The sequence below is a fragment of the Pinus tabuliformis genome, chromosome 7 (genome assembly GCF_031772625.1).
Source record: "Pinus tabuliformis cultivar Carrire ecotype Pingquan chromosome 7, CPIR1, whole genome shotgun sequence".
Lineage (NCBI taxonomy): Eukaryota > Viridiplantae > Streptophyta > Pinopsida > Pinales > Pinaceae > Pinus > Pinus tabuliformis.
The window spans coordinates 994,900,082-994,972,170 of record NC_142293.1 but is presented as its reverse complement, the minus strand read 5'-3'; the positions used below and the strand labels follow the sequence as shown (position 1 = coordinate 994,972,170).

General features: G+C 37.9%; 1 non-coding gene across 1 annotated transcript; it reads left to right on the top strand.

The window, feature by feature from the left end:
- The first annotated feature begins 54,424 nt into the window (after positions 1-54,424).
- Positions 54,425-54,650, top strand: LOC149250943 (small nucleolar RNA U3). The gene has a single exon (XR_016267616.1). It is a non-coding gene; the product is annotated as a small nucleolar RNA U3 (small nucleolar RNA).
- Positions 54,651-72,089: the final 17,439 nt, after the last annotated feature.

Below are 72,089 nucleotides of genomic sequence, written 5' to 3'. Positions count from 1 at the left end.
GATTTGCACAAGAGAAGTATTAGATCTTGAAGAACACTCTTGGAGAAGCCCATTGAAGGCTCTCTTGAAGAAGCCCATTAAAGGTACTCTTGAAGAAGCCCATTGAAGTCACTCTTGGAAAAGATTATTAAAGCCATCATGAGGTGATCATGAAGATTTTGTTTGGGTACGATGAAGAGCAATGGTGACACCTTCTAATTGACAAGGTTGTCCTTGATGATGTAGCGTGGAGATTATAGTGAAGCTAAAGATTGGCAGGGCTCGGTGAAGAATACTTTCGGAGCCGAATCAAACATATCTTGATAAAGCAAAGCTATAGGATTGGTGTCCTTGGTGTTGGTGCTCCTAAACTCAAGGTAGGTGCCTTGAATAAGATAGGTTTGAAGCCCTAGAGGTCGGAGCCTCACTAAAGTCCAAATAGGTGCTTGGCACATCACAGGTTGTAGCCTGGGTGTCTTCATCAAGGGTTGGAGCCCTACCCATATTATACTTGATTCATTATAAAGATTATATTAATAAAATCATTTTATTTATATTGTTCATTTTCTATTCTAAATATAAGTGATATAACTGGTAAAAGTAACAATTGAGAATAAATATTGATTCACCCCCCTCTTAGTATTTCCAATAGACTAAACATATAATATTTGCAATGTAATTTCAAGAGTGTAATTAACTAAAATTATTATCACCTCCCTTCACATATATATTAAGAACACATAGAGATTATTTGACCAAATAGATTATGAATTTGAATTTGAATAACAAGTGTGGTGTGTGGAATTATTAATATAAGTGGCCCACAAATTGATTTAGGGAAGTCACAATAATAAACTTGAAGAGAATGGCAATGATAGTCAAAACAAAGAGAGTAGAAAAATATAATATTGTGTTCCCACATGTGTTCTGCGAAGAAATGAAGAAGTTATATATGAGAGAGATAATATAATGCAAAACTATTTTGATAGTTAATGCATAGATTGAGATTATAATTTTATTGCTTGAGGTTGATGATAAACTGGAAGAAGTGGATCCTATTGTAAAATTGTTAAATTCAACATCTTCCATGGTATTTGAATATTTGGGAATCCCAAATAGGATGGATATAATTCATAGCCCATGTTAGTGAAGGAGAAAAAGCGAGTGAATGAGATGGACATAAAGGTTTCAGAAGTTAAAGGTGAAAACAATACTTTCAAAAAACAATTGCAGTATATTCAAAAGTTAGGACTACCAAGTACATAGGTTAATGAATGATGGCTAATGTCTAATGAAAACTTTGAAGAAACTTTGGAGAAGTTTCATGACGATAGTAGTTTCATCAAGGGAGGAAAGGATGATCTTGTATTTGGTAAATTTATAGCAGATTTGTTGAAGAGAGACATTTTATGTCATCATATTACTTAAAATATTTGTTTATGATCTGCCACCAATCCAATATCATTTAAAAATAAAGCTATAAGTTGAAGTAATGAAGATGCATAGGTAATTATTTTCTCAAAAGTAGAATGGGAAAAGTTGACACAATTAAAGAAATGCATGTTGCATACCATTTCCAATCCACAATTAGATGATGAGATGAAGAGATAGTAGTTTTTTCAAGTAACCTATACAAAAAGAAACAAGAGGCTCAAGTGTACCACAAAATAAGAAGAAAAATCCAACAAAAGTAAAATAAAAAGTTATCAAAGGGAAAGTATTCATTGTTTAAAGACCCCACTATATGGTTCCTTCTCTGACCAAGACGCCGAATATCAATTCAAAGAGAAATTCAAAATTAAAACGTAAACACACATTCTATTAGACATATCAACACATTAAATTAATTGGTTAGAATTGTGTAGTATCCCATTTCGGAATATTTTACAAATTTTGCAAAAAGCTAATTCAACCAGAATTTCTCCATACAATTACCATTCGATTTACAAAATATTTCCATGTAAAATAGAAAAAGAGAATGCATGCAATTCAATCATACAATGAGCAAAAATATATTAGCTTTTATTGTAATATATAAACTGGGGTTTTACATGCTAAAATAACAAAATAATTGATAGAGATGAGCTAGAACTTGCCTCAAATATCTTCTCCAATGCTGCATTGACCCTTTAGCGAAACTGAACTGAACTGCCACTGTTAAGCTCTCCTGTGAATTCTGGATGAATTCACCAAGGGGAGATGGGTACTCACCAAATCTCACTAAATCACCTGAGCGTTTGTGTCCTGGGGCTACCAATGAAGTAGAGAATTGCATTCCCAACCTCTCATACAAGGGGAAATATCAAATCCAAGATGTCCTCTAATGGCCTCCTCCTTTTTTTTCTATAGATATGATGGACCCCTCTAGAAGCTCCTATTTTATTATTATTTTAATCATTGAGCACAGTTCCCTTAATTAAAATATTATTTTTAATGTGGAAAAATGGTAAATTGGGCACCATGCTTCCCTAAGCCATCGAACATCACTTCTAACCATCCCACCCTATAGATATTCTTGTTTCAGTTCCAATGAGATATTACGCTAAGGTGTTCTACCAAGTGTTCCTCTCGAAATGCCACCTTCAGCGTAATTAATGGATCCAGGCTCATTAATAACTCAGTTTTTTGAAAGTTGTCGGAATGCAACAGAACGAAAGGAAAACTGTTCGAATGATGGAATATACCAAGTGAATGCCATCAGAACTCATAAAAAATCCTCAAAGCCCTTGGGCCCACTAATGAAGTAAACTTGCAAGTTGCACCTGTGACTTGTTTTCCCCAGCCCTCAAAGTCCATCCTAACCATGCCATGAGGAACACTAAAAAAAGGAACATTACAAGTCCTCCCGCCCTAAGATTGGTTTCCCTCAATCAATCCAAACTCGTGGAACAATTTGGTGGCCCAACGCAACTGAGACCCAATGCTCGAATCTCATACGAACCATTTGGTGATGCTTTTCCTTTGTGTTAACCCACCATTAATGGACTCCTCAATACCCAGATCCTAGACCAATCATTGACTGAACCTTTCATCAACAAATCCTCCTGGATCCCAATGGCACCAAGAAAAAGCACCAATGGTCCACGACTCCTGCGGTGCTATAGCTCTGGCTGTGAATGTTGCCCCACCAACTGCGTACCAACTCATCATCTCTCTCCAGTTTAAACCCTGACTCAATCCAATTCTAATCCCGCTCTCCTAATGTCGGGATGGAATGATGAAGAGCTATTGACTTGTATCCCACTGCCAACTGGAGCATGTAATCTCTGACATGTCTAGGGATCTTTGCTCTACTACGCCCCTGACTAAGGATATCACATCATCAATAGGATACCAACTCATAATCTCTCGCCAATCCATCCAGTGGGAAGGATCAGATGCATAAGCACTTGTATATGTGATAAATCCCCGATGTTGCATCGTGCCCCACTCATGCAACCTTGCCTTGTCAGTCAACAATATCCATCGAGAAAACCCTGTCTCTCTCCCTGTAATGGGTACAAGTGGCCAAACTGTGCTGCAAGCCCCATCCATGTACTCCTGGAGAGGGGTGCTCCCTGAAAGTACTGCAGCTCTGCTAGCTTCCTATGCAAGCACCTGCACCTCACCAGTGGGTTAGCCCAAAGATGGATGCAACACCATTTTGAGAAGATCCACCCTCATCTGGCTTGAAATTCCATGCTCCTCTACTCTACCAACCTCATGCAAAGCTATTCCATCAAACCCTCTGTTATGAAACTAGCTCAATAAAAAGATAGAAAAGATAGATCAACGCCTTAGAATTCAACCTCTTCGAGGGGGCAACCTCCTTTACATTACATAAATGAACAATTCTTGGATGATTCAAATGGCAAAACCTCCTTTCTATATATAGGAGTCTAAGGAGTCACAATATAACCCAGCCGACCTAACAATAATAATATAAAGCCACAAAAATAACAATATAGGGATTCTATGGGGCACAGTAATAACAATATGGGGATAATAGGGGCACAACAATATTAATAAGGGGTACAACTACAATAGTAATGGGGTAATCACTAGTATTATAGGGACCCAACATGCCCCTCTCCTTCAAAAAAGTGTTGTCCTCAACGCTTGAGAAGTTCTGGATGCTTCTGTATAAAATTATCATCCTCCCATGTGGAATCTTCAGCGGATAAGTTCTTCCACTTGATAAGATACTCCGAAATTGATCGATTTCGTAACTGTCGAGTTCTTGTTTCTGTGACTGCTTCCGGTTCCAATATAATTTTTCCTTCCTCGTCAAGTTTTGGCAATATTGTTTGAACTGGGAGCTTGTCACCTATAACCTTCTTTAAACATGAAACATGGAAAACTGGGTGCAATCGAGAAGCTGCAGGAAGCTTCAATTTGTATGCCATAGTACCAATCTTTTGCAACACCTTGTATGGACCATAATACTTTGGTGATAATTTATTATCCTTCTTAGCTTGCTTGAGGGACATTTGCTTATATGGTGTAGCCGTAGGAATACCCAATCACCTACATCAAAACTTCTTTCGCTATGATGTTGATCTGCCTGTTGTTTCATTCTATTTTGTGCCAACACGAGGTTATCCTTTAAGAGTTGGAGGACTTGTTGTTGATGTTCAATGTGATGTTCCACTGCTTGAACCTTAGAATTTTCTCTTAAATATGATGTGATGGATGGTGGCTGATACCCATAAAGTGCCATAAATGGGGTCATTTTTGTTGTTGTATGGAAGGAAGTGTTATACCACCATTCAGCCAGAGGAAACCATTTGACCCATTGTGTCTATTTATCAGATACAAAGCAACGAAGATATCCTTCCAAACATTTGTTTACTATCTCAGTTTGGGCATCAGATTGAGGATGATAAGATGAGCTATGAGCTAACTGAGTACCAAGACAAGAAAATAATTCTGTCCAAAAATTTCCAGTGAAAATGGGATCTCTGTCACTTACAATAATCTTTGGGTTTCCATATAGCTTTTGAATTGTTTCCATAAATGCAGTAGAAACTGTACTGGCTTTAAATGGATGTGATAATGCACAAAAGTGTGCATACTTGGTAAGTCTATCAACTACCACCATGATGACACTCTTTCCCTCAAACTTGGGTAAACCTGTGATAAAATCCATTGAAACCTCCTCCCAACGTTGGCTTGGAATGGATAAAGGTTGTAATAGACCTGGTGTCTTAATTGTTTCAACTTTATTTTGTTGGAAAACCAAACATTCTGCCACAAACTTTTGAATATCTGATTTAAGTCCATCCCAAAAAAATTCCTTCTTAACCTTGTGGTAAGTTTTTAAAAATCCTAAGTGCCCTCCTAAGGGAGAAGTGTGCAATTCCATACGAATCTTTTGTTTTAGCTGGGAATTCTTACAGAGGTATAAGTGATCTTTGTACCGTAACGAATCATTTTGCCAGCTAAATGTATCAGACATATTGGAATCTTGTTGTAACTTTCGAATAAGTGCCCACACTTCTTCGTCATTCTTCCATTCCTCCCTTGCTTCGTTTATCCAATCTGGTTGGATAATAGAAATGGCGCACAACAATGCTTCCACATCCTCATCCTTTCTTGAGAGTGCATCTGCCACCACATTTTTCTTCCCTTTTTTGCAGATGATTTCAAAGTCATAACCCAACATCTTTGTGACCCACTTTTGTTGCTCTTCAGAGGATAATCTTTGTTCTAAAAAGTATTTAAGGCTATCCTAATCTGTTTTTACCTTGAAGTGTCTTCCCATTAGGTAGGGTCGCCATTTCTTAAGTGCATGGAGTATTGCCAATGTTTCCTTCTCATAAATAGCTTTGTGTAAAAACTTTCCCTTGATTGGACGACTTTCAAAAGCAATGGGTCTTTCATCTTGCATTAAGATAGCACCAATTCCATTTCCTGAAGCATCACATTCCATAATAAAGGTTTTTGTGAAGTCCAGTGTAGCTAAGACCGGTGCTTGGCACATTGCCTCTTTAAGATGTTCGAATGCCTTTGTTGCTTCTGGAGTCCATGAAAATGCATCTTTCTTCAATAATGTTGTTAGAGGTGCTGCTATTCTCCCATAATTCTTAACAAACTTGTGATAATACCCTGTCAACCTGAGAAATCCTCGCAGATGCTTTATGGATGTGGGAATTTTCCATTCCTTAATGGCTTTAATTTTGCTAGGGTCTACCTTAACTCCTTCATGAGATACAATATGACCCAGATATTCCACCTCTTGTACTCCAAAGAAACATTTGGATCTTTTTGCATATAATTGTTTCTCCTCCAATAGTTGTAGCACCTTGTCAACATGTTCAACATGATCCTTCCAAGACTTGTTGTAGATTAGTATATCATCAAAAAATACTAACACAAATTTTCTAAGGAATGGTTTGAAAATTGAATTCATCAAACCTTGAAATGTTGAAGGTGCATTGGTAAGACCAAAAGGCATGACCAAAAATTCATAATGACCCTCATGAGTTCTAAATGTTGTTTTCGGAATGTCTTCAATTTTCATTCTGATTTGATGATATCCTGAACGAAGATCCAACTTGGTGAAGTAAATTGATCCATGCAATTCATCAATGACAGGAATGGGAAACTTATCTTTAATAGTGAGCTTGTTGAGCTCCCTATAATCTGGACACATGCGCCATGATCCATCCTTCTTGTGCACCAATACGACTGGAGTAGAGAAAGAACTTTGATTTGGTTGAATTATACCAACCTCTAGCATTTCTACAACCATACGTTCAATTTCACTCTTTTAGGCATATGGATATCTATACGGCCTAATGTTTGGAGGAACACTTCCTGGAATCAGATGAATAGCATGATCATGATCACGAATAGGTGGGAGACCTTTGGGAGTCTCAAATATCTTGGAATGATTGTCCAAGACTTTTTGGAGATCTGGAGAAATAGATGATTCCACTGTGGACACATCTAGCGAACATAATTGTGCAATTACACCTCTTTGTTCCTTTTTTAGAAGCTTTGTCATACCGTTAGAGCTGATTATCTTTCCCGGTTTCCCTGCAATAACCCTTAATTCAACTTCCTTTCCTTCCATAGAAAATTTCATGAAAAGTTCTTGAAAATTAAAAGCTATTGTACCCAAGGATTGTAGCCATTGGACTCCTAGTACAACATCAACACCTCCCATTGGAATGGAAAGCATTGGGCTAGTTAATACATATTCTCCCATGGATAGCTTGATATTATGGCACTTTCCTGAGAAATTTATTGTTCCTCCATTTGCAACTATCACTTGACACTCTGGTGCTGGATATAAGAAGCAATTCAATTCTCTTGCTACCTTACAATGAAAAAAATTGTGGGTACTTCCTAAATCAATCAACACTATTACCTTTTTCTTCTTGATTTGTCCTTCTATCTTGATGGTTTGAGGAGTGGTAATTCCCACCAATGCATTACAAGATATGGTCGGATTCATTTCTTCTTTATCTAGGCTTTGTTCCTAGAGTATATCCTCTTCTTTTGACCTTTCTTGCTCCTTTTCTTCTTCCTCTTCACAATCTATGTAGAATAATTTCTTCTCAGCACACTTATGACCTTTAGTGTATTTGCTATCACAACTGTAACAAAGCCCTTTTACTCTTTTTTCTTCCAATTGTTGTGGTGTCAACCTTATAGGTTGAGGAAGACTAGCGGCAACAACACTTCCGTTTTTATAGTTGTGAGTGGTATGCTTCCTGGTTGCCATAATTTTGCTTTCCATTTTTCTTGCTAACCTGAATGCCTTCTCTAATGAATCAGGTTCCCAAAGGCGAACATCATGTTGGATATTATTCTTTAAAGACCCTATGAACACATCAATCCTATGCTCCTCTGGAATATCTTTTACCCTTATGTTCAATTTTTGGAACTCCTCAATGTGCTCCATTATTGAACCCTTTTGTTTGAGACTTATCAATTGGCTAAAAAAAGTGTTGCTTTTTGTATCCTCATAATGTGCTATCAATTCTTCCATAAAAATTGCCCAAGTGATAAATTGTTTACGAGAGCAAAGCCATTGATACCATACAAACTGATTTGGTTCCAAATATAAAGTTGCAATACGTACCTTTTGTGTGTTTTGCACATTATTGAGATCGAAAAATTGCTCCATCTGTAATATCCATGTTGCGGGATCCTTGCCATCAAACTTCCTCATATCTATTTTTGGAATATGGTGGGTCTTTGATCCAAAATTAGAGTCTATGGAATCATGATTAAGATTTCTTTTATTCTCATCATGAGTTTCCTTTACTACCCTTTCACCATTAGTGACCCTTTCTTGTAGCAACTTATTCATATTTATCTTCAATTCTTCCATGTTTGTCTTCAAATCTATCTTCAAATCATCCATCTTAGCTTCCACGTCATTCATCTTAGCTTCTACACCTTTCTTTAAACAATCCATCTTAGCTTCTACGCCTTTCTTTAAACCATCCATTTTAGATTCTGTTCCTTTTTGTGCAAGGAACAGTTGTTGCACTTGGTCTTGTAATTTTGATATATCATGTTGCATTTCTTCCTCTTCTTCATGAGTCATGCCAGAGCTTTCAGGTTCCTTACTAGGTGTTTGTATTTTCTTTCCTCGGGGCATCAGTTACCAATAATAATGCTCTACTATGCCCTTTGAATTCCTTCAAAATAAATTTTCAAACCAAGCTTAAGCAAAAATTTAAGAAAATCTACACACCTTTTTTCACTTTGTAGGAACTCGATATTGCCTCTGATGTATCTCTGTACTTTCCAATCATCTAGATTTGAATCTGTGATCTGTAGTAGCCCTCTGTGTCCTCTTTCCAATGCCACAAGTCTAACCCAAATTGGATTCTCCAAGGAAGAGTTATGCGAAATCTCCCACAGTGACTTGATTATAGACTAGTTCAATAGAACGAACTTGTACGACGTGCCACGAGTCACTGTTTCGACCTTTGGATCTGAAAATGCATACAAGAAACTATAGTCCGTCCTCTTTCTGTACCTTCTTACTAAGTTTCAATCCGATCCCAAGAGAGAAAGTTATGATGCTTTCCCCAGGTCACCTGTTTGGAATGTAATTCAGGAGTCTGCAAAAAAACCAACTTCCTCAGATCATATCTCTGCAAATATAGCGAACAGCTCTGAAATTCGGACCCGAGGTTCAGCGCAATTTCTTCTCAAATGGGTTTTTTTTGCAACTTCTGAAACGTCGCAGAAAAAAAGTTATGGTGAAAATGCCACGATGACCTGTTTGGAGCAGCGAAACCCTAGAATCCAAAGCTCTGATACCAAATGTTATGAAACCAGCTCAAGAAAAAGATAGAAAAGATAGATCAATGCCTTAGAATTCAGCCTCTTCGAGGGAAACCTCCTTTACATTACATAAATGAACAATTCTTGGATGATTCAAATGACAAAACCTCCTTTCTATATATAGGAGTCTAAGGAGTCACAATATAACCCAGCCGACCTAACAATAATAATATAAAGCCACAAAAATAACAATAGAGGGATTCTATGGGGCACAATAATAACAATATGGGGATAATAGGGGCACAACAATATTAATAAGGGGTACAACTACAATAGTAATGGGGTAATCACTAGTATTATAGGGACCCAACACCCTCGCACCTCTTAAGGACATGAGTCTGAAAATATTGTCACCCTTCTAGTTGTCTGTACATCTACCTGCTCCTCATTGATGGCTAGCCCCAAAGATGGCTGCTCATCCTCCTCCATCATGGGCTCATCATGCATATTGTGCATATCATACTCCTCAGCTGACTCATGCTCCACCATATGCTGCTCTAGCTTAATCATCACTAGTGACTCATCATCCCAAATGTCTCCCATAGGGTCCATTGAACGCTCACCATACACATTGGAATATATATTTGGCCTATTGTCAATAACTCCACATGACTGCTCATGGTCCCTAGAGGCACCCTCTATGAACCTATAGACTCATCCAAAGAAGAGTCCTCATCTTGAAAGACATAAGGAATATCCTCCTACTCTACCTCTACCATATCCTCTTCATCTCTCAACCATGAGTGGTTAGGTCCCCAAGGTTCCTTGTATGTGAAGCAAAGACCCTTCCTCCTCAGCTCATTCTTTCTGCATGGTTGGTCACCATAAATCCATCACAACTCCTCCCGGGTCAAACATCTCCTGAACAGTCCAATATTCCACTCAACTAACCTTTCAGCTAGTTTATAAGTACCAGGTGAAACCAATTATTCCCCCCTCCAAATAGCCAACAACTTACACTGCAACCTCTTGCAAATGGAATCATGGCCTCCCATACATGAGGATAAGATGGATTGCGTGTGTGTTATGACTGTATCAGGATGATGTCTTCTAATGTTGAAGAAGCATTGGAGCATATGTAGGATCAAATCGTCACACTCCAGCTCAAACATGAGGTCATAAGACCTAACCAAGGCTATGAATTATAGAATCTCTAGCCTCTTCCCAAAGGTAGGGCCCTCATTGTCATCCAAATTCTGAAAGGTCTCCACTATCAGTCTAAAGACTCTCCCCATAAGGCCATCACTGTAAGGAGGTATAGGTGTGGTCAACATCATGATACTACTAAGACAAGAAGCAACTGGAAGTTTGACCCCTACATAAGGATTCTCCGAAAATTTGTGTTGTATGAGAGCAACCATGGCTAGTTTTAGAGCCCAAACCAAGCTCTTCCCGTCTGACTTATGCACCTTGGAGAGAAGTGAAGCAAGTTCTTCTAGTTTGATAATGGCTTTTGTTACAACCCCCATGCATCTCAAATCCATTCCAAGTGCATAAATTTTGTATCCCAACTCATGTTTTTTGTATGGTTGCTCTCATTGAAGCAAAATAAGTATCCCTTTGGAAAGGGATCAATTGATGGTTGTTGCTAGTTTATTAAGAGAGTTGATGAAGGTTTGATCCATGTTTTTCTTCAATGATGACAAGTACATCAAGTTGAATTTTACATGACTTTGGTAGTAGTACAATAATAATTGACTCAATAGCTGACTTACAAGACTTTGACTGACATTGATATGACCAGTTGACACAAAAATATCTCACATTCAACTCAAAACAATGTCAAGAATCAAACACCCTCAAATCAAACCCTGGCAATAGTTACACCCTCAATAACCCTTGACAGATAGATCTATAACCAATAGACTTATTACATGGCTTTTAATAAATTCTGCCAGATATGACAAGAAATACAAGCTACATATACAAATTTTGGAATTTACACCATGGTCTTAGATTGAACACTTTGAAATTTGCTTGACTGGATACAAAGAAACTTACAGAAGAATCACACTTGGTATATATGTTTCCCCAAAGAGTTTCAACAACAAATCCATAAATACCAGTCCTAGAGACAATGAGAGAACAAATTCCATGCACATGTACTTAGGGTGACTCTAGAACCCATGCTCAAGAGTTAATGATGGTGGTCTTTATAAGTGAAAATCAACCCTCACTATGTCTGTTGCAGCCAGCTGACCATAGAGCTTCCCTCTTTCCAGCAACTACGTAGTCCTCCATAAATATTCCAAGAAAAACTTCATTGTATTTCCTGAGTTAATGGTTTGCTTCCCCAGTGAAGAGTTTTATTAAACACACCATTTGCAAGCTAATGTGGGTGTGAGTTTTTTATTTGCTTTAAATTTGCAAGTACAATGGCACTCAGAGATTAATTAATAGTTGGAACAGCACGTGCTATAAAAATAACTCACTGATATCCAACCCATTTCAATATTGCTATAACATAAATGTCTCCTTTCTAACTTCTACAATAATTAAAAATAGAAGTTATACAACACAATGGATGAGGAATAGAACCTGGAAGCCTTTCAAAACTCTGTTCATGAATTATCAACCTTGGCGACAGCTCCAGTTAAGCTAAAGGTGACCATAGATGCAAGAGAAATGCAAGTTTCCCTGGGAATGAACATGCACAACCACTGTATTTGCTAAGCTTCTGCATGGGCCAACTTAGCCTCAGACTGTTGTTCCTTCCAACATATATCGAGTGTATATGGGCCCACTGGGTTTCCTTATACACACAGGCACAACAAAGAGTATTAATTGGTATATGCTCAACCCACACTCTATTCGCTGTAATTTTTGAGGCACACAAGCCAACAAAGATGGATTGTTAAGCTCTGCGTGTGTATATATATATATATATACTAGTTCAGTTGCCTTTCAGACGCACCAACAGACAAAGGTATGGCTCACGACCTCAACAAGTAAGGGAAATCGACTACTCCAGTGCCAAATGCATCCTCCAGTGCATGCATGTGCACGATCTTCTGTTGTTTCCGCCACAATGAGTGGAATTTTCCTAAATGTCACTGTGTAGCTGTAATTCAACCCCCAAAGGAATGGCTCACCACGAGAAAAGATGCTATCTCTTGGACACAAGGGAATTTTGCTTCAGCGAGTCTCGAGCAGTCGCTAACCAATCAAACTTGATCCAATGCTCAACTGCGACCATCCAATACGACCCTCTTCAGTAAATCTCAGATTCTTATTGCCTGAAATAGCGATTTGCCTCCAAATCGGCTTCACAATGACAACAACGACGTGCTCTTACACTGATTGGTCCAGACGGATGAAATTTCTGCATAGTGTCCCCCTCTTGATGCGTTGCAGGTGTCTCAGAATTATAATGGCAATCAAAATGTGTGGAGTCACAAAATTGTTACCTTTTCTATGCGATTTGCTAATCCCGCTCAGGTACAGTAATCGCGCAACATACACCTAGATGATTTTAACAATGTGTAGATGCTACATGTGTGTTCAATTGACTTTTCATCCTTCCACTGCTATTGTGCAAATCACCCCGACCTCTAGGACAAGGTCGAACCTTGATTAATTCCTCCCCTTTTTAATTTCAAAATGATACTTAATTAAATATGCCCCTTATAGCCTACGGGGCTTTGGATTGATGGTGAATAGGTGCGCTGTTAAGGCATTCCTTGCGATAGGTCACCGTTTCAAATCCCCTGTGGATACTTAGATTAGTCTTAAACTAGAAAAAAAAAGAAATATGCCCCTTATAATAATGTGACAGACCCTTTAAACTTTGTTTTCACAAAACAAAGAGTGTGACTCCTAAAATTTCCACAACCCCACTTAAAATTGAGATGGCTTCATAAAATTTGTAAAGAATTTGTACCCTTATACTTTCTGGCCCAAATAATTTAAAAATTGTTGAGCATAAAAGACAATTTCATGGCGAAATAGTGGTTCAACAATTTAAAGCAAAATTGTTGAATACTTAAATGAGAGACAATTTCATAGGGCTTGTAAGAGGAAATTTTCAATAATTTTAATTTATCTTCGATATCTGCAATATAAACCTTCAAGCTGGCAGGAACACCAGCTCTAATACCACTGTACTATGTTTTTTTGGATTTTTTTAGATTTCGCAGATAACTTATTCAACTAGAATTTCTCTATAAAATTACCATTCAATTTACAGAATATTGCCATGTAAAATAGGAAAAGAGAATGCATGCAATTCAATCATACAATGAGCATAAATATCTCAGTTTTTATTATAATATATAAACTGGGGTTTTACATGCTAAAATAACAAAAGAGCTTATATAGCTGAGATAGAACCAACTTCAAGGATCTTCTCGAATGTTGCACTAGCCCTCCACCAAAACTTAATTGAACTGCCATTGCTAAGCTCTCCTAGTGAATTTTGGATGAATTCACCAAGGGGAGATGGGTACTCGCCCAATTTTACTAAATCACACGAGGGTTTCCATCCTTGAGCTACCAAGGAAGTAGAAAACCAAGTTCCCAACCTCTCATACAAGGAGAAATATCAAATCCAAGATGTCCTCTAATTGCTTCCTCCTCCTCTTTTTATAGATCTAATGGACCCCTTTAGAAGCTCATATTTTATTATTATTTTAATCATTGAGCACATTTCCCTTAATTAAAATATTCTTTTTAATGTGGGAAAATGATAAATTGGACACCATTCTTCCTCAAGTCACTGAAAATCACTTCTAGCCATCCCATCCTATAGAGATTCTTGTTTCGGTTCCAACGAGCTATTACACTAAGATTTTTTGCCAAGTATTTCTCCCGACATGCCACCTTAAGCGTAATTAATGGAGTAAGGCCCATTAATAACTCAGTTTTTTGAAAGTTGTCAGAATGCAATGGAATGAAGGGCAAACTGTGTGGACGATGAAATATACCAAGCGAATGCCATCGGACCTTATAAAAACTCAAAACCCCATGAAACGTCTCCTGAAGCCCCTGGGCCCGCTGATGAAGTAAACCTGCACCTATGACCTATTTGCCCCAGCGCCGAAAGTCCATCCTAGCAATGCCATGAGGAACACCAGAAAAAGGAACATTACAAATTGATAGTTTATATATTTCTATAAAAGAAACACAAGAAGTCTAGGTAAAGGTCGACACTTTGTTTGAATAGTTATATTTTATCTTAAAAGACTAAGGCCATGAGATTTTAAGTGTCACAAAGTTTTTTTGGGTTTACCTTTTTAATAATTATAGTTATGTTAGTAATTTGAACGAATTAAACACCTTTGAAGTAGTGAAATATAAATTATTTCATAAAATGTATTCTTTTGTCATTTCTTTTTGTGATTGTAAATATGAAATATAGAAATTAAGATAATAAAGATTCATTTTTCATTTGATTTCTATTTTTATTTAAATTTATATATCACTATTTAATATATGATGTTGGTTATTGTGATGATAAATAGAAACAAACTAAAATTGACTAGCACGGTAAAAAAAAATGATACCATTATCATGTATATGGAAAAATGATTTCTTTTAGTTTATTTAATTATATGTCTATATACATTTTGTGTTTTGGGTTTTAAATGTAGGTTTTATATAATTAACTTTAATCTTTATATTCTTTCTTATTTTATGTATGTGTACAAATGATTTTTTCATATATCCAATAAAGATCGATTAACTTATTAAGCGTTAAAATTTAGGACTGCTTTATTTAGATAAAAAAAAAAAACTTGTTTAGAAGTAATTCATACATTATATCAAAATTAGCTTAGACCTTTTTAATTTTGTCATTTAATATTTTTTTTTTAATTTTACTCATAATTGTTAAAAATATGGCACTAAAATTTCTAATTGTTGTTCTTAAACAATTTGAGCGCTTGTCTTTGAAGCAAGCATTAAGGATTACTCCCTTTCACCCAAGAGGCAACTTAAAAAAAGGAGAGGAGTGGGTACTGGTTTGTATTAGATTAAAAAAACTAGTTTTTAGGCCAATGCCCTTACAAAAATCTTCATGTTCCAAAAATTCATTGCTATCAGAAGCCCAAAATATTGGAATTATATTCTTAAAACAATTCCCCCCCCCCCCCCACCTATTCTAAACACATGTTTGCTATGGACTCGACATAACACTCCTAACAACATTATATATCTAAAAAGGTATCTAAATAAATCAAAATCAAGAGAGGAACATATCAACATGTCGTGGCAAAAAATTAAGTTTATCTTGATGTTCCAACCTCGTGCTCACCTTGAGCCTTTTTCTTCACATGTTTCATGTTGGTGTGGTCTACTTCTTCAGTGGACAAAGAAACCCTAACAAAAATTTCCTCTAGGTCCATTACCCGATCATTTAACACTAATAATTAAATTTGAACCTCTATCTAGAGTTGCTCTAGTTTTCTTCAAATTAGCTCATTTATGGTATCCATGAGAAGTTGGATGGAATTTTGGACATATTCCTCTACATATTTATTGTGCTAAAGAGTGACCAATAATGGTTTGATTGAATCAATCAAGCATGCCAGCAAATTGTTGAATTGTTATTGCTCAACATCCTGAGACTAACCACATGGAGCTGCCATAGCAGAGTGGTGATGCTTCAAACTAGAAATTACAATGAAAGAAAACCACTTTTGGTCACAAAAGTGTATCCTCAGCTGCAATGTTTGTGCAACTACACTCCTCAAATAATGTTGGCTCCTTCTGGACCACCTCGTTGTTCCAATGATATACTGAGCTCCCATATCTGCATCTATGAATTGTCGAACTCCAAGAATTATCATGTGAGAGATACAAAGGGATAGGAGAATTAACACCATCCTGCAAATAATTGAATGCTCTATCATCATTGAGGCTTCCAACACTGATATAGTCTCGTCCCACCCTTTGATATTTAACACATGATGCCACTTGTAAATTCCATCCATTACTTCTAATCACCAGTTGTTAAGGTGATTTAGATGGGGATTAATACCTTTAAACTGTGTGGATATGTTATTAATTTTTGTGACCTTCCCTTACCTATTTGTGCCAACCTTCAAGCTGATGACACAATATTTGATCTGATGAGGTCCACCTTTAAGTCTTTTTCAAAGTTCCCTATGAAAACAATTTTGTAAACCTTATAAGAATTTGTATTTTCTAACTCCATGTCAAGGGGATAGGAGAATTAAAATTCAAATCCTGGTCTAGTACTAGATTCCCTTGCTCCAAAGTAGCTTGTTGATTAGCCATGGAATTTGTTATTATGTTTAACTGTCTCAAAACATTGAAGAACTCAATTTTCTCAAATTGCATTGTTTATAGAAATAATTTGTTGAAGGATTGAAGGAAAACCTATGCTTTACGACCCTTTATCTTTCCATAGATGGCAAATGACAATCATTGAATCTCCATAGATTGTTAGTTCGATAATATTCCTTGTCAATGTGATTGATAGGCCCTGCCAAAGTGATAAGCATTTAGGTTGGTTATTGGACACAATACTTAAACCCATGCATATTTTGTCTTCGTTTATTCATCAGGGAAAAGAATAACCCCTCTGGCTCCTACCACCCCCCACCCAAGAACCAACTTGACGACCTTCAGTGCAGAGGTTTTCCCAACCTCCCATATAATGCCTTTGCATTGTTCCCTCACCATGAAAAATCTGAGGAGAAACAAGACCCTGTGGGGATCTTAAGCATGTGAGAGGATTGTGTGATTACATGAAGATTGAGATTTTTTTGTCATGTGTTTTATTTCTACACATTAATTTTATTGGATGTGTGAAATTTCTTGTTGCTTAAAGGTATTTTTGGTGGGATCGATCAACTTGAGTTCATTGAAGTTTGAGCCTACTTCTTGTGTTGTTGTTCTGATGAAGTAAATTCATTGTGTGTCAAATTCCTATGATGGTTGTCATACACTTGCTAATATGCTTCCAAACCTGCGAAGACACTGAACACTAAAGGAAAAGGTGAAGGACCGACTCCTGTGATTGAGAGTCGAGCGGACACTAGCCCAGACCTTGGTGTCCTCTTTTTTTTTGCTTCTTTAGATTATCCCATGTCAAGACCTTGTTTTTTCAAACCAACCATATGAAGAGGATTATCATAATGGGAACATGCGCTTTCCAAGTAGATCTAAACCAACATATGCTATACAAAGAAAAATAGGAGTAGATAATATACTTGTAGATATCTGCTACCACCACCAAGCCATGTTATGTTTTACCAAACCATGTGAGTTCATATCCCCTCACGTACTTGTATAAACCTGCCTGACTGAGCTCTAAAATATATTTATGCCAAATCTCCACTTGTGATCCAACTAGTCCAATGTAAACAACTTCCTTCCAAATAGGGTAATGTCTGTTCCACCTCTTGATAATATGACTTAGAAATATTAGTCCCCTAGAATGTAGTGTATATACACATTCATCCAGAAGTTCATTTGTTGGCATCACGCCAACAATTTGGTTTATTCCAATCACGATATTGTCGACATTATTGCTAATGTGTTGTCCTTAATGGCAAACTACTTGATACAAATGTCAACATTGTGATACTAGGATGTTTCTACACAGTGATATTGATACTACAAGTGTTATGGACAAAGGAATGATAGTTTACAGATAGATGAATGATAAAGGTAAAGTTTTAGAAAATATACACGGGTCCTAAGAAGTAAGGTCACATACATACGCAAGTATTGTGAAGAAAAGTGTTGGCTTATTGGGGCCTAACCCACGTTCAGAGTTGATTTAGCCAAACAAATCCCAGTACTACTGCCCCTTTGGGCAACATCCCACGGAGTGCGAACTGAGGTCTCACCCGAAGTAGTATGGGAGGGTGCTAGAACCAGGTTTCTGCACCCTGAAGATGTCTGATGAGTTCAAGTGGTCTGCGGTTCGACCCTATGCACACGTCGCTACGCGCACTTTCCTGTACCTTACAGCCTGAGATGTTGCCTTCACGCAGTCCTACTCAAGGGCTTAACACTGCGCTTCTACATTATTACCCAAGACTTCACTGATATTCCACTGTTTAGTTGATTAACTTAGCCTACTTGCATGCTTTAAGTTATGCTTAACAATATAAACCATTCATACAGGTGCGCGGAATAAACAAACAATATATTTGCAATTTATATTAATCATGCATTAACCCAAGAACAAATACACAAATTGGTAACAAAACTTCTCTTTATTAATTTCTTTCTTGGTTACAGACTCGACTCCACCCTGCGCACTCAGCTGCAGGGGTTCGTGCACTCAGTTGCGGACTACTAGGCCTCTGCGCACTCAGCTACAGAGCCTTCTCCTACTCTACAACCCAAGACACACTTAGTCACTTAGACTCTATCTTCTCTTCTCGCTTCCTTACTGCTATCTTTTACACTTAGAGCCTTGCTCTATTTATACAATCCCATCGTCCATGGACCATGGGTAGGCCAACATTACATTACAAGACTAGGGCAGACAACCCTGTGACTCTATCATACATTTCGCGCTCCGCGCCTGCAATTCGCAGAGTCTTTACAACAATATCGGGTCAAAAATTGGGCTTTGAGCCCCAAAACATGCCTTGGGGGGATTCCATCCCCAACAAGCCCACAAGACAAACATCGTGACCCGCCCTCGAGTCACTCAGTCAATGTGACGATCTTGGCGTAGAGTCCCTCCAACTGTTCTTGCACTACTGAGGTCAGCAGTGCACTGAGCTACTGCTTGTTGGATCTGATGCATCCGTTGTTCTGAGACCTCTGTGTCCGGAGTGCTTCTTTGCATCTGTGCGTGCATCCCCTGTATGTGTGCGAGCTTTCCTTCGATGTTTGTTGTGATAGTTAAGGCCTCATCAATCCAAGGTTGAACGCGCACTTTGAGAACTGCCTCCATGTGTCACGCCGCTTCCACCTGCTCCTTTAGTTCCTTAGCCTGCTGCATCATCGCAAGCCACTAGGTGAGGACCTCTGTCTATGCAGTTCCTCGGACACTGTCATATTGCTGCTAAAGTTCTCGCACTCCTGTTTCCAAGCGTTGGATGTTGGGGTCCTCCTGCAGAGTCGTGAGAACCTCAAGTGCATCTTCCAACATGCTGGTGCAGTCTCGCACTGCACTTCCCATTTCCTCCAATCCCACTGTGATAGCGCTAATGCTCTATTCTCTGACTTCTGGGGGAGTGGAGGGTTGCACCTTCAACCGCAACTCGACGATCTGAAGATTCAGCTTCAATTGAACCTTGTTCGTTTATTCCCTAGCCTCACAGACTCTGGTTGCTAACCTGTGGATCCGCACCTCCACTGGTAGATCTGCTAGGATGGCCAGCTTCGAGATGCGTCAGCAAGCATCGTCCACCACCTGCACCAGCTGTTGGTTTTGTGACACCAATTCGTCGCGCTGCAAGCTAAGTTGTTGCATGTTTATCTTTTTCTCACTGAGAACTTGGATCGCGCGGCTCTCCCTAGCATACAGCTCTACCGTTATCCCATCCTGTAATAGATATAATGTCTCACACGGAAGGGCAATTAGAATAAGGCCAAGGCCTTTCATCATTCTAACCAAAAATCTATCGCCCTCATTCGTTGTCACTAAGGCCCCTTTCGGCAACACTATTGTGTTTGCCATCCATGCGCGCAGCATCTACTCTGCTGCCGAGGATCCTACTACGAGGTGGGTTGAAAGGGTACCCACCTGAGGGGCCTGCACCTATAACTCCTGCAACTGCGCTTTGAGGGCCCCCAACACAGTCTGGTGCTCCTGCATAAAATCCTGAAGAGCCTCATTTGTGACATTGCGCACCATCTCGCCGATGTCATGCAGATCACCCTTGGTTAAGGTGATCGGGTCAATGGCCAATTTCGAGGCCTTGACCTTCTTCCTCAGTCCTGCTCGCTCTATCATGTGTGGGTGCTTCAACTGTGTGGATGCGGTCCCTGGGTCCATGCTCCCTTCTGCTGTTTCTACTTCCTCTGCCTCCTGCCCCTGCGACGATGTTGCTTGGCCTTCACCCACCTTCGCGGTCGCTTCCTGTGATGCTGCTGCTGCTTCTGCAGCCTTTTCCTGCTCGGTGGCTTTCTGTGTTGCTTCCTTCACTGCCCATACCTCAGCTACTGCTGTTTCCTTATGCCTTTTCTCGACCAACTGTGTGACGCGCAACTTGGCATTGTCCTTCTTCTTCTGCGCTGCCGCCCTTTCGAGTTTTGAAAGATCTGGGGTGCGCCATTCTAGAGGCCATGCCTCCAAGACAGTGAAAATGACATCGTCAGTGGCTACAAAGGGTAGTTTTGTCCACTGCTTCGTCAGATCCTTTCGCGCCCTGATGTATATATTATGCATGTCTGCTTTGAATTTTGGAAAACTCTGTAGACTGTTGTACACTGTGGGTGACAAGCGCGACTTCCAGTTGATCCACATTCAGATGTTCATCTCCATGAGAACCCAGAAGATCTTATTGTCGTGTATCCTTTTTGCATCCTTCGTGGCCCAGAGCGAAGCGTACTTCGCGGCCTCCGGTAATTCTCTATCAATGCTAGGGAATTGACTGTCCTCCGGAAGTGCTCCTACTACGAGCACTATGGATAGCAACAACCACGCATAGTGGAAGGTTTTACCTTTCTCCTGGGCTTTGTGACAATTTTTCAAAAATTCTGCATAGAGGAATTCAAACCAGTTAAACTGGAACCCCTCTGCGCACTGCTCAACCAGTGTGACCACCGGCACCAGTACCTCATCGGCACGACACTTCCGCATAACTTTACTTTTAAGGATTTGGGTAGCTACGTAGACTACTTTGTCCTTGATGTTGGAGATGGTGTAGCCCCTCTTCTTCTTTTCCAGCTTATACTTCATTTTCATGGCCTCCGCAAGGGCCAAATCACTGCCCTTTCCTTCAGCTATGGTCGTGGGGTCCTTTCCTTTGTAGAGGAGTCGAGAAACATGGTAAATTAGGTCTACCTTGATGGGAATAGGCTCCTCCATCCATAGATACCCATCATGCACCAGGCAGAGCAGTTGCCTGATGACGAAAATGGTTATTGGCACGCGGTGGAAATGTAGCACCCATAGTAAGTTCAGTAGCTCGGCCTTTTCCACTCCGCACAGCCACTTCCGCGGCTCTAACGTTGTCACCACCCCTGTGGTGTTATGCTTCATGAGGTTCCCGATCTCTAGGTGAGCGAACTTCTCGCGGTCAGCGAAGTCCCAATCTTTAAACTTCATGGTTGGCACATAGCCCAGGTGTGTGCCTTCAAACACAATGTCGTATGGGAGGAGCGAGGTCTGGAGTGAACTCTTGGTTTCGTCCAGGTCCTTGGGCACTTTGGTTTTCCCTTTTCACGGAGGGACATAGGCAGGTAGTTTAGTCGCAGAGTGCTTAGGCTGAGTATCCACCTCCATGCCTTCGTCTTCTACCTCGGTGATAATAAGGGCTTGCAAATCTTCTTCTTCCTCATATGTTTCTATTATGACAGCTTTCCCCTTATCTAACATTGATACTTTACTACGCAGCAGGTTCCTCGGGGACACACGTACGGGAGCCATTTCTTGCTTATCCTTCTTGGGTCTTGGCATACGTGGTGATTTGGGGATCTCTACCACAACCCCGACACCTTCTGGAACATCCTCCACAGTTAGGGCTTGCACAGCCTCGCCGACGGTTACCTCTTCTATCCCCAGACCATCCCTAGTTGTTGTCATTGTATGTGGGTTGTACTCTATCACTTGCAAATTTAGGGGTTCAATCAATGCTTGACTCACAATGCTCAAAGCTCTGCTCAATCGCTCAATTCTCAAATGACCAAGTGTTGTTTGCTGGGCAGCCCTTTGTGCTTTATAACACTTTTTAAATGTGAATTTGACCATTCCCCCCAATTCCGGTTCATTAATGCTTTCTTGGCAGCAGATTTTCCCAAATCTTGCCCATAAATCGTGTCTTAAATCCCTGCCACCTACTCCATTTGGCCTCAAGTCGAGCATCCCATCGTGAAATAGTGACTTCAACGGTCACTTCCCAACCAACCCGCGCGGTAGCACATCCCTCCATGCGCGGTCGCAGACCTTGTGACTCTCTGCTTTCACGTGCATCCCTAATATCGTACAGCTCCCAACCAAAATAGTTTATAGTCCCACGATCCCTTCCAACTGCCTGGAGAGCTAAGGCTATCCTTCCTGTGGCTAGTCAGGTGGTCGCACCACCCGTGTGGGGCTCCATCCTGTCCTCCACCATGGTTTGTTGAGAATCCCCACCTTCTATTGTTGTGGTCATCATCGCGCACTTCACCACTTGCAACACGCTACCCTGGTTACAACTTTTGGTGATATGTGGTCCAAGACAAGGCATGAGACTAATCAATTCACGGTGATAGTTCTCAAACTTGTCAGTATGATCATAAGCACCTTGCCTTACTATCCTAGGTTTTTCGGCGAGAATCTATTCCTTTATCTTGTCCTCCAGCTTTTTGACGTCTGCCTCCATTAAAGCGTTTTTCTTCCTTAATCGTACCCTTTCTTTTTCAAGTTTGCGGAGTCTAAAGTTTCCTCGTCGGATTTCTTCCTCAAGTCCCATGTGTTTTGTTTCTTGCGACTGTGTGATTCCTTCTTTCCAGGATTTGCAAACCATCGTATCAACGGGTGCTGCTATGTGCAGACTAGGCTTTGCATGATTCATAGGGATTATAGCCTCTGCTTCACACTTCAACTTCAAAAGTGCTCGCGCGGTCAGGGTTTTGCACATGATCGTATAATCCCATAGAACCATTGGTACGCACAGGTCCCAGTCAGTGTGTCTCACATGGTGGACCGCGTTTAGTACTTCACACACTTTATCAAAGGCTTCCACACGGATAATCTTTGGCGCGCTTGGTCTTATCATACTTCGTCGTTCGCGCCCTCGTCTTGCCCGCTCTTGCTTTTTGGTCCTATTTCCTATCGCGAGGACGGTGTGCGTTCGTGCAGGTTGCGTACCATATGCATGTACCCATTTGGAGAGGTGGGCGCGTAGGCTATTTCGGCCATCATACCCGGCTTTCATCTACCTCTGAGGCTTTCCAAACCACATGAGCATCATCCTTCTGCATTCGCACCAGTTCTCAAAACTATTTTGATGCATACCCCACCATTTTGTGGCCGTAGCGTGCAGTGCCCATTTTAGAGCATTGAAACGTTGTTGTTCTGATACTTCTTTTTCAAATTTGTTCAAGAAATCACCTACCTCGCTCAACCTGTCTTACATAGGAAAATTTCTTGCTTTTGTTGCTACACAGCGCAGTGACCTTATCATCATGTTGCAGTTGAGCATGGTTACCTCATGTAACCAATTCTGCCATCGTTCTATTTCCTCATCCGAATCTGAGGTGCAGGAGCTTTCGCATTCCCACAAAATCCTGCCATCCGCTGTTGGATTTACCCAATCCTGCTCTCGCACGATTATCTTGCAGATGTGATCTAGATAGTCATCATTCTCACAGTCATGCATCAACTTTGTATAGCGTGATCCTTCTGTAGGGTCTAAAGGTACCACTACGCGTAGCGAATTTTTCTCAAAAATCATCTTGTGCTTCTTTAGATTTATCACTCCATTCATATCAGTGGCCCAATCTATTCCCAATAGCGCAGGATAGGGATTGTTGTTATCAACAATCGCTATCACTTTGAAATCTGTAAGCGCGCTCGCACCTTCGATATCTACCATTATTCCCTGCAATATTCCCATTGGTAGGATCTTTTGCTAGTTCTCCATTCGCAATTGAATAGGAGACCATTGCAATGCGGGTCGGCCCATGTGCTCCCACGTCTGCTTTGGCAGGACGTTCGCGTCCGATCCTAGATCCAAAATTACTTGATCCATTTCATATTCCCCGATTTGCGCAGTCAATCTCATCTCCCTTCTTGTTCACGTTGTGTGCTTCTCAAGCTTCTGGACTACGTGTGGTTCTCCTGGTCCAGCACATCTAGTGATGAGTTCTTGCAGCCCCTTCACTACTTTGCTGTCGCGCAACAACTTCATGCATGTCTCCAGAAAGGGAGTGAGCATTGATGGGTCCATCTCTGGTTCTAGTTTGTCTTTACTACCTAAAGTGGAGGCCTCCATGAAACTCTTCTTAGCGTCCATGAATGTCTCCTTCGCGCGCTCCAAATCGAATTCTGGTTCCTTTGTTGGAGCCTTTCGAAACCATGCACTCTCTTCGAGCTGCTTACCTTTGTCATCTCCTGTTGTGATACCGCTTCAGAGTACGATTGCTACATTCAGGTCCTCTTCGTGTAGCTCAAACCTCATCATTTGCAGGTTCTGAGTCGGGGGAGGTTGGAGTGTTCCTTTATCGCGCAACCTCGCTATCAGTGTGGGGCAGTCCTCTATCTCATGATCAAACTGGGTACAATATAAACATGATGCTCTTGTCGGATTAATACAATCGTGGGCATAATGACCTAGCCCTCCGCAATTGTAACAGATCAGCTGTCCGTGACCCCTTCTTGGTCCCATTCCACCTCGACCTCGTCCGTGCCCCTGAAATCCAGTGCATTCCATCCCTACATTTTGATCGAGGGCTCATGTTTCAGTCTGAACTCTGTAGGTAGAAGTCCGATCCATCATCAGTTCATATCTTCTATAGGTACGCTCATCATGGCCTATTGACCTACAGAAATTATAGAGAAACTGTTGGGACGTCTGTGTATACTTTTGTAATAAATGGAGTTATCTATGGCATGCTTCCCTCCTATCTAACAAATCGCACACCATAATGTAGGTGTCACGCTCGGTCCTACTTGTGCCTCTGGTCTCTATGGCATCGGCCCTCCTCTCGCCAGGTAGTTCGTGAAGACTGGACAATGGTCCTTGGCCTTTGCACTTTATGCACCATACCTCCTTGCGCGCTTCTGGGTGAGTTGTCCTATCTTGTTTCAGACTCTGCATATCAAGACACAAGTTCTTCAACTATGCATGGATCTGTTGGACCCCCAAGTTAGGATCTTTTATCAGGGTCTCGTGCAGTCTCATTACGATCTCCAAGGCTTCTTCCTATGTGGATAGCTTCTGTTGTGATAGCGCGGTCCTTAGATGCGATGTTAGCAATGTCACAAACCATGCGCGGTGTTGCCCATCCTTCAAGGTCATGTTGGCTTCACGAATCATACACTTTAGTCTCTGATCTAGCTCCCAGGAGGTTTCGCCTGGTAGCATTGCGATTTCCTTAAATCCAATAATCGACTGTGTTTCTGACTTTGGCCTGCTAAATTCCCTGTTTAGCGCTACTTTGATATACGCAATTCCTGTGTTTGGATTGTCATTGGAATGCTTAATGTACCACGTCAGTGCATGATCTCACAACGTGCTCACTGGCGTTTCCTTATTTATATTGTCATCCGTGACTCCTTTTGCTTCCCATACAACATTTACCACAAACCAAAATTGGTTTGGATCTTCATTCCCTACTCCTTTGAACACCAGAAATTTTATTGCGCTTACCATATTGAACTATGGTGGTGGTGGAGGTGGTGTGGGTGAAGATGGGGGTGAAGATGGTGAAACTGGTCATGGTGTAGGGGGCGGGGGGGGGGGGGTATGCGTGGAATTCGCTGTCTTATCAGACTGATCGCACTCCTTGGTGAAACTTTCGCGAGCTCCTCCTCGCTCTCCCGCAGAGGTGAAATCAAGGGACTAGTCTCTAATTATTCACTACCTTCATTTCTATAGATCCTCCAAGTGTTCAAATATTTAATGTACTTACCTCGCGGTCCTTTGAGGAAGCGTCGTTCCACCTCGTTGTAGCTAACTGAGGTGTCTACCACGAACTTGGTGATAAACCCTCCTATAATTTGATCAAGCCAATGGTCCACAGAGCACGGAATCTTATCTCCTGATGCTTCTAGTCTGTGCACCAACTCTGGAGTCCACACAATAGGTTTTTCAAGCCTACACCTTCCCTGACTGTCTTCTAGCTTCGCGATCCACTCTTACAACTCAGAGGGGAAGGATGCAAAGAAAATTTTGTGAATTTACGTATATAAGTAGCGCTCTAACCACTGTTCCTTCGATACTCGCGGATTCATATTTTCCTACGCCGGGAACTCGTGAATCTTTTTGTCCATCCACTCTTCAATTTCTTTCTTTGTCAGAATCAAGTAACATGACATCAGACATTTGTTATGCAGATCCCGATCTCGGCAACAGAACCATTTGTTGGCTTATTGGGGCCTGACCCAAGTTCAGAGTTGATTTAGCCAAACAAATCCCGGTACTACTAGCCCTTTCGGCAACAGCCCACGGAGCGCGGATTGAGGTCTCACCCGAAATAGTATGGGAGGGTGCTAGAACTAGGTTTCCGCACCCTGGAGATGTCTGATGAGTTCAAGTGGTCAGCGATTCAACCTCGCACGCACGTCACTACACGCACTTTCCTGTACCTCCCAGCTTGAGATGCTGCCTTCATGCAATCCTACTCAAGGGCTGAACGCTGCGCTTATGCGTTATTACCCAATACTTCACTGATATTCCACTATTTTGTTGATTAACTTAGCCTACTTGCATGCTTTAAGTTATGCTTAACACACAATATATTTGCAATTTATATTAAACATGCATTAAACCAAGAACAGATACACAAATTGGTAACTATACTTCTCTTTATTAATTTCTTTCTCAGTTACAGACTCGACTCTGCCCTATGCACTTAGTTGCAGGGGTCCGTGCACTCAACTGCAAAGCCTTCTCCTACTATACAACCCAAGACACACTTAGTCACTTAGACTCTATCTTCTCTTCTTTCTTCCTTACTGCTATCTTTTACACTTAGAGCCTCGCTCTATTTATACAATCCCATGCTCTGTGGACCATGGGTAGGCCGACATTACATTACAAGACTAGGGCGGACAACCCTGTGACTCTATCATACATTTCGCGCTCCACGCCCGCAATTCGCGGAGCTTTACAACAATATCAGGTCAAAACTTGGGCTTTGAGCCCCAAAACATGCCTTGGGGGATTCCATGCCCAACAAAAAGTCGTGTACAGAATCTGGACCATGGTAATCTAGATATTAGGGGCCTATACCATGGTATTGGCGCATAGTAATGAGTGCGACAATGGTTATTTGATCCTGTCAAGGAATACCAACAACATTACTAAGGGATTGGACTAAGGTATTAACCAAGGCTAAAGCTATATAAAGAGATAGAGATCAAGGTGTTATGTGTGTAAGTATTGGGTTGTTTATGAATGATTTGATCTATAACAGGTGTGCACCAGGGAGCATGGAGAAGACTCGGATCTGAAAGATCTGAAATACATTGACATATATGCTTGATTTATTTTCTTGTTGCAAATGTCTAAGTAGATAATATTTATGAGACTGTGATATTGTAATCTAAATGATTTACTCACAAGTCAGTAGTATTGACTGTGAAGTTTGTGGAAAGTAAAATTGTGTTTGTAAAGTTTTTTTTTTCTTTTTAGATCTATATGCATGTATGTTTGGGAATAGTCGCATACATATGTGGATCCATCTCTGTAGGTTCATGTATATATTCTGCGAAATAATATTCAGTATATGTAGATACATACGTGGGTGTTGTGCATGGTAAGCGTGTACATCCAATAATATTCCTTATGGAAGTCGCGTACACAAACTAGGGTTTGAACTGACGATTGATGTTTTTTCGTTTACTTCTTGTTGTTTTTCAATGATGTCTCTATCATGATGATCTATTTCTGACAGTGAAAATTAAGATGACTTGGTTGAATTGATCAGTCTTAATGGTACAAAATTTTGACTGGGGGTATGATCTATGATCAATTATTGGTTTAGAAATCCATGATTGGTTCAATGATATGTAACTGGTGTAATAGTCTATGTATAGTTCAGTGATTAATGATTTAGTGTTCTATGTTCTGAGATATGTACGTAGGTGTTATCTAGTAAAATCGTGTATATACGCAAGTCTTATTCAGTATGTTCATGTACAAAATTTGATATTTGTTGTCTTTGGTTGGCGTTTTCATTAAGTGACTTGATGCTTTATAATTTCAGTTGATTTGTAGTGTGGCAGTGTCTCATATTCAGTGCTTCAGTTTATTTTGGTTATGGTTGATATGGATCTAATTTGAAAATTTAATGAAAGGTGGCCTATAGGTTGTGTGATGATTGTTTGAAAAGTGGATCTAGTCCGAAATATTCTGAAAATTGGTCCAAAAATAGTTGAGAGTTGCAACATTTAGAAAGGGGGTAGGGGCTCCCTTCGGTCGAAGCCAGTAGATGAATTCAAGGGGTTGTAGCTCCCTTCCAATGGGTGTTGAGAACAAGAGAAGGTCGTTTCCTTCTACAGGTGGGTGCGTGCGTATTGATAAGAGTCTGCATCAATACAAATGTAATATTTTTCTTTATATCATAAGAAAGAAGACATAGACAACAACAACGATAGTTTTCTCCCATATTGGGTTTTCACCTAAAAACCTTGGTGTTCTATGTGTGTTTGTTGTGATTTCTTTATGTTCCTTATTGCATATTGAAAAAAACTAATTTGTTGATGCACTAATCAAGGATAATCATTTGATAGAATACATAAAATATCAGTGAACTAGATATACCTTGGTCTCCTTCTTTGGAGTAGCATACATACACAAGTTGTCTTAATAGCGTATAAAATTTAAAACTTTGAATTTAAAATAATGATTCACCACACCCCCCCCCCCCCCCCCCCCCTTAGTATTTTTCTCAGCAATTGGAATGAGAGCAAGTCCCTTAGAAGGAGTTGGATTGCTTAAAGGGAGATCCATCAGGATGAGAAATTAAGAGGGAGTATCTTCCATCATACCACCTTTGTTTTATGGAATTAAATTTTTATTTTGGAAAGTCAGAATGAGAGCATATTTGTAGTCACTTGGAACTGATATATGGGAAATCGTTGAAAGAGGATATCAATATCCATCCTTTATTCCCACAGATGGTGTAGGGAAGAAAAAGTATGAGACCAATGCAAAGGAAGTCAATTCTCTCTTAGGAAGGCTGACTAAATCAGAATTTGTGAAGGTCATGCTGCTGAATATAGCAAAGTCTATATGGGACAAGATTATCCAGAGCTATGAAGGTGGTACTAAGGTAAAGAGTGCTAAACTCCAAATGTTTAGAATTCAATATGGGACTCTTAGAATGCCTGATGATGAATGTATTACAAGTTTTTTCCTTAGAGTAGATGAGATCGTAAACTCAATGAAAAATCTTGGTGTTGAAATAAAAGATTCTACTATTGTTGAGAAAATCCTAAGATCTCTAACCTCAAATTTCGACTCCAAAGTCTCTACCATTGAAGAAATGAAGTATTTGAAGAATCTCACTATTGAACAGCTCAATGGGATTTTAATAGCTTATGAAATGAGAAATGGGATCCATCAGATATCAGATAAGCAACATTCAAAGATACACGTAAAGGAAAGGAAAAGGAAGAGCTTAAGGAAACATGTTACATTTCAGATGAAGAAGGAGCAAATTTTGTAAAGAAACTTCAAGTAGGAAGTGTCAAGTTTAGAGGTAAGCTTCCTTTTAAATGTTTTGCATGTGGAAGAGTAGGTCATTATGTTATTAAATGTACTTATAAAGAAAATCATGAGAAAGTGAAGAATGTTCCAAAGAACAATGCCAGGAGAATAGGAACTGTCAAGTTTAGAGGTAAGCTTCCTTTTAAATGTTTTGCATGTGGAAGAGTAGGTCATTATGTTACTAAATGTCCTTATAAAGAAAATCATGAGAAAGTGAAGAATGTTCCAAAGAACAATGTTAGGAGAATCTTTGATAATCAGAAAATTTTTTATACTCATGAAGATAGTGATTATTCTTCCAATAATGACGATGTTGAATTTGATCAATATTATCAGTTTCTTATGGCATTTGAAGAAAAATGTATAGATGAATTTGATGATGAATTTATGGATGCTCTAGAAGAAAAGGAAATATGCATAAAATGTACTCTTATTGAAGAAATAACTCAGTTAAAAATATGTTTAGAAGAAGCTAAATTAGTTGAAGAAGTTTTTAAAAAACAAGTTCTAGAAAAGGAAATGGATTGTGAAAATTTAGAAACTGAAATAGTGGGTTTAAGAAAGGAACTTGAGAAAACAAGGGCTCTAAATCTTAGATTTGCTAAAGGATCCAAGACTTTAAATGAAATCATAAAAGTGAAACACTCTCCTCTAATCAAAACAGGTCTTGGATATAATTCAAATGGTGAATCATTAAAAAATATAAAATCTTCTGAGAAAAGTACATGAAGTTACGCCAATGTAGTAAAAGGAAGTAGTCATCAGAATTATAGCTCTCAGCAAAAGAATGAAGGATCAAATACCTCCCAAGAAAAAAAACCTTACCATAATAAAAGGGAGAGCTACTCAAGAAGGTATTATCATCCTAGGTATTCCTACTTCAATGGTCAATGCTTCACTTGTCACAATTTCATTACAAAGTTGTTCAGTGTGTTGCTTATAAAACTATTATGACTAGAGAACCAAGAAAACAAAAGAATGAGAACGGGGCAAAGAAATATTCTTATAATGTTTTCTCACCTCTTCAAGATGAAATTGGATGTTCTCTTTGAAATAACTTTGGTCATAAAGAAATTGATTGCAGAAGCAAAACGAGACCATGTTACCAACATGAATAGAAGACAATACCCCCCAAGTATGGAAAAAGAAAATTACAGATACTGAAAATTGTGGTCTAGCTTTTTATGCTGGAGATCAAGAAAATATATGGTACATTGTCAATGGATGTTTAAAGCATATGATAGGTGACAAAGATAAGTTTATTTCTTTTAATGAAAGAAAAGAATGTAACTTATGGTAATAACTCACCTGTTGCTATCAAAGGGAAAGGAATTGTGTTGTTAAAAGAAAAGGTCAATGCTGGAAATTATTTATTTGTTGATGGATTAAGGTATAACTTGTTAAGTGTCAATCAAATGTGTGAACAAGGGCATGAATTTGTTTTCATATCAAAGAATTGTGTGGTAATAAATCTGGATACAGGTAAGATCACAATAAAAGGAACAAGAACTCCAAGCAATGTTTATGCCTTAGAAGGTGGCCAAGAGAATTGTTAATTAAGAAAATTTGAATAAATTTGGCTTTGGAACAAAAGGTTGGGACACCTTAGCTTTTCTCAGTTGTATAGATAAAGAAGAATGGGATTAGTTCGTGATTTTCCCAATATCACTCCACCTGGGAATATCACTTGCAAATCATGCCAAATCATGCCAATTTGGTAAGAAAACCATAGTTTAGTTTAAAGCTAAAGAAGGTACTTCAAGTAAGCATATTGAACTTATTCATACTAATTTTTGTGTTCCTATGAGAAAAAAGTCTCCCCGTGGTGAGCAATACTTCATATTATTCATTGATTATTTTACAAGAATGTGTTGGATTGGATTACTAAAACATAAATATGAAGCATTTGATAAATTTAAAGTATTCAAAGTTCTGGTAGAAAATGAGTTAGATTTGAAAGTGAAATGTCTTAGATCTGATAGAGGAGGAGAGTTTATATCAGATTCGTTTTTAAACTTTTTTGAACAACATGGCATCAAAAGACAATTGTCTATAGCTAAGACTCCTCAACAAAATGGAGTGGCAGAAAGAATGAATAGATCAATCCAACAAATGGCGCCTGCCATGCTTGATGAGTCAGGAATACCTCATACCTTTTGGGGGGAAGAAAAACATACAACAGTGAATATACTCAAAAAATCTCGTGTTCAAATAAACAGTGATAAAACTATACATGAACTATGGTTTGGTAAGCCTGCAACTATCAAAAACTTTAGAACTTTTGGAAGCAAATGTTATATAAAGAAAAATAATGATAAGCTTGGAAAGTTTGAATCTAGAGTCGATGAAGGAATTCTTCTTGGATACTCTTCTAGAAGCAAGGGATATAAATGATATAGTAAAATACTTCAAAAGATTGTTGAATGCAACAATTTTGTGATTAATGACGCATCCACAAGTACCAAAAGGGAAGCACGAGCAGATGACGAACCTCTCCCTACTGCAAGCTAAAAGGTAGTAAGGGAAGAAAATAGAGAAGCATCAAAAGAACAAAATGAAAATATAGATACATCTGAAAAGAATCCTTCAAGGTATGTTCAAAAAAATCATCATCAATTTCAAATTCTAGGTGAAAAGGAAGTAAGAGTACAAACTAGAAGAACTCTTATTGGAACTTCTAGTTACTTAGCCTTACTATCCACAATTGAACCTCAAAATGTGGATTAAGCAAGAAAAGATGAATGTTGGTTTAATGAAATGAATGAAGAACTTGATCAAATAGAAAAGAATCATACATGGGAATTAGTACCAAGACCTCATGGTAAAAATATTATTGGGACAAAATGGGTGTTCAAAAATAAACTGAATTAAAATGGAGAAGTAATTAGAAACAAAGTAATATTGGTATGCAAAGACTATGCTCAACATGAAGGGATGGAATTTGAAGAAAAATTTCACTCGTAGCAAGACATGAAGCCATAAGAATGTTCCTTGTATTTTCAAGCTTTCATAACTTTAAAGTATATCAAATGTATGTTAAATCTGCACTTTAAATGGGGATCTAGATGAAGAAGTTTATATTAAACAACCTAAAGACAAAATAAGTTTCTTTGAAAATTTAAGAAGGCAATGTATTGGTTAAAACAAGCTCCTTGTGAATGGTATTATCGTCTTGATAGGTATCTTCAACAATAAGGATTCACAAAAGGATCTGCAGATAACAACCTATATATCAAATTTGATACAGAAAAACTTTCAAAGGTTGTTGTTTATGTAGATGACATCATATTTGGAAGTAATGTAAAATCCACAAGTCAAGAATTTTCTTCAGTTATGCAGTAAGAATTTTAGATGTATCTACTTGGCGAACTAACATATTTTCTTTGCCTTCAAGTTCAAAAAACTAAGAATGGTATATTTCTTTCTCAGACCGAGTACCTCAAACAAATTTTGAAGAAGTATGGAATGGAAGACTATAAGCATGTATGCACACCAATGGTAGCAGGATGTAATCTTAGTCAAAATGATGATTCTCCTTCAGTCAATCAACCAAAATACAGATCTATGATTGGGATATTTCTCTACCTTACAAGAACAAGGCCAGGTATTATGTATACAGTTGGAATTGTTGGATGATTTCAAGAAAATCCTAAGGAAACTCATCTCCATGCAGTTAATAGAATATTCAAGTATCTACAAGGAACTCGAGATATTTCTCTATGGTATCCCAAAAAAGTAGACTTTTTACTTCATGCTTATGCATATGTTGATTGAGCAGGTAATATTGATGATCACAAAAGTACTAGTGGAGGAGCATTTTATTTGGGACCTCTCTTGGTTTCATGGTTCAACAAGAAACAATGCTCCATCGCTCTATCTACTACTGAGGAAGAATATGTTTTATTGCATCTTATTTAAGGACAAGTCACTTGTCCTTAAACTGTACCTATACTCTGTGATAATACTAGTGTCATAAATATCTCTAAAAATCCTGTCACGTGATAAACAACCAAGCACATTCCTATCAAATATCATATTCTGAGAGAGTTGGTGCTTGAACAAAAGGTCATACTAAAGTATGTTCCTTCAATGGAACAAGTTGTAGATATATTTACAAAGCCACTTCCACGTGATTCCTTTGAATATCTGAGACGGAAATTAGGAATGATCCCTGCTTCATCACTCTGCTAATTGTTATAACATGAATGTTATGGTTGGGGGGAGCTATGATTGAAAATTACTACAGTTTACATCTTGTACGCAGATTGTGTGAAGGAAAGTCACGTATATACATGGTTTATGAGTTAGACATGAACACATACATCTCAATGATTGATACAAAATGGCAGAGATTTAGGGAGAGCCTCCTATATGATTTCATCATTTCATTTTTTGTCTTCTACTTATGAAATTGATTTTCTACACTCTGTTGGTTCAAGGGGAACAACTATTATAACTCTAAATCCCTTACTCGCATTATGGTTTCATAAAGCATGTGTTTTTGTATATGTTTGATAACGACTGGATGTTTCTACTGTTACTGTTGGTGATAGATTTTATCTATTGAAATGCTTGATGAGGAATATGTGTATGTTATGGTCATATTGATGATTTGTTTTTAATTGCTGAAGTTATGTTATGTTCAGGGGGAGATATGACTAAAAATTACTACAGTCTACGTCCTGTACGTGGATTGTGTGAAGGAAAGTCGCGTATATACGAGGTTTATGAGTTAGACAGGCACACATACATCTCTGTGATTGATACCAAATGGTAGAGACTCAGGGGGAGCCTCCTATATGATTTCATCATTTCATTTTTGGTCTTTTGTTTCTAACATTGGTTTTCTGCAGTCTGTTAGTTCAGGGGGAGAAACTATTATAACTTTAAATCCCTTGCTGGCTTTATGGTTTCATAAGCATGTTTTTTTTCATATCTTTGCTAATGACTGGATGTTTCTACTATTACTGCTGGTGATAAATTTTATCTATTGAAATGCTTGATGAGGAATATGTGTCTGTTATGGTCGTATTGATGATTGGTTGTTAATTGCTGATGTTACTTAGTGATGCTTGGAAGCATTGCACACTTAGTACCATGATGATGATGCTAAAGAGTTTAATGCACTATTTCCCTGTCTTACTTCTTGATGATGATGATGTTCATATTGCTTCTATGATTGTTACTATCAAATATTCATGTTACAAGTTCCTAGATGGTATATGGTGGTTGTTGATGATTATCATAAGCTTACAATCTCATTGTTGAGGCCCTAGTTTTGGTTATATATTTCATATCTTTCCCTTTATGTAAAGGTCATGTAAAAAGTCATGAGGTATTCATTGTAATATTTAGTTATGTATGGGCTATTGGGTTCAAGTCATGCTTTGTATGTAATCCCATTATTTTGGGAAATGTTGGGTCAATTGTGTAACCCCACTTTGTTGGGTGGTTGATGTAATCACGAGTCATTGGTCATAAGAAAGATCATTTTTTAGTCATACAATATTGTACTCTATTGAATATCTTAAGAAGGTTCAACATATGTTCAAGGGGAGCATGGTCAACATGTAGTTCTCATATTCAATAGATCAGACCTACAGTGATCCTCTATACACAAGAGGAAGATAACTCTTTATTCAGCATTGGTTAGCCCTTTGCCCTTGATGTCAAAGGGGGGGAGAAGCTTGGTGTTTGGAGAAGAATGCTTGGAGAATCTCAATAAGAAGTCTTGGTATTTGCAGGTGTGTCTACATGTGTTCATAGATGGTGACCAAACACCAAAGTGGTTGCCATCAAGTCCAAAGGGGAAGATTGTTGGAATTATGGCTAATGTGTTGTCCTTGATGGCAACATACTTGATACATATGTCAACATTGTGATACCAAGACGTTTTTGTAGAGTGATACAAATGCTACAAGTGTTATGGACAAAGGGAAGATACTTAAAAGACCAATGGATGATAAAGGTAAAGTTTGAGAAAATATACGTGGGTCCTAAGAAGAAAGGTCGCATACATACGCAGGTATTGTTAAGAAAAGTCGTGTACAAAATCTGCACCATGGTAATGTGGATACCAGGGGTCTTTACCATGGTATTGGTCCATAGTAATGGGTGCGACAATGGTTATTTGATCCCGTCAAGGTATACCGATGACATTACTGAGGGATTGACCTAAGGTATTAACCAAGACTAAAGCTATATAAATAGATGGAGATCAAGGTGTTTTGTGTGAAAGCATTGGGTTGTCTAATGATTTAATCTGTAACATGCACCAGGGAGCAAGGAGAAGACTCAGATTTGAAAGATCTGAAATATGTTGACATATATGCTTGATTGATTTAGTGGTTGTAAATGTATAAGTGGATACTATTGATGAGATTGTGATATTGTAATCTAAATGATTTACTTAGAAGTCAGTAGTACTGACAGTGAAGGTTTCAGAAATTGAAATTGTGTTTGCAGTGAATGTTTTTGAGATATGTACGCAAGTATGTTTGAGAATAGTCGCTTACATACACGGATCCATCTCTTTAGGGTCACATATATTTTGCGAAATAATCTTTAGTGTATGCAGATCTGTACGCAGGTGTTGCTTGGTAAGTGCATACATACACTAATATTCCTTGTGGAAGTCGCATACACAAACTAGGGTTTGATCTGATGATTTATGTTAATAGTTGATGTTTTCTGGTTTACTTGTTTCTATCTGTCGATGATGTCTCTATCATGATGATCTATGTATGACCATGAAAATTAAGGTGGATTGGTTGAATTGATCAGTCTTAATGGTACAAAAGTTTGAATGGGGGTATGATATATGATCTGTTATTGGTCTAGAAATATGTGATTGGTTCAGTGATCTATAACTGGTGTAATAGTCTATGTATGGTTCAATTATTAATGATTTAGTGTTCAGTATTCTAAGATCTGTACATAGGTGTTATACAGTAAAACCGCATATATGTGTGAGTCTTATTCAGTACAGTCAGGTACATAATTTGATATTTGTTGCCTCTAGTTGGGGTCTACATTTAGTGACTTGATGCTTCATAATTTCAGTTTATTTGCAGTGTGACAGTGTCTCAAATTCGATGCTTCAGTTTGTTTTGGTTTATAGTTGATATGGGTCCAATTTGAAAATTTTATGAAAGGTGACCTACAGGTTGTGCGATAATTGTTTGACAGGTGAATCCAGTCTGAAATATTCAAAAAAGTGGTCCACAAGGAGTTGAGGGTTGCAACTCTTAGAAAGGGGGTAGGGGCTCCCTTCTGGTCGAAGTTGTTAAACGAATTCAGGGGGCTGTAGCTCCCTTCTAGTGGGTGCTAGAGAACAAGAGAAGGTTGTAGCCTTTTGCAGGTGGGTGCTTGCATATTGACAAGAGTTTGCATCAGTACAAATGTAATATTTGTCTTTATATCATAAAAAAGAAGACAAAGACAACAACAATGGTGGTTTTTTGCCACATCGGGGTTCCACCTAAAAATCCTGGTGCTCTATGTGTGTTTGTTGTGATTTCTTTATGTTCCTTACTGCATAGTGAAAAACAATTAATCTGTTGATGAACTAATTAAGGATAATCATATGATAGAATGCATAAAATATCAGTGAAATGGATACATGATGGTTTCCTTCTCTACAGTAGTGTACATACGTAGATTGTCTTAATAACAATAGTGTATGAAATTTAAAATTTGATTTTTAAATATTGATTCACTCCCCCCTCTCGGTATTTTTCTCAACGAATCTTTGTACCCAACCCAAAGGACTATCTGAGAAGTTGTAAAAACCAGCCTTTGACCTTGTGAAAACTTTTCCAAATATAAGATGCCTTTCTAATTACAATACTTCCTCTTCTGAACCAAACATCGAAAGCTAACTTCCTTAAATATTTAAATTTGATTATATCCTAGCAAATTCAACTGCCAAATAGAGCTCTCCATAGAGATTTTATAAGGAGTGTCCATCTAAAAATCTTCATAGTCAATAATCCCCAACCTCCAAATTCCTTTGGTCTAGAAATCATTTCCCAGTCTACTAAGTGATATTTATTTCTCTCGCTGGTACAAGACCATAGAAAATGAATGACATGGATATGATCTTCTTAATAATTGTCATCAAAAGTGAAAAAAAATGAGACCAATAAACTGATAATTGTTGAAGGAAGGATTAGATCAGGGTGTATCTCCCTCCCAAAGTGATCTATTTGTGAGTCCATCTATCCAGCTTATGTTGAAATTTATCCAGGAGCCAGGTCCAGTCTCTAATCTTATAATTATTTGGTTTCAGATTATATCCCAAATAGGTCAGACCGTCCTCCAGTTTTTTATTCCCAACACCAAATAAACTGGAAATGTATTCTATCACCCCAACATCCCCATTCAAATACAATAGAAAATATTTAGAACCATTAGCGATCAGATATGAGGCATCCCCATACCTCTTTAAGATAGCATAGAAAGCGTCCCATTGTGCACTGGAGACTTGTCTGAAGGAGAGAGCATCATCTACGAAAAATAAATGTGTGACCTCCACATTGTTGGCCATATTAATACCTCTGAATATGCCGAGACTTCGAGCCTTTTTTATCTTAAGGCTCAAACCATCCATTACCATAATAAAAAGAAGAGGTGATAGAGAGAAGCCATGTCTTAATCCTCTTCCAGCTTGGAAGAAAGTCGAAGGAAATTCATTTATCAATACAAAAAAAGAAGGTTGAGGTGACACAAGCCATGATCCAGTCGACAGTGTGAACATCAAGCCCCACCTTAGTAAGAATGAGTCGAAGGAATTCCCAATCTACACAATCATACGCCTTCTGCAAGTCTAATTTCAAGACCACCACATCCAACATTTTAGTATGTATAAAGTGCAAGCACTCTTGTTCAATGGAAATGGCATCATGAATCAAGTGATTGGGCAAGAAGCCAATTTTTTCATGAGTGATGTGGTTCGAGAGAGATGCTCCCAAAAATAACTTTAGAGATAAGTTTATATGTGATGTTACATAGAGTGATGGGTTTGAAATCCACAAAGGAGGATGGATGCAATGATTTTGAAATGAGGGCGAGAAATGTAGAGTTTATGGAACTAGTGATAATGTGAGATTCTTCCACCATGTCCAGTAGATTCTGGCTCATCAAGTCAAATAAATGGATAAACAATTCCATAGTCCAGCCATCTGGACCTAGAAATTTATTCTCTGAGAGGGACTTCAAGACCATTTGAATCTCCTCCACAGTGACGGGGAAAAAATGGCCACATTATCAGCATCAGAGAACATGGTGGGGTACGCCTCAATCCCTCACAAAAGATCTTTAATCTCAAATCCATTTCGAGTAGAGATAAATCTTTCAAAATATTGAACCGCCTCTTCTGAATCACAGCCATGGAGTATACAATCTCTCCATCCTAAAAATTAGTATTCCAAATTGGGTTAACATTCATCCCGTGATTCACATATTGATGAAACAAATGAGTGTTTAGATCCCCTTCCTTTGACCAAGTAGCCCTGCTTTTGAGATGTCACGTGATCTAGACTTGTATCTTTAGTATATCCCATTTCTTTTCCTCCAGTTCTTTAAGCCTAGTAATGTATGTTAAGGAGGGGGATGAATGCTCCATTGACATACCCAGTCTGTCAATTTCCTCAATAATCCCTTGTAATTCCATTCTTCGTATTTATTTCTTATGACTGTCCCAAATCCTGACCCAATTCTTTAGGGTTTATAGTTTCTCAGATATCAAATCCATGGTGGAAGTTAGAGGATCTCCTTGATTAGAATCCCATGTATAATTAACTAGACAGTTAAAATCAACATCCTCCAACCAAGCTCGGTTAAACTTAAAAGGGATACCTCGCCGAATCTCCTCTTGTTTCCATTGAAGTACAATCAAGACATGATTAGAAATGTATCACCTGACTACCTAGGAACAAGCATGCCCTAGGGATTCCATAATATTTTTGTGTATGAGGAAGTGGTCTAATATTTTATCAATGTGCTCATCCCCCACCCAACCATTATTCCAAGTATGAGAAAGGGCAGAGGGAAGAATATCCACCAGGTGATTACAAGCAAATAAATTAGCAATATGCCCAACTAAGGGATCCTTTTTGCACCGAGCCCCCTAAGAAAGAGTTGCATTGAAATCACCAACGATAATAAGGGAGCCAATTTTTAAAAGCCCACAGGCATCTAGGTGTTACCAAAATAAAAGTTGGTCTCTACAAGGAGCATATAGATTGAGGAGATGAATGTGACCACATAAACCCCAAAAGTGTCCAGTCAATAAAATTCCTACAAAACATTTATAGTCTGTTAATTTGGCCCATCTAGGATCCCAAAGAGCCACCAGTCCACCTGATAAGTTAGATGAGTCAAGCATGAGAATATGCCAAGACAGAAGAAGTCGTCAAAACATCTCTCTTATTTTTCCATATTCTCCTCGAAAATTATGACGAAAGTTCAAACCGATAGGATGAGATGTCTGAGAGAGGATGTTTTTGTGGTGTCCCTAAACCATGAAGATTGAGAAAGAGAATATTCATTATGGGAGCCTGACTTGGGCACATTATCTCTAAGGGCCCATGAAATAGTGCATGAAACTATAGGAACACCTCTAGGATCAGAATCTCCTTGAACATCTAGGAATAAGCCATTCAATCGACCACGGAAAAGTCGACATAATGAATTAGTTTTCCATTTCCAGAGGGTGCACCTGTTCAGCATGGAATCCCATCAAGCCCACGTGCCCTTCATATTAGTTTTGCTTATTACTATTTATTTTTTCGCTTATTATTAATACTATTTAATTTTTGTTTTTACTGCAAATCGTTTTTTTTTTTTTTTTTTCAGAACAAACCGTTCAGATACCCTTATTTATATGCGGGAGACTTTATATATGCATGTAGGAACTACCTCTCGAGAGAAAAGGAATATTTATCCCCTAACGGGATTCCAGAGATTGGTCGTATCACGTATTAAAGGACTGGTATCTACCTATTTGCTCTATTTGGAAATGCCAAATGTGGTTTTACGATTGCTCCATATACTTTTGGATCTACTTATGCTCCATATAAAGCAATGGCTATTGATGTTGTTGGTGTCCTGATGCTGCCCATGCTACCAGTGGTGCTTCTACTCATGCTTGTGAACCCACTTAAGAATCATATTTTGGTCGCTAATATTCCTCTTATTCCTGTTCTGCTTACTTTCTTATTGACTTTCAATTTGGATTTCTATTGCCTGGCGGGCGAGGAGATCCAATAGCCTGGTCCTTTTTCTATTGCGGTTACTATTATGGTTACAGTTACAGTATTCCTATTATGACTATTTCTGACTACTCCTATTTTCTATATATTATTACTCAAGTTCCTATTTCGATTTCGAAGCTCGAGAAGGTAAGGCGCTAGGCACTTGAGAAAGTAAGGGTAATTTATTGCGAGCAAGCTCGCCCCTTACGGCATCTTGGCTACCCATGTGTCCACAAGAACTAGTTCTAGTGGCAAATCTAATTAGCTGGTGTCATGAGATGTTTGGTTAAGCCCTATAATGAGCGAAACTTATACCCTTGTTTTGTGTTGTTGATACATGTCGGATCAATGTCATCACTTATTCGCAGCCTTTGAATCAATTATGAAACCTTGAAAAGATGCCTCGGTTCTAAACTCACTGATCCTCTCAGAACCAATCTATTTAGGGATTATAATAACCCATATTAGAATGTCAGAGCCTCCAGAAATATTTTCATCAATGTAAATGAAGAGTTAGGGAACTAGCTCTTTCTGAAGTGCTTGTGTCATTACCTTTAGACCCACAGCCAACGACTGCGCAAATACCCTTTATCTCTACCCTGGAAGAGCTGCGGGACCATGAAGCCTCCTTTCTGGATTGAGCAACCATCTGACCTTCTCTTAGCATAATAGCCACACTAAATAGTTCATTTTTTCCAGCACTTTAAGCGTGCAATCTTGGAGCCTCGTCCTGCCTACTATCACTTCAATATGAATACATGTCAAATAACTGTGATAGTATTAAATATTATCTTTCAATTGTAATTAAAATTAGAGCGTAGCTACAGGGTTGGTATGCAAGATTTTCTGATGGTTTCATCCAGGGCTGAAATTTTGGCAAGCATCACCGGGTGTGCCTTATATGCCTTTAACCTAGCTGTTGGTCCTAGCTGTGCTCTTAGCACCGGGTGCCCCTCTTCCAAATCTTGCCTTAGGTGCTGCATTTTTTACAATCATCTAGAGGAACTGTTCTTTTGAAGCATTAAATTGCACTGACTGTACTGTTTCTCATGTATTGTTTCTCAAAAATAGATTTCCAGCTCAAGGCAGGGACTTGCTACCATGCAGCGTCCCCTGTTTTATTTTACTTTTCCAAACTTAATTGTTGCGAGTTACTCTCTCACAATTTAAAGCAACTTCTTCAATTATGTGTGTTATTGTTACTTGCTTATCCCTATGAAACCACATGACCATGCATTATAAATTTTCTCTTTGACTTCCATCATAAACCTAAATTAATTAAATTAATACAGTGTCCTTTCGGTTATTCTATCTGCCCCTATAAATTCAACTCATTGTAACTTTAAATTCAAAAAATGGTTATTCACTTGCAAATTTCCTAGTATTGATCTACACGGGTTGATAGGTGTATTATTATTATTATTATTATTATTTTCTTACATTTTAATTTATTTTTGAAAGTCAATTTTTATTTTAGGACATTAAGTATGGGTACATAACTAAGATTAGCTTCATAGTTTGCTAGTAATTCAATAAAAAAGAGATCTGAAAATGTCTCACATTTAGGAGATTCTCCACGTCATAGTTTGCTTAGAAAACTAATGCATCAAAGTTTGTATATGCATGCATCATCCCAAAGTTCGAGACCATAAATTTGTGGAGTGTTGCTATTAGGTGGGGTTCCTACGATATTGTGAATGGATACATAACCATGACTAGCCCCATGGTTTGAGAGTAATACAATTGGACCTTCAACCTTGAGTATTTTAGAGATCATTTATATTAATTTGGCCTAGCTTTGTAATTGTATGTCCTTTATCTTGATTTTGAGATAAGGTACACATATTTAGGAATTGAGAGCTTTGCTTTTCATAAATGAATTAACAAAATGTGCCAATGGGATCTTAGTTTAGCAAGAACTTCAACCTTTGCATGTTAGAGCATGGACCCTTGAAGGAAAACATAACTAATTTGTCCTAGGTGCAAATCTTGGGTGATTTTGAACACACAATACCCTCTCATCAGTACAACCTAGCCAAAATAAAATCTCTACCATTACTTATTTGTCTTTGAGAGTTGCGCAACACATGTAAATGGGCCATGTGTACTACTAATGTATTTGGGCAAATTGATTGAAGTTTAAAGGGAACACTTTCCAAACAAAATAGTTTTATATGTATATTAATAAAAGGAACTCTAAAATTCCTTGTCACTTACACTAGCATAGTTCACTCATCTAAAACAGATTTTGATATGCAACTTGAAGTTACTTATCTTGAATTTCAATATGTGGTACATTGGCCAATTTATGTTACCAGGAACAGACAACAGAATGGAAAACAAGAATGGCAAGAGAAAGGGCTCGAGGGTTTTGAGTGATAAGAAAGGTCAATCCCCTCCTAGCATATAAAATTTATTGGTAATGTACTAGCAATAATTAGTGTCAAGATGGGAATAGGAAACAGAATGAGAAATGGGTTTATTGGGCAGGTTTCTGATATGCATCTTTGAAACCTATCAATGGATTTCAGTTCAGTGATGCCTGTTGGTAGTAAATAGATATTTATTTCCTCTCCACATTTGTGGGAAAGTAAAATAACATTTTGTTTTAATTTGAGACAACATTGTGAGCTGTGATAGTATGGTTGCTTCGGAGTTTCATTGACTATCTTCTATTTTGTTATCCATGATCTATTGCATGCTCAATGTAGCTATAACTTGCATGCTACAACTAGCTAACAACTTAATATCAACCAATGTAGCTGTAACTTGCATGCTACAACCAACTAACAACATAATATCAACCAGACCAGTAAAATGGTTTTGTTGTCAATCTATAATTATTGCTACTCAATGCTCCACCATCTCTCTACATTTGTGATAAATGATTTATAGATGTGTTCTTAGCACCGGGTTCCCCGCTACGAAATCTTGCCTTAGGTGCTGCATTTTTGACAAGCATCTAGAGGAACTGTTCCTTTGAAGCATTAAATTTCACTGATTGTACTATTTCTCATGTATTGTTTCTCAAAAATAGATTTCCAACTCAAGGAAGGGACTTGCTGCCATACAACATCCCTTGTTTTATTTTACTTTTCCAAACTTAATTGTTGCAAGTTACTCTCTCACAGTTTAAAGCAGCTTCTTCAATTATGTGTGTTATTGTTACTTGCTTATCCCTATGAAACCACATGACTATGCATTATAAATTTTCTCTTCGACTCCCATCATAAACCTAAAATAATTAAATTAATACAGTCTCCTTTCAGTTATTCTATCTGCCCCTGTAAATTCAACTCATTGTAACTTTAAATTGACAAAATGGTTATTCACTTGCAAATTTCCTAGTATTGATCTACATGGGTTGATAGGTGTATTCTTATTATTATTATTATTATTATTTTCTTACATTTTAATTTATTTTTAAATGTCAATTTTTATTTTAGGACATTAAGTATGGATACATAACTAAGATTAGCTTCGTAGTTTGCTAGTAATTCAATAAAAATGAGATCTGAAAATGTCTCACATTTAGGAGATTCTCCATGTCATAGTTTGCTTAGAAAACTAATGCATCAAAGTTTTATATGCATGTGTCATCCCAAAGTTCGAGACCATAAATTTGTGGAGTGTTGCTAGGCATTAGGTGGGGTCCCTAGGAGATTGTGAATGGATACATAACCATGACTAGCCCCATGGTTTGAGAGTAATACAATTGGACCTTCAACCTTGAGTATTTTAGAGATCATTTATATTAATTTGGCCTAGCTTTGCAATTTTATGTCCTTTATCTTGATTTTGAGATAAGGTACACATATTTACGAATTGAGAGCTTTGCTTTTCATAAATAGATTAACAAAATGTGCCAATGGGATCTTAGTTTAGCAAGCACTTCAACCTTTTCATGTTAGAGCATGGACCCTTGAAGGAAAACATAACTAATTTGTCCTAGGTGCAAGTCTTGGGTGATTTTGAACACACAATACCCTCTCATCAGTACAACCTAGCCAAAATAAAATCTCCCATTACTTATTTGTCTTTGAGAGTCGCGCAACACATGTAAATGGGCCATGTGTACTACTAATGTATTCGGGAAAATTGATTGAAGTTTAAAGGGAACACTTTCCAAACAAAATAGTTTTATATGTATATTAATAAAAGGAACTCTAAAATGCCTTGTCGTTTCATGGACCTTAAGAACTTCGTTTTCGATAATATCAACATATCTTGTTAGATATAGGGATGCAAATGACATAATCTTGGGTATAGTTAAAGTCACTAAGGACCAACATGTGGATGCGCATATAACATAAGATGACATGATTGTTTGCAAATTAAGAATTTTCAATGCATTGTTACAAGAGAAATCTTTTAAGTTCAAAACACATCAATTGGGAATAGTTCAATTACTACCCACTATTGCATTATATAGTCGAGTTGGCATTTCAGACTTCTCATTAAATGTGTTACATAAAAGAAGGCTTAAAACTATACCACACATTCTCATACCCCCTTTCCACCTAACAGGCATGTGAAGATATTTAATACAATTTCATGACAGCAATCTCATACCCCCATAATGAGCCAAGCCCAACATGTCGATAGGATGATATCCGGTAATTGTTCCACCGAGAGGATCTACCCTGCTATTTACTAATGGATATCCCTCCAATTGCTTTTTGTTTCTGTCTATTGTGCTACTGGTCCCCTAGTAAAACACAATCCTTCATACACTCCCAGTTCCATTGCAACCCAATCGATAGATGTTGATTGATGCAAATAACTTATATTAGCTAATTTATCATAGTAAGAAAAGAAAAAAGTCAATATAGTTGTCATATTATGAAGCTTGATTTTCTTATTTTAACATAATTTATGGCAATATAATGCTTTGTAATTTGTAAGGATATTATAGTTCATTCTACTTTCTAATTGCAATATAACTTTTCATACCAAGTGACTTAAAATACATAAAATGTCAATGAATGCAATCCATGTTGAAGGAATAAACTCCTTTTACAACGAATCCAATACCATGAAAAGACATCAATATCCTAGGACTAGGTCCTCTTATCACATACATACATACATATCGCCTATAAACTAATACAACAATAAAATAATAATGAATGCTTATAGGGTCGTAACACAAACAATTTTTTACAAAATCTTTTTCCTCAAATATTTTTTTTCCAATGAAAACTTGTAATTTTATTTTAAAAAAAAATACATTTTTAGATGCTCATAGAGCATTCGTCCATACCAGTCAAAAGTTGGTTCCCAAAAAGATAACAATAAAAAATAAAAAACAATAAAAATGAAAATTGGGACTAAGTGAAGATACTTAGTTACCATTTTCTTCCTTCCTTCTTTTCCACTTTCCACTAGTCTCCTTGATTTAAAGTTGAAATTACAATTGCTAACTCATTTTCTTCAACTTTCATTAGGGTTTCCTTATTTGAGTATGAGCTCTTAGATACATGGGATTGTTTAAAACCTACCATCTCCTTTTCAAAGGGGATATCGTCCTTTTGCAATGTTGGGACTGATGTTCACGCTGCTTCAAGACCTTTCAGGTTTGGTACCATTATTCCTCCTTGTTTAACTCCTATTTTTGCTAATATTTCTTGTGGATTTTAATTTACTACATTAATGGGATTACCCATTTCCTCTTTGTCCTGTTCTTCTAAGAGATGTTACTGTGGAAACTACCATCCCTTGGGATTTTTGGATTGTTTCTTTCTACTTCTTGGATATTTGTTTTGCTGAGGACACACATATTTTGTAAGTGTCCTATTTGTAGACATATACGACATTTAAATGTCGTATATTCAAAATCTAAAAACTAGGTCCAACACTGACTGTTATGTATCAGATGAATGGTGTTATAGGCCATTTTGTCACATTTAATCAATAGGCCCGCAAAATGGATCAATCAACATCCATGAACACCTTTTCATCATCCTTACACATAGCTCTAAGAATGACTCTTCCAAATCCCTAAGTTTCTGAGAGTAACTGCTTCAAAACAATATTTGTAAGGCCCAATGCACCCTAGCCCTTTAAAGGCCCGCATTCAGCAGCATGTTGCTCCATTTTTCACCTCCATTGATAAACAACAGGTTGTCCCTTGTTGGGGGTGTGTTGATTCTATAAATTCAGGAAAAATAAAAATATTCAAGAAGATTCCTCTTCCAGAAGATTCCAAGAGTCGTTTCAACCTTGGGGTGACTCTCGCAGGACATTGAGTAGGATTAACTTTTCTGTGAATTGCCTACTGCAATATTGATAAGCGGGGAGTAAAACGGCAACGCTTGTGCGAGACTTAGCCCATTAGAATCAAGAATACGGGCTGAGCAAGGTGGTACCATTCACTTGTCAGCTTCAATTTTCGGGCGGTCCTAAATTTTTTCACAGTGACAACCATATCTGTGTATGGTAGAAACTAGAGTTGAAGCTATGGCCAATGAGAAGATGGAATCCCTTGAAAATAGGCTGGATGAATCGGCACAATCGGAGGTATATGATTTTAATGAAGACCATGAAGGAGAATCTAGTCATTCTCTTCACTTCCAGGGAAACCACCAACATTCCCACCCTAGACCACCCAAGCTGGACATGTACAAATTTGATGGCTCTAATCTGGTAATATGGTTATCAGAAATGGACCAATATTTCACGTTGAATCACATCAAATATGATCAGACTAAGCTACATGTGGGAGGCCTTTACTTGGACCAAGAAAGATGGAAATGGTGGCAGTGGCATCAAAAATTCTATGCAAGGACAATTACTTGGTAGGCATTCTCAAAATCCCTTTGTGAATGCTTTGAATGAGAATCCAATTTTTTGGTTCGTCTTACTAAGCTCAGACAGACAAGCACAGTACACGACTATATTACATCCTTTGATAAATTAGCCTTCCGCACAAGAGGTCTGGCAGATGAATTCTACTTGGAATGTTTTATCAGTGGTCTCAAAGATGCCATCCAAGCTCACATCTGGATGCACCACCCACCCACATGGATGATAGCTTGCACAACGGCTCGCGAAGTGGAACGCGCATTAGCAGCCCAGTCTCCTCGTCTAAATTTCATAGCCAAGGGATGCCCCACCTATTGGGTGCTAAAAGGTGTCTTTTAAAACTCTTATTTGCCTCACATTAATTATGAACCTAGGTAAGTCTTTTTATTCCAAGAGTGTAGACAATATGTGCAAGCTATAAATCCAAAGACTAATGCTTTAAAATAAGTTATTAAATTGAATACAAGAGTAAACAGTTGCAATCATAAATCTCAAGCTTGTAACTTTAAGGGAAATAATTCATCTAAGCATCATGACTCAATCTCAAACAAAACCATTATTCAATCTTAATCAACCAAATTTGAATGATAATAAACCGAATGCACCGTAGCATTAACTGAGCTCTTTCAGCTGGACTTAAACTACTGGATGTAAGGAAATCATTTAATCTATAACACTCTATTCTTTAATTAATGAGAAATGATTCTTTAACTGATAACTAATTCAATCCATGACATGAATTAAATAAAGCCAACTAGGATTGAGCATTAACGAAATGAATACCAGAAATACGATAACGAAAATAAATCAACTGCAAAGCTGTAAAGCAGAATAAACTTGCAGGAAATGGAAAAAGAATAAAACAAAGAAAAACAGTAAGATCCACCAGAGACCGGGCCCTAGCCACCAGCAAATACTACTTAGCTACTTCAGAATATCCAAATGAACAACAACGCAAGTTGTATATTAATCATCAAAGTCACTTGTCATTACAATACGATCTTGTTCTTCAGAATCACGCTTCTGTAAATTAAAATTACAATTGAAGTAAAATACAAGAGATCCCTCTTCAGTTTTCCCTTTTATAGTCAAAAGGAAAAAGATAAATGTGATCCCTCAAGATCAAGAGATCCTGAGGGATTCACAACTAAATGCTATCTTCAGAAAATTCTTCTATCTTGCGCTGATCTTCTCGATTCGTTCCTTGGTTCGACTACACACGACGCGTCTCATTTCCCTTGATTAGCTTTTGTTGTTCCGACTTTGGAACAACAGCTATTCCATCTGCTATTTTTCTACATAAAAAGTAATGAGAGTTAGTTTGGTCGGTCAAATCATATCAAGAGTAGTTTCATTCATTCCTTATCAAAATCCTATCAATATGTTATTATATCATGGCACAAAATGGATAAGAAAGGAGGAAAAAGACAGTAATCAAGAGTAAATACATACCTATTGCAAGGCTCAACATACTCCCCTGCTTACCTTTTTTCATGTCCTCATGACAAATGAATAGTTCCTATGTAATGTAGTTAACGACTAAGCTGGAGAAAAGGTTTCTTTATCAGGCCTGAAACCGTGATGTTGTGCCAGATTTGCAAAAGTTGCCTTTTCATGTCCTGCAGGTAAATCATAGTCAAACCGATACCCTTAAGGAGGATACCAAATAATGGGACACCTAAATCGACATCCCAACCAATAAGGCCCTTCCCTTATGATAAGATCGTTGTATGTGATTAACCGTCTCACAACAGCTTTGAAATTCCCATAATTAAATGGTTCTCTTTCCTTAACACTGTTAGTTGAGATTGTCCATCTCATTTTGGATGCAGACAGGGATCTTTCCTGGATGGAGAGGAAATATGTTGTTCCTTTCTGTACAATTTCCTTATGTATGGGCACTAAAATTTGAATCATGCCTTCTTGTGTCATCAGCCTTTTATGTTTAACAAATAGTTGCAAAGGGTGAGTAGGCTCACACCTTACCCAGAGATCCAACCCGTGTTCCTATATTTGGAATGAATTACACGCCTTAAAACACCTAAGTTGATTAAATGCAAAAGAGATAAAAGCCTGGAATTGAATATCTCTAACAAAAGGGCTAGGATTCTTATCCACTTCTTCTTCTAATATGAAATTATGCAAATAAAATTCGCAAAGAAGCCTTTGGACTTTTGCCCCATGTTCCTTGCAGCAACTTATAAAATCTTCAATTGTCTTTAATTCGATTGGGTTTCCAGCTCTTACGGCTTTAATATTTAACAATAAGTACCATTCTAATAAGAACAGGGCATAATTTGTGGTAGGATACCTACATGTCAAGACATCCGAATATAGCGAGCAAATGGTGTCTATCTGATTCCATATTTAACCCCTCAACAGAAACAACAAAGCCCAAATACACCAACTCCTCTTTCATGAATGAACATTTCTTTAAATTTAACAGTAATTTTTCTTGTTGTAGCCTTTGTAAGACATAATTCAGATGTCTCACATGTTTCTCCTTAGATCTACTATAAACTAATATATCGTCCAGATATACTATTACAAATTTACCAATAAATTCCTTTAGAACTTCATTCATAAGTCTCATAAATGTACTAGGAGCATTCTACAATCCAAAAGGCATTACCATTCACTCATACAATCCTTCATTGGTCTTAAAAGCAGTTTTCCACTCATCTCCCTCTCTAATTCTGATTTGATGATAACCACTTTTTAAATCTAACTTTGTAAAATATCTAGCTCCACTCAAACAATCCATCAAATCTTCGATTCTAGGTAAAGGAAATATGTACCTGATTGTTATCTTATTGATTGCTCTTGAGTCAGTGCACATTCTCCAGCCTCCATCTTTCTTTGGGCTCAACACTGTTGGCACTGCACAAGGACTCAAACTCTCTCTAACCAATCCCTTGTCTAACAGTTCCTGAACCTATTTCCTGATCTCTTCATTCTCTGTGGGAGTCATCATGTAAGATGCTTTATTAGGTAGATTTGCTCCTGGAATCAAATCTATGTGATGACTAATTTTTCTAATGGGTGGTAACTCATCAGGAAAATCATCTACATTGATATCACAATAACTGTCCAACATCCCTTGAATTTCAATTGGTAAACCAGAAACTTTTGTGGAAGTAATTATTATGTTGGGTTTGCAAACCAAAGCAAAACTTACCTCATCTTCCTCCATCTGTTGTAACTACTCCTTTCCACTCAACAAAAGGATTTTTGGATCATGTTTCTTCAATGTATCCTCTTCTTTTATTGGCAGCAATGTATGATTGACACCATCTTTGCTAAATTTGTATGTGTTCTTCTTTCCATCGTGCATAGCTCTTCTATCATACTGCCATGGTCTACCCAACAATATATGACACACATCCATAGGCATCACATTGCACAGAATTTTGTCTCTGTATTTTCCCAACTGCAACTCCACTTCACATTGCTCATTCACTACCAACTGATATCCCTTTTGAAGCCATGACACCTTGTAAGGTGTTGGATGTTTCTTTGTTTTCAATTTCAACTTCTCCACCACTTCTGTGGAGACCAAATTATCTGTACTACCACTATCTATTATCATCTGAGAACACTTCCCTTGAACCTTACATACAGTCCTGAACAAGGTTTTCCTTTGTGGTGGTTCAACAATTTCCTTAGCTGGTTTTAAAAAAAAATTGTTGACTACCAAAGATTCCCCTTTCTCTGGTACATTCTCTTTGTTTATTACCTTTGTTGATTCCTCTTCAATTTTTGCAACAATTTCATTCCTCTTATTTGTTCCTATATTTTCTGGGCACTCATAAGCTCTGTGTCCCAGCTTGTTACATCTGTAACATCTAACTTCTCTTCCTCTACCTCTGCCTCCTCTTCCTATGGAAAAACTCCCTCTGCCACTTGCATCGCCTCCTGCGGGTGCATGCTGACTTGAGCTGCTGCTAGCTCCATCTCCAGGTGTTGTAGATCTTCCTCTACCACCTTGTCTTCCCCTTCCTCGGAAAGTACCTCTATTTCTGGTAGACTACTTCCTCGTGAGTTTTTCTTCAGCCTTCAGTACCATCTGATAAGCCTCTTCTACTGTTTTAGGAGAGAATAGACTTATCTCATCTTGAATCTCCATTCTAAGACCATTCACACATCTGGAAACCTTCTCATATGTATCTTGGATTTTTCCAGCTCTTATACTCACTTTGTAGAATTCCTCTGTGTATTCCTTTACTGTCATAGACCTCTGCCTAAGATTCTACATCTGTCTAAATAATGTTTCCTGATAGTCACTTGGCAGGAACTTATGTTTTAGTTTTTCCACCATCCTGTTCCAATTCTTAATTGGTTGTTTTCCAAGTCTTCTTCTTTCTGCCTGCACTTCATCCCACCAAAGTGCTACATGTCCTTTCAGTTTCGTGACAAAAAACTTCACCTTCTTTCCTTCATCTGTTTCTTAATAATCGAAGAATTTCTCCATGTCATTTATCGAGTATATCAATTCCTCAGGGCTTAAGCTTTCGGTGTAGATTGAGACTTCAAGTCTAGGCTTGGATGTGGATCTCAATATCGACCTAAAGAATCTCATTTTAGGAGTTACATCTGTAGGTTCTACTTCTGCAGCTTCAGCTTCAGGTTCACTGACATCTCCAGCATCTACATCTCTTCCCATTTCCACTGCTTCCAATCTAGCTTGCATCTGTTTCATAGCTTCCAACACTTCAGCATTTGCAACTGGTCGTCCTCTTCTTCGACCACCACCTCTTCCTCCAACTCTGAAAGCCATGTTGGATTTCTTTTTCTGATCCTTGAGATCCTGTTCAATGTCAGTAGGCTGCTCTGATACCACAAATGGTGGCCGGGGTGCAGGCGTAATGGACAATCGTTCAAATCCGGAAATGATTTCTGCAAGTTCAGGCGGAATTTCTTCTTAGATTTCCTGCAGAGTATCAGTCATCTACTTCCAACTTGGCTATTTTGCTAAATTAACAGAATTGCTAAATATTAGCCAAGATGACAAGTGCTTTACAAATCCTCTAAGCATCGCACATCGCAATCGCAAGCTCACCGGGACAGGGTTCATTTACTCATGAACGATGCGATGCAATATTAATCGGCGATCCTCGTATCGCACATCACATTTCACAATTCCTCCAGGCCAGGATCCATTCACTTATGAATGATGTGATGCGATATTAATCGGCGATCTTCGTATCGCACGTCGCATTTCACAATTCCTCCAGGCTAGGGTCCATTCACTTATGAACGATGCGATGCGATATTAGTCCACGTAATATGATTCTAAGTACTATAAGTTGAGGGGATAAAAGTGGCAGAGAAAAAAATGAATTGATCATGATTGATCCACTGAAAACTAGGGTTGTATAGGCATGTAGTGTATAATGTGCTATTCATAGCAAGTCATCTTGAAGTTCGAAAACAAGCCATTGAACTAATAAAGATTCCATATATTGAATACCAATTTTACAAATTATTTTCTAGCATTATTAGCAATGATTTCGTGTTAACTCTATAGGGATAAGTCATTATTGTTTATATCATGGTGCGAAAAAACATGATGTTGTGACACACACTACGATCCATGTGCAATATAAAGGAAATGAGTAGCGCTCACTCTTTATCCATTGACTCTTTTTATCTATTCACTACTCGATTCAAGGTTTTAGATTATTATAATACATATACATTTATGAGATATCATCCAATCACTTACTTGAGTCCATGTTGATTTTGCATAGGATTCTTTTATTTTCATTATCAATTTTTAATTAATAGTAAAAAAAGTGAAATTTTATATTCAAATAACATTTAAATTACATAAAATCATAATAAAATTAAATAACATTATATTAAATTAAATTTATTAACAAAATTCATATATCAATTAATTTAAATAAAACTAACTAAAAATTACATTAATGTCGAATTTAAAAAATAAAAAATAAGATATTTATTTAATGTATGTCAACATATGTTGTTACATTGATTATTTTGTAAATGGTATTAATCCATCAAACCAGACACCAATACGACATTGGCATTATCACATTTTACTTTATATATTGTTATCAAGTCATCACTCTACATACACAGCGACAAATATAGTTATAATAATATCATTTACTATCAATTTAATTTTCGGCATTGAGCATTGATTTGAGGTATGGTTTTAGTTTTTAATTATCTATTTATGATTAATGATAAAGTGTCCAAATAAACTATTGGTTAAATACCAGTGGAATTAATTTTCAATCTCGTTTTATGCAACTGTGGAACCAACTAAATCTTTGGCCTTGGTAAGTTTTTGGGAATGAATTTATTAATAGACAGCAAGGAGTGATGGGGAACGACGCTGAATTTATTAATATATTGAAAATGGAACGAAGGAAGATGTTAAATTTTGAGGACGAAGCGAATCGATTGACGGAAGACACAAGAATGCAAGTGAAAATAGAATTAGAATTAGAATGGTTGTAAAATATAGTTTTATAAACATTGTTGTTTTCCCACATGCGTTTCGCAAAGGAATGAAGAAGGCGTATATAATAGGCGGAGTGGGCATTCATAAGCACGACCTTACTTGAACAGGATCTGTTCTATAGGTTGTACGTCAAAGTCTGCGTAGATTCCTATTCAGACAAGCACAAAAATCCGGAAGATGAACGATGGCTCTCGGGCCAGAGCGCGAATGCTGTGATGGCTGGGGGTTTCCACTCCCATCCTTCTCCCGATGACCGTCCCGTCTGTGACATTTCCAGTTCCACACGGTGAAGGCCCGAGAGCGTTCTGACGGATTCGATTCAACAAACTTTTTCGTTTTAGTTTGTTCTCACGGATTCACCCAACTTTTCGTTTTAGTTTTGTTTCCATTTCCGGTTTCACGCGTCCGTTTTTTAATCTATTTTTCGTGAAGCTGGCTCACACATTTTACTTCTCCACACTTTGCATTATTTATTTTATTTAATCGCTGGGCATTTCAGTGCTCCACAGCTTGTATTATTTATTTTAATTTTAATTAATTGCTGGGCAACCACGCAGAAATTCAACACCCACCATTATTAGTCGCTGCCATCTGGTGATGGCATGGGACTATAGTTATCGAAAATCACGATGTTAACATTAGTAATCGAAAACCACGATGTTAACATTAGTTTACCTCTTTCTTAGTACCGGTTGAGGGAGTATACCGAAAGTTTTTTGGTACATAGTAACCGGTTGAGGGAGTATACCGAAAGTTTTTTGGTACATAGTAATTCACTGTGTTATTTGGCCTCTTCCCAAGGCTTGCATTTGCGGTTATCGCTGACAGATCTCTACAATTGCTGCTTTTATAATGGCTATCTTGTTCCTATAATTTTTGGTGTTCATACGTTTTTGGAATTTGCATTTTCAAAACAAAACTAATGCTAGCATTAGTTAACAAACATTAAATGCCATTTCCATAATATTTGGTTCGTATTATGCTTTGTAAAACATTGTTTATGGTCAATACACATGGCACACTTCTCTTTCGTCAGTACACATGGCACACCACATGGCTGTGTGCATGCATGGACTAGTGTGGTGGCGATAGCTTTCTACATGTCCGTAGGCTGAATGCTCTATCTTGTACGCCTACCACAACTTGCAATCTAGGTGCCATGCTCTGCATTAACAAGATTTGAAGGACAATTTACTGGAACAACAAGACAACTGAAAGGAGGAACCAGACAACTTGTTGCAGGAGGAGTCAGAGGAACCAAAAAAATAAAAAATCAATTTACAGGAGGAACCAAAGGAACCAAAAAATTGGCCATGTGCATGTGAAACTATAGATAGTTCTTTAAGCGTGGCAGAGGCAGGATAGAATTCAGGGTCTTTCTCTTCCAACCCTTCAAAATTGCTATTTCCATTCCTAAATCCCCAAGCCAGTAGAGCAGTTGCTGCAGGCGTAGCTATGCCTTCAACGGATATGCAAGGTACAAAGGCCCCAAATCTTGAACGAAAAGTGCTTAATGGTAAACCATATAAAATCATGTAAAATATAAAAGAAGAAAACCATTTAAAATCTGTACAAAGAATCGCAGTCCTAAAGGCCGCTTTGCCAATCTTCATGATGCAGTGATATTTTTTCATATTTTTTCAATTTCAGACAGATTTTGTATTTGGGGATTCAATCACTATTCAGGATAGGATGCACAAGTCACTATTCAGGATAGGAAAGAACTTCACGGAGTAATAGAGCAGCTACTCTAGATAATGAGAATAATTGTCTATTCTAGGTTGATTGAACCAGTTTTGTAAACTTTGTTGTATCGCTGCGCTCCAAATGTAGACTTTAATATGAAATATATTTGCGCATTTTAATATGAAATATATTTCTTGCTACAGTTAAAAAAAAAAAATGTTGCTAGATTTTGGAGATCTTAAGTGTTTATTCCATTAGGCATCTGCTTGTGAAGTTTCTTCCTTCCATATTTATAATGGGTATAACTTGGAGAAATTGCATGAAGTCTATGCCTGTACTATATACACATTAAAGAAATTGCTTGAAGTCTATGCCTGTACTATTGACCACTCTATCTTTGCTTATTCATTGTGTCCTGGGATAACATGAAAGTTATGCCCCGAATAGCCATAGCTAATCTTTTGTGTGTATTTGTGTTTCACTTTCCCAGTTATTATGATAATGCATAGCTCAAACAAATTGTCAAAAATAGTTTCCCCGCAAGACGCAATTATCTTTACAATTATCACTAAAAAGGTATTCAAATGGTTACTCACCATTTCGTGTATGCTTGGAGCCTTTTCCACAACTTGCAAGATGCAATTATCTTTATAATTATCGCTAAAAAGGTATTCAAATGGTTACTCACCATTTCGTGTATGCTTGGAGCCTTTTCCGCAGCCCTCTGGGCGCCATCGATAATTTTCTTATCACCACGAAAAGAACACTTCGGAGAAAAGACCATCTGTAATAATAAAAACACCATCTGCAATAATAAACCAGTAGAGCACTTTATTTTGTGAACTAATAATTGAAATCTCTCAATCAAACACTATATCAATACTAACTGCTTATCCTTGGCCTTCCTTGCCTTATAGGTTGTTCGTTAAGCTGCTCTGGTGAGAAATAAAATAAGGTATACAGTTAAGGCTCCTCACTAACGCTCTTAGGAAATATAAAAAGAAAATAGGTTAGGCAAGCACTTACCCACGGTTTCAGTTCAGCGACAAGTTCTATCGTGTACCTAGCTGACCACCATATCTGAATAGGTCATTCATCAACAGAACGCAGTGGAAACACACAAGGTGGAGTCTCCGAAGGAACGATACAAGGCAATGCACTAGGCGATTCGACCTGTAACATAATAAACTCCAATGGAACACTTTGGGCTTCCAACCAGTTCTACAGTCACAATGGATTTATCTCACTGAATTTGGAATTATCTCGGCGTTATCTTCGCAAGTCTGTAGCAAGCTCTGTAACAGATTCATTCTTAGCTCATTCTGCAACTAAACAGGGCACTAGCTTTGAAAGTCAACATAATGAATTAGTTTTCCATTTCCAGAGGGTGCACCTGTTCAGCATGGAAGCCCATCAAGCCCACGTGCCCTTCATATTAGTTTTGCTTATTACTACTTATTTTTTCGCTTATTATTAATACTATTTACTTTTTGTTTTTACTGCAAATCGTTTTTTTTTTTCAAAACAAACCGTTAAGATACCCTTATTTATATGCGGGATACTTTATATATGCATGTAGGAACTACCTTTCGAGAGAAAAGGAATATTTATCCCCTAACGGGGACTCCGGAGATTGGTCGTATCACGTATTAAAGGACTGCTAGCTACCTATTTGCTCTATTTGGAAATGCCAAATGTGGTTTTACGGTTGCATCAAATGGGAATAGTTCAATTACTACCCAATATTGCATTATATAGTCGAGTTGGCATTTCGTACTTCTCACTAAATGTGTTACATAAAAGAAGGCGTAAAATTATACCACACATTCTCATACGCCCATTCCACTTGACAGGCATGTGAAAATATTTAATACAATTTCATGACAGCAATCTCATACCCCCATAATGAGCCAAGCCCAACATGTCGATATGATGATGTCCGGTAATTATTGCACCGAGAGGATCTACCCTGCTATTTACTAATGGATATCCCTCCTTCTGCAATGTTGGGACTGATGTTCACACTGCTTCAAGACCTTTCAGGCTTGGTACCATTATTCCTTCTTGTTTAACTCCTACTTTTGCTAATATTTCTTGTGGATTTTAATTTACTACATTAATGGGATTACCCATTTCCTCTTCGTCATGTTCTTCTAAGAGATGTTACTGTGGAAACTACCATCCCTTGGGATTTTTGGATTGTTTCTTTCTACTTCTTGGATATTTGTTTTGCTGAGGGCACACATATTTTGTAAGTGTCCTATTTGTAGACATATACGACATTTAAATGTCGTATTTTCAAAATCTAAAAACTAGGTCCAACACTGATTGTTATGTATCATATGAATGGTGTTATAGGCCATTTTGTCACATTTAATCAATAGGCCCACAAAATGGATCAATCAACATCCATGAACACCTTGTCATCATCCGTACACATAGCTCTAAGAATGACTCTTCCAAATCCCTGAGTTTCTGAGTCTGACTGCTTCAAAAAAATATTTGTAAGGCCCAATGCACCCTAGCCCTTTAAAGGCCCGCATTCAGCAACATGTTGCTCCATTTTTCACCTGCACTGATAAACAACAGGTTGTCCCTTGTTTGGGGTGTGTTGATTCTATAAATTCGGGAAAAATAAAAATATTCCCAAAGATTCCTCTTCCAGAAGCTTCCAAGAGTTGTTTCAACCATTTACCTTGGATATTGAATCCTATCTAATCCTACCTTGGATATTTCACCTTTTATCCCTTGAGCTCATCCTCCCATCAAGAGTGGATCTCAAGCGTAGATTGGTAAATGGATAATAATTCCTAAACCACCACACTCTCCTATAAATTTACAACTGTCTACAACATCATGGTTGGAATTTGGAGTCTGATCATGCCCTCATGTTGCTTCCTTGAATCTAAGAGAATCATCATCTCCATGCATTAGGGTGACATTAAGGTGTGCTTTGTGATGAGGAAGGATAAGTCAACTTGGTAGATCTCTACAAGATCAACTACTATTCTTGGTTGCAAACTCTCTTCTTTTGATATTAATACAAAGAGTATAACATTTTCCTATATATGTTATGCTATGTTTACATTCATATGTTTCAATGTTTTGTTGATCCATTGAATAATGTAATTGGATAATGATACATATATGTCGTAGATATTTGGCTTGTTGTGATTGTATGTGCATGTTCTCATTATAGCAATCAGAGCTACGGTTAGAGCTTACACACCGAGAGGAGAGAAAATCTTGCAACAGGTTCCAGGTAAGCTTCTTTTCATTCTTCAATTTCTCTAAGAAGAAATTTATATTCTTTTCTTTTTTGTTGTTCTAGACCAGTCCACTAGGTCTAGGTAAGATACTTTTGTCCGCAATCGTAAATTCTGCATAACAAATTGGTGACCATACTGGGGAACGTTTCTTTCCCTTAGTGGTTTCGTTGACCTTAGTACTTGTTTCACCTCTTCAACATACCTCCATTTCCTCACTCAATCTGAATTGACCTTAGGAAGATCTTTCACTGAGCTTCATTTGATTGTTTGTATCAGAACTTAAGCTTTACATTGATCAACGCTTCCCCTGGTATGGATACAAAACATTGCAGTGCACTCTAGCCATCTTTTCACCTGCGCTGCAGTGCACTGGTAGCATATTTTCACCTGTGCTAACTCCTGTTTCATGCAAAAAATCCATTTTCATGGTTTTCTCTCTAATTGACTTCGTTCTAGTTGGTCCTCCTTGTGCCCTTGAGCATGTCTTGGTCTCTCAGAAGTCTTCATCTTGTTTGATTTTGGTTTTGAGTGTCTTGGATAGGAATTTATTTGGATTTTGTTAGGGTCCAACCCTAACCCCCTTATTTATGTAATAGGTTCGAGTCATAGTTATAGTTAGTTAAAGAGTCAATAAAGCCCATATTAATAATTGTAAGTGGTTGACCCGCATTTAAAGAAAGGGACCACAGTTAGTTGCAAATGGGCCATGGTATTAGATAGATGGTATCAATAGAACCATGGTACTAACCCATGGTATTGCATGTATGAATCCTATATAAATGATAGAAACTCCCCATTGAGGAGCATCGTGTCTTATTCTGTAATCGAGCACTGCTCTATTGGAGGTTGCCCCCTCGAAGAGTCAAGTGAACATTGGTTCCATCTCTGAATAATAAAATACATGTTGTTATTTCTCATTTTGTTCTGTGTTCTGGATTGTATTTCTTCGCATATTTGGTATCATAGCATCTTCTCGTGGGTCAAGAGCATAACAAGTGGTATCATAGCACTTTCCAGGGCCGGTGGTATCTCCATTTGTAGCAGAATTTTGTTTGGCTAGAGACGTGTTCCGGCGTCTTTAAACCACGGGATTTGTAGTTGAGTGCATAAACCTACGGATTTGGGTAGGCATGCACGCAGGAAATACAAGAGGTGGTCATGCTTATTGGACTCCCTTGTAACCCCTGTGGGTACACCTTCTAGTAGTAGCACATCAGATAGAACCGCGCATGGACAGTCTTCCACGTACCCTCTGGGTATATCAGAAGCCCCCTAGGCTCACCTGAACCCTCGCTGTAGATAAATCGTCGACTGCCTTGCTTCTACAGCACACCGAGAACAGCACTCGGTGAGATTATTCACACGTATGATAGGGTAGTCGGGTAGTACGGATAAGGGTACAGTTGATCCTCCTTAGTTAGTGCCCTAAAAGATTGGGTCGAGTAATATTGTTGGACGCTTATGTTTATTGTGATCTGTAGCACCTGACACTCCTTGAGACCATAGTTCGCTTATCTCTCTGAAGATTGCCAATCATCTTCTTTTCCAAATCAGATATAGCAGATTGGGTTCTGCACTGCCGTAACAATCAGATCCACCAGAACACCATTTAGATCTAGCAGCGGGGGTTCGGTCGCTGCCGCATTCCTACTCACACTCTGCAGTTGAGGGTTTCACAGACAGATCTGACCATTGGTGCAGGGAAGCTTGTGGCTCCTATACCTTGGGGTGATTCTCGTAGGACATTGAGCAGGACTAACTTTTCTGGGAATTACCTACTGCAGTATTGATAAGCGGGGAGTAAAACTGCAATTCTTGTGCGAGACTTAGCCTATCAAAATCAAGACTACGGGTTGAGTAAGGTGGTACCATTCACTTGTCAGCTTCAATTTTCGGGCGGTCCTAAATTTTTTCACAGTGACAACCAGATCTGTGTATGGTAGAAACTAGAGCTCAAGCTATGGCCAATGAGATGATGGAATCCCTTGAAAACAGGCTAGATGAACCAGCACAATCGGAGGTATATGATTTTAATGAAGACCATAAAGGAGAATCTAGTCATTCTCTTCACTTCTAGGGAAACCACCAACATTCCCACCCTAGGCCACCCAAGCTGGACATGTACAAATTTGACGGCTCTAATCTGGCAATATGGTTATCAGAAATTGACCAATATTTCACGTTGAATCACATCAAAAATGATGAGACTAAGCTACATGTGGGAGGCCTTTACTTGGACCAAGAAAGATGGCAATGGTGGTAGTGGCATCAAAAATTCTATGCAAGGCCAATTACTTGGCAGGCATTCTCAAAATCCCTTTGTGAACGCTTTGAACGAGAATCCAATTTTTTGGGTCATATTACTAAGCTCAGACAGACAAGCACAGTACACGACTATATTACATCTTTTGATAAATTAGCCTTCCGCACAGGAGGTTTGGCAGATGAATTCTACTTGGAATGTTTTATCAATGGTCTCAAAGATGCCATCCAAGCTCACATTCAGATGCACCACCCACCCACATGGCTAACATCTTGCACAACGGCTCGCGAAGTGGAACGTGCGTTAGCAGCCCAGTCCCCTCGTCTAAATTTCATAGCCAAGGGACGCCCCACCTGTTGGGTGCTAAAAGGTGTCTATTAAAACTCCTATTTGCCTCAGATTAATTATGAGCTTGAGTAAGTCTTTTTATTCCAAGAGTGTACACAATATGTGCAAGCTATAAATCCAGAGAATAATGCTTTAAAATAAGTTATTAAATTCAATACAAGAGTAAACGGTTGCAATCATAAATCTCAAGCTTGTAACTTTAAGGGAAATAATTCATTTAAGCATCATGACTCAATCTCAAACAAAACCATAATTCAATCTTAATCAACCAAATTTGAATGATAATCAACCGAATGCACCATAGCATTAACTAAGCTCTTTCAGCTGGACTTAAACTACTGGATATAAGGAAATCATTTAATCTATAACGCTCTATTCTTTAATTAATGAGAAATGATTATTTAACTGATAACTAATTCAATCCACGACATGAATTAAATAAAGCCAACTAGGATTGAGCATTAATGAAATGAATACCAGAAATACGATAACGAAAATAAATCAACTGCAAAGCTCTAAAGCAGAATAAACTTGCAAGAAACGGAAAAAGCATAAAACAAGGAAAAACAGTAAGATCCACCAGAGACCGGGCCCTAGCCACCAGCGAATACTACTTAGCTACTTCAGAATATCCAAATGAACAACACCGCAAGTTGTATATTAATCATCAAAGTCACTTGTCATTACAATACGACCTTGTTCTTCAGAGTCACGCTTCTGTAAATTAAAATTACAATTGTAGTAAAAGACGAGAGATCCCTCTTCAATTTTCCCTTTTATAGTCAAAAGGAAAAAGATAAATGTGATCCCTCAGGATCAGGAGATCCTGAGGGATTCACAACTAAATGCTATCTTCAGAAAATTATTATATCTTGCGTTGATCTTCTCGATTTGTTCCTTGGTTCAACTGCACACGACGCGTTTCATTTCCCTTGATTAGCTTTTGTTGTTTCGACTTTGGAAGAACTATTGTTCCATCTGCTGTTTTTCTACATAAAAAGTAATGAGAGTTAGTTAGATCGATCAAATCGTATCAAGAGTAGTTTCATTCATTCCTTATCAAAATCCTATCAATATGTTATTATATTATGGCACAAAATGGATAAGAAAGGAGGAAAAAGACAATAATCAATAGTAAATACATACCTATTGCAAGGCTCAACATACTCCCCTGCTTACCTTTTTTCATGTCCTCATGACAAATGAATAGTTCCTATGTAATGTAGTTAACGAGTAAGCTGGAGAAAAGGTTTCTTTATCAGGCCTGAAACCGTGATATTGTGCCAGATTTGCAAAGGTTTCCTTTTCGTGTCCTGCAGGTAAATCATAGTCAAACCGATACCCTTAAGGAGGATACCAAATAAGGGGACACCTAAATTGACATCCCAACCAATATGGCCCTTCCCTTAAGATAAGATCATTGTATGTGATTAACCGGCTCGCAACAACTTTGAAATTCCCATAATTAAATGGTTCTCTTTCCTTAACACTGTTAGTTGAGACCATCCATCTCATTTTGGATGCAGTCGGGGATCTTTCCTGGATGGAGAGAAGATATGTTGTTCCTTTCTATACAATTTCCTTATGTATGGGCCCTAAAATTTGAATCATGCCTTCATGTGTCATCGGCCTTTTATGTTTAACAAATAGTTGCAAAGGGTGAGTAGCCTCACTACTTACCCAGAGATCCAACCCGTGTTCCTGTCTTTGGAATGAAATACACGCCTTAAAACACCTAAGTTGATTAAATGAAAAAGAGATAAAAGCCTGGAATTGAATATCTCCAACAAAAGGGCTAGGATTCTTATCCACTTCTTCGTCTAATATGAAATTATGCAGATAAAATTCGCAAAGAAGCCTTTGGACTTTTGCCCCATGTTCCTTGCAGCAACTTATAAAATCTTCAGTTGTCTTTAATTCGATTGGCTTTCCAGCTCTTACGGCTTTAATATTTAACAATAAGTACCGTTCTAATAAGAACAGGGCATAATTTGTGGTAGGAGACCTGTAGGTCAAGACATCCGAATATAGCGAGCAAATGGTGTCTATTTGATTGCATATTTAACCCCTCAACAGAAACAAAAAAGCCCAAATACACCAACTCCTCTTTCAAGAATGAACATTTCTTTAAATTTAACAGTGATTTTTCTTATTGTAGCCTCTGTAAGACATAATTCAGATGTCTCACATGTTCCTCCTTAGATCTTCTATAAACTAATATATCGTCCAGATATACTATTACAAATTTACCAATAAATTTCTTTAGAACTTCATTCATAAGTCTCATAAATGTACTAGGAGCATTCGACAATCCAAAAGGGATTACCATGCACTCATATAATCCTTCATTGGTCTTAAAAGCAGTTTTCCACTCATCTCCCTCTCTAATTCTAATTTGATGATAACCACTTTTAAAATCTAACTTTGTAAAATATCTAGCTCCACTTAAACAATCCATCAAATATTTGATTTTAGGTAAAGGAAATCTATACCTGATTGTTATCTTATTGATTGCTCTTGAGTCAGTGCACATTCTCCAGCCTCCATCTTTCTTTGGGCTCAACACTGTTGGCACCGCAAAAGGACTCAAACTCTCTCTAACGAGTCCCTTGTCTAACAGTTCCTGAACCTATTTCCTAATCTCTTCATTCTCTGTGGGAGTCATCATGTAAGATTCTTTATTAGGTAGATTTGCTCCTGGAATCAAATCTATGTGATGACTGATTTTTCTAATGGGTGGTAACTCATCAGGCAAATTGTAGTGGCCAATCTAGGGTGCTAGATTAGACTAGATTTACTATCAACCAGGGTTAGTAAACTTCGAGGCATGCGTCTACAGTATATAGACATAAAGGATTCCTAACTAAGTGTTTATTGTGATAGGTTGCAGTACTTCTTTACAGAAGGTTAAGATATGTTTCCTCTCACCTTAACACTCAGATCACCTAACTTATCTAACTGTCCTAAAGATGCAGCGTATTACTAGACTGAGATTTTAATCCCCTTACAAGGATGCTATGCACAAAAGCTCTGTCTAGTTAACACTTGAGCATTCATGGAAAATCAAAAGCAATCAAAAGCACACTAAAATTTAAATGCATGAAAAACAGAGTCTATGGAGATGCTTCAAAATATAATGATAGATCAAATCTCTTACAAGATATGGTTCAATGATCTTAACAATGAAATATTCAAGCTATCACCATAAATACCATTTGTGAGACTTTCAAATCAAATCGACAAAATCATAAGCATGGAAATAACATTAAACACTATGTGTTTCTATTCGAATTCGAAAACTGCTAAGGAAATGAAATTAATAGTATACCAATCCACGTAGGGCCTGTCCACCTTTCAATGGTACGCTGAAGTAAACTCAAGCAACGAGAGATTTAACGCATAAACACTGCTGGAGTAAAACCGTGACTGCATTCAAGTATTGTAGATTGCAATTACATACAAAAGTTCTCTTCTCAAACGATGTACAGAGATAATAATCGTAACTGTCCCCTTAATAAAAATAATACACAGTCTTTATGTGCCTATCCCTATCGGGATCGAATGTACATTCATTGAGCAGTTGTTTCCGCTTTTACAAAGGAATGATTTTTGGTCATTTCTAATTTAAACCGATTTCCAAAAAGAAAACAAAACGAAACCGGTTTGGGAAACTATGGCTTTTACTGCCTTTGTAACCAAAACGCCGAGGTTTGACCAACGTGGACCGGATAACTAGGAGCTTTTGATTTGCTGTAGAATCGATTTTTCACCATGCTTGTACATTCCATTTTTCGTTCCTATCCATTGCTTTGGCTTGCCTGTCATGCCATGTGTCAGATGATAAACCATTTACAGGATGTTATGACTTCCTGTAACCTTTTTATTGAAAAATCCTAATTTCTAACATAAAAACCCATAAATTAACTTTAATGCAAACTAACAACTATAATGCTATTAATTAATCAATTTCAAGGAATATAAGGGATCTATGGAGGAAAAGGTAGACAAATGATGGTGTTTTTAGAAGAAAAAGATGGTAATGGAATGGTACCAACATCTCCCCCAAGCTTAATGAATTAGCATGTCCTCATGTTAATCCTGATGTGCTGCCTCTAAACTCTGTCCATGCCTCTACCTCTGCTGATTTCAACAATGCATCTATGTTCTTCTTAGCTTGGGCATCTTTCTGAATGTGGAGCTCATGTTTAAAACTCTTGTATTTCTCCTTGAGGGCTTTCTTTTGGGTATACCATTTGGTTGCCCACTTGCAAATGTCAGTTTGTTCAGCCTCGAGTTCTTTGATTTTCTCCTTCAACTTCTCATTTTTCCAGTTGAGTCTCTTTCCTCTGTGCTCTCAACATTTCATTCTCTTTCTTGACGACTTTCTCCAGCACGTTGGCCTCCATCAGTTCTTCTTTTAACTTTTAAATTTGCTCTTCCAGCCTCCTTTGTTTCTTAATTGCACGTGGTGACTCTTTTCCTTGCCTATTGTTTCTCTCAACCTCCATTTCGGCTTCTGGTCCAGGCTGTGAGTGAGCACTGCTCTCAATGTCCATCGGTGCATGTGCATTTGATTCTGGTTGGTCTTCTTGTGGCTGGGTCTTTTGTGCTCTCCTAGATCTTCTTGTATATGTAGTAAAAATTGTATCTTGCTCCGTTTTCTGGGCATCCTCTTGTCTCATTTTTCTTGTCCACACACTACTAATGGGTGGAGGGACATTGCTTGATTTGCGCATAGGAATCTCTTCATCAATGTCATGCATAAATCCTGAGTGCTCTTGTTGTTCTTGCTCATCCTCTTCATCTTTGATTTGATTGGCAGCTAGAAATTCCTTCCACGTTTTTCCCCTTCTATGTAATTCAAATTCAATGAGGATTTTAATTAACCCAAAATGACATAAGCTTTTGTCTTCATTACCCTTTCTCTTTTGGATAGTTTTTGACATCTTGGTCAAGCTCTGCAAGAGGAAATATGGTAAACTAATGGTGCACTGCCCTTTTAGATGTAACAAGAGTTTGATGTGGTATAAAAAGACTATGTTGTAGCAACCCTCACACGTAACAAATTTTTGGATGATATACACCATTTCGTCCTATGGATGCATCAGCCAACTCCTAGGGACACCCTTCTTCCAGTTAACAGATGAAACCCTCGACCTGGACATGAATTGGGTCCATGATTTTTCTTTGAATTGTTTTGTTTTGGAGTATTTTTCTCCTTCCGGGCTGATCCCCAAGGATTGTGCTATGGTGTCTTCTAAGATCCTGAATGAGAAATTTCCTATCAATGCTTTCTCCCCATTAAATGTAAAGGCAAACTGTTTGGTTACTTCCTCATTGCTCCCATTAAACTTCTCCAAGAAGGGTAGCCATTGTTTTTCTTTTAAAATTGCAATGCAATCATCTTGGTACTGAGAATTGTCAAATGTGCTTGGCTCTACCCTATTAGTCATTTTGACAAAGAAACCCCTGCTCTAACCCTCTTCGTTTATGCTTACTAATTTAACAAGGGTATTTTGGTTTGTTACCTCTGCTTTTCGCTCCACACAACTGACCTGATAGCACCCTCTGTTCTTAGAGATCAGCTCCTTCAATGGCTTAAGCAGTGATCGGGTGACTGTCCTTGAATTATGGTGGAGGTGGAAACTTGTGAGCCCGGTTACTGTGCTTTCCTTTCGTAGCACTTGTTGTTCTCGGCCTTTGTTTTTAAAATCACAGCACTTGAATTACTTAGTATAGAACGCCCTTTTTACAACTGAAAATGAAATAGAATTTTAACAACCGACTTGACCCATTTCGCTATAATGATAACAGAGCGTACTCATATTTCTATGACAGAGGAGTGATTGTACTGGGTTGTATGAATATTATCATGAGAACGCCGCAAGCATGTATGGAGTATTGGAGTATAACAACGGATAGTTTCTTGCATGAGTCGACTTGGTCGAACAATCATATTATAACTCAGCCAATTCAAAAACAGAGAATGAAGCCGTGTAACATTTGGCTTTGTAATAGTTAACCACCTGTCCCTTGCTCATTCGTATTTGGCCGAATAAGGAGTTGTTGGACCGATAGTAAAGTTTGATGGCGATAAGCAGTTAATAACAAGGCTGGGAGGGTGGTATAATAGAGGATTTAAAAATCATAGGAGGAGGAGTATGGGGATAGGCTACACTGTTGGGAAATGATAAGAATTAGGAATATGACGAGGGTGATGGATATGTGGGTGGTTTTGAAATTTATCATAAGCAGTCATAGTCATCACATTTAACACTAAAGTAATCTAAGAATTTAAATGTTAAAAATAAAAATTACAATAATACATTACACTTTTATTGGTTGATCAAGAGTTGAGTTGGCATGCATAGATAGGACTAATCTTTCTTGTTCAGATATGACTAATCTTTGCTGTCCATAATAGGTCCCTCTGAGATAAATTTGGATGCAACAGGTCCCTCTTAGATTTGGAGAATATGTGTGCAGCTTCTTTGAAATCTGGAAAAGAAATATATATGTGCAGGTTCCTTGATCTTTGGTGTTTGATGGAGCCTCGGTGACGAGCAACCTTTGAATCTCTGTTGAAACTTTGTTGAAGCTTTGCTAAAGTAGCTTGAGATATCAGTCTCTAACAGGTCCCTTTTATGTTTGCTGAACAGGTCCCTCTAATGTTGATGCTGGTAACATGGTCTTCCGAACAGAACAGGTCCCACTGCATAGTGCTTTTAAACAGGTCCCTCTGATTAGAACAAAGACAAAAACAACTTCTTTATTGAAATATGAAGTGTTGAAACAAACTCTTGAAGAATTTACAATGAGGAGATGAGATAAGAACAAAATGCTGAAGCTTCTCCCCCACTAAAGCTTTGACTTGTCCTCAAGTCATTATTCAATCGATGAATCAAACAGGAAACAAAAAGAAAAGGAATTCTTACCATCCAAAGAATTGGTTTTCAAGTAAGAATTCTGGGTTAGAGTGTGCCAAAGTCTGGTTTTCACATCTAAACCATTATTATTATTTTTATTATTATTTTATTTTTTTTAATTTCTTTTGAATTTCTAAATTGAAATGAAATGAACTAAGGCAGAGATACTACAGCTGAAGGCTGCAATATCTCAACCTCTCTTTGTTGAGATACAGTTTGAAGAAAATTTTGCTTGCTGATGGGCCTATTGTAAAGTTTCAAGCGATGGCCATTGAAAGTAAAGGGGTGGCCTTCTTCATTAATGGTAATGAGCTTGACTGATTCATTGTCATAAACTTGAACGATTTCATATGGGCCCATCCAATGTGTGGTAAATTTGGCTTTATGATCTCTGAATTTAGAATCAAAGAGTAAAGCTCAGTCTCCTTCTTTGAACTGCTTCTTCTTGATATGTGCATCATGCCACTGCTTCCTTTGTTTTTGCATGAGGAGTGTTGTCTCCTCTGCTTGCTCCCTCATTTCATCCAGCTGGTTCAACTGCTGAATTCTTTCTTGTTGTGCTTCATTAAGATCAATTCCCAAATCTACAGCCATCTTAAAAGTATGTATTTGAAACTCAATAGGAAGCATTACCTATTTGCCATACACCAACTGATATGGTGTAAATCCTATAGTATTCTTCCACGTGATTCTATAAGCCCAGAGTGCATCTTTGAGCTTCTCTTCCCAATTCTTTCTGTTCATTGCCACAGTCTTAGTGATAATTCCTTCCAAAGTTTTATTTGTGGATTCCACCTGGCCATTGGCCTATGGATGGTAAGGTGTACTTCTTCTGTGCTTGATTTGATATTTTGTGTGATGTCCTTAACTAACTTTAAAGTAAACTGAGTACCTTGATCAGTCACTATCTCTCTTTGTACTCCATACCTTACAAAAATCTCTTCAAAAAGGAAGTTTACCACTGTTTGTTCAGTTGCTCAGACTAGTGCTTTAGCTTCAGCCCATTTTGTTACGTAATCAGTACATACTAAGATGTACTTATTACCATTGGAAGTTGGATTAATGGGTCCTATGAAATCTAGAGCCCATTTTTCAAATGGCTCTAGGTGTACTTGAGGCCGAAGTGGCATCTCATCTGTAGCGGTTGGCCTACCCATTCTTTGACAGCTATCACAATTCTTCACGTACTTCTTGGAATCCTTAAAAATAGATGGCCAGTAGTATCCAAGACTAAGAATCTTGAATGATGTTCATTTAGCTACAAAATGCCCACCACACGGTTCATCATGGCAAGATTTTAAAATATCAATTATCTCATCATTTCCTACACATCGTCTAATAATCATATCATAACCAGTGTAAAATAAATCGCCATTAATCCATGAGTATCGAGCAGTTTGTTTGACTAGCCTCTTCTTTTCCTTTGGAGTAAAGTATGGAGGTGTTCTTCCTGTGGACAAATAATTGGCCAAGTCAGCATACCAAGGATTCACTATTGAAATTGCAAATAGATTTTCATCTGGAAAAGAATCTTCAACTGGAACAAACTCACCTTGATTTTGCACTCTAGAAAGGAAATCTGCCACCTGATTCTCCTTACCTGGTCTATCTAACACTGTGATGTTAAATTCCTGTAACAATAATAACCATCTGGTAACTCTTCCACTAGTTACTGGTTTATTCATTAAATGCTTAATGGCAGAATGGTCAGTATGTACAAAAACCTCATAACCAATTATATAATGTCGGAATTTATTCACAACATGTATGATGGCAAGCATTTCTTTTTCTGTGACTGTGTAGTTTAATTCTGCAGGTGTTAGATTTTTGCTAATGAAATAGATGGCATAATGACAAGACTCCTCTTTTTGGCCTAATGAGGCACCTACTGCAGTATCAGATGCATCTGTAAAGATGTGAAATGGTAGGTTCCAGTTAGGTCCTTTTAAGACTGGTGTGGTTGATAACTTTTCTTTGAGTGTTTCAAATGCTTGCTGACAATGCTCATTCCAGTTGAAAGGTGTATCTTTTGCTAGAAGTTTAAACAGAGGTGAAGTTATTTTACTAAAATGTTCAATAAACCTTTTGTAATAGCTTGCGTACCCAAGGAAACTTCTTACGTCTTTTTGAGTCTTCGGAATTGGATGGATCAACTTTAATGCCCTGAAAAGAAATATAGTGGCCTAATACTATCCCCTCATTTAACATCATAAAACACTTTTCATTGCTCAGGGACAGATTAGCTTCAATATCTCTTCAAAACTTTTTCAAGATTCTCTAATGCATGCTCAAATGAATCACCATATACTGAAAAATCATCCATGTAAACTTCAACACAATCATGAACTAAATCAACAAAAATAGCTAATACAGCTCTCTGAAATGTAACTGGAGCATTGCAAAGTCCAAATGGCAAAACATTATAATCATAAGTGCCCCAGGGACAAGTAAAAGTGGTTTTGTCCTGGTCCTCTAAGGCTATCCTGATCTGGTTGTAGCCATTGAAACCATCAAGAAAAGAGAATGATGATTTCCCAGCTAATGTGTCTAGCACTTGGTCAATAAATGGTAGTGGGAAATAATCTTTGAGCGTTGCTTTGTTCAATTGTCGGTAATCAACACAAATCCGCCACTTACCATTTTTCTTGGGCACTACTACCAATGGGGATACCCATTGACTGTCAGAGATAGGATAGATAAAATTAACTTTCAACAGTTTTTGTAGTTCCTCTCTAACAATATCCTGGAGCATGGGGTTCATTCGTCTTTGCGGTTGCCTCAATGGTTTGATATTACTATCAATATAAATATGGTGAGTGCATGTTTCAGGGTGAATCCTGTGCATATCGGTGTAGTCCCAAGCAAATGCTTTCTGGTATTTTCTCAATAATTGAATCAATTTTTCCTCTTGAGATGAGTCTAGGTGAGTGCCAATATTCAAAGTTTTTCCTGGATTAATCTCTATGGTATTGCTCTGTGTGTTCGTGATAGATTGAATGGGAAAAATGTCTTGAAATGTTGTTTGCAAAGATTGAATGGTACATGTTTCCTAAAAATTTTGTGCCAAAAGTTCATCTGCAGCATGGTATTGGTCATTTCTCAAATCTTCGGAAACATCAAGCTGAGAAAGGAACAACTCTACCAAATCATCATTATTATGTTCTTGAAAATCATAGATTTGGTTGATGCTAAAAACAGATTGAACTTCTTCTTTGTCATTGTATTTATCGTCAAGCCATAAACTGTGTGCTACTGTTGGTTA